This window comes from Megalobrama amblycephala, linkage group LG13 (genome assembly GCF_018812025.1).
Source record: "Megalobrama amblycephala isolate DHTTF-2021 linkage group LG13, ASM1881202v1, whole genome shotgun sequence".
Taxonomy (NCBI): domain Eukaryota; kingdom Metazoa; phylum Chordata; class Actinopteri; order Cypriniformes; family Xenocyprididae; genus Megalobrama; species Megalobrama amblycephala.
In genome coordinates, this window is record NC_063056.1 from 2560995 (window position 1) to 2633083 (window position 72089).

General features: G+C 39.2%; 1 protein-coding gene and 2 long non-coding RNA genes across 4 annotated transcripts in view; 2 read left to right on the plus strand and 1 right to left on the minus strand.

The window, feature by feature from the left end:
- Positions 1–28597: 28597 nt before the first annotated feature.
- Positions 28598–52611, minus strand: LOC125243858. 2 transcript variants are annotated; one of them, XR_007179157.1, is made up of 3 exons: positions 52376–52611; positions 51978–52022; positions 28598–29236 (listed from the first exon to the last, which is right to left on the minus strand). It is a non-coding gene; the product is annotated as an uncharacterized LOC125243858 (long non-coding RNA). The 2 variants fall into 2 exon arrangements; XR_007179158.1 differs by lacking the exon at positions 28598–29236 and adding an exon at positions 29248–29884.
- Positions 52612–63638: 11027 nt separating this feature from the next.
- LOC125244205 lies at positions 63639–66622 on the plus strand. Its single transcript, XM_048154253.1, has 3 exons — positions 63639–63820; positions 63904–63966; positions 64179–66622. Exon 3 carries the CDS (start codon positions 65004–65006, stop codon positions 66087–66089), a length of 1086 nt encoding a protein of 361 aa, XP_048010210.1. The 5' UTR covers positions 63639–63820; positions 63904–63966; positions 64179–65003; the 3' UTR covers positions 66090–66622.
- Positions 66623–70489: 3867 nt separating this feature from the next.
- LOC125243810 overlaps positions 70490–72089 on the plus strand; it is a 1623-nt gene continuing 23 nt past the window's right edge. Inside the window, exons 1-2 of the long non-coding RNA XR_007179132.1 lie at positions 70490–70773; positions 70983–72089. The exon at positions 70983–72089 is cut by the window's right edge and continues 23 nt beyond it. This is a non-coding gene — a long non-coding RNA (uncharacterized LOC125243810). The remainder of the gene's footprint in view (positions 70774–70982) is intronic.

Consider the following 72089-nt stretch of genomic DNA (forward strand, 5'->3'; position numbering starts at 1 on the left):
GTAGTGTAGCTTTAAATGCTTAGGTTAAATATGTCACTAAACATACTGCTCATAAACTGCTGTTGAGATAGTATTCTCAAAGTGCAACAAGTTTGGACCCAGAAACAGCATTTCTTATGTCACAATTTAACAATCGGATAGTAAATACCGCCGTAATTATACACAATTCAATGAATCTAATGTTTTGTGATGTTTCTCTCATGCTAAAATATTTCCTTTGTGAAATTCCAAAAGATGAGTAAAAATATCAAAATTAACTTCAAGTTGACAACCTCATGTAAGCAGTTGTAAGGCCAAATATAGCTCTTTGTTTCCTTCCTGTTAATTTTATTGCATTTTCTCAACAACCAAGTTATAAATAATATGGGTGGAGAATGAACAGTGTATTTTTGAATGTCTTCAATATAATTTTACATGAATATTTTCAACAGAAATGTCTTAACAAATATGGTGAGAAACATACCAAAGGGTTTTTGTTTCTTTTCAAACCTCACTAGAAACAAGTGCAGTCAAAGAACAAGTCTAAAACAATCAGAAGACAACAATCTCAGACTATTGCCCTGTCCAAATACCCACACTTGCGGTCTTTGCACTTGACCACTTGTCTACTTACATGAGTTCAAGTGGGCGTGAAGACCGCAAGTGTGTGTAGAACTTTTGATTACCCGATGGGACACACTTATAGTGTTGCAAAAAATGCAAGTGTTTACAGCCTTTTTTTTTTTTTATATTATTTTTAATACTTTGCATTTTAAAATACACTTCTAAATATCTGTTTAGTGGTCGCTATGTAACTTAATTTTAACTTGAATTTTAAAATTGTGGTGCTTCTTTAAATGATAAAAAGCAGTTGCAAATGATGTACAAAATATACATAGCCTACTCATCTTTGTATCAATAAAATGTGCACCACTTTATATTTTACTACCAAATTATATGTAATATGTAATTAATCTAACTTAAAGTCGAATGTTTTCCTCAACAGGAAAGGCTTTTCTGAATGCATATTCTGTTTAGGATTTTCTGCTGTAATTCAGAAGCTCTGTGTAAAGATCTGTGTGCAGAGGCTTATTTGATAAGATTTATATGTCCATGTGTAGTGGAAAATAAAACAAATTTACTGAATTTATCAGAAGTTGTCACTGCATGGAGTAATGGAAATGATACAATGAAATAAGTGGTGCTGTACATAAAAGTTTGGGGTAAGATTCCTCTTAAAAATACAGTTAACTTTTGAATGATATTGTAGCAAGGTTCCCACAAAAAATATTAAGCAGCACAACTGTTTTCAACATTGATAATACTAAAAAATGTTTCTTAGATATTAGAATGATTTCTGAAGGATCATGTGACACTGAAGACTGGAGTAATGATGCTGAAAATTCAGCTTTGTTCACAGGAATAAATTACACTTTACTAAATATTGAAATAGAAAATAGTTATTTTAACTTAAAATTTAAGTTTACAATATTACTGTTTTTACTGTATTTTTGACCAAATAAATGCAGCCTTGCATTAAAAAAATAAATAATAAATAACGTCTCAGGTTACGCATGTAACCATGGTTCCCTGAGAACAGGGAACGAGACTCTGCGCTGAATTGCGCTATGGGGACGTCACTCGTGACTCGTGTTCGAAATGCCAAAATCACAACACTCCAATCCTATTGGCCGGCGACAGCCTATGACGTCAAACGGCGCAAACCGTGACGTATAAAGGGAGCGCCTGAGGAAGCAGTCAACATCTTTTCGTCTTTGAGGGACTGTTCAGCAGGCATCCCGAAGCATGGCAGGAAAGCGCAGAGTCTCGTTCCCTGTTCTCAGGGAACCATGGTTACATGCGTAACCTGAGACGTTCCCTTTCGAAAGGGAACTTCAACTCTGCACTGAATTGCGCTATGGGGAATGATATACCCACACCACCATGCTAGAGGAGAATGCATGCCCAAAATGTCTGGACAAACGTCCGGCAGTTTTCCAGGGAAAAACCGGGAGCAATTTCTCCAAGGCTGTCAGTGACAGCATTCCCTACGGCCAACAGCCCAAGCTGAGCCTAAAAGAGGCCTTCCGTAAAAGGCCTGCCAAGGCTGCTCAAGCATCTGGGACCAACAAACCATAGAAAGTGGTCCCTCTAAGGGAATGTGGCCAAGAGTCCAAAAGGAATCCTGGCCAGTAACTGGGGGCCAATGACCAGCTTAGGGAGCTAAGCACAATTACAGTCAACCCAAAGGGAAGTACGAAGCTCAACCTAAAAGACAGACCATACACTAGGCACATAGCCATGGAGGCCAACCAGAAGGGGCCTACAACATAACTAAAGTTCTTATAAATGAACTAATATCACAACAAGAACCCAATCCATAAGGTAGTATTCAGGATGGCCCATAAGGCCATTCGACTGAAAACATAGCATGCTAAGCGCATGACCAACCAAATGATTAGGTAGCTGTGAGTGCCCACAAAACAGCCCGTCCAACACAATCCAACGAGCAGTGTACTCGGTAAAAGCACCTTTCTACTCTTTAAGCAAGAGGAGTACAGCGTACACCATCACGCGCTAAAGAAGGCCCCATGGGCCTATAACCTCAGCAGACACGTGGCATCAGCTTGTGGCAGTGTTATCAAGCTCCAGGCAGAACAAACCGACTACAGAGGAGGTTAATGAGTCAGCCAGAGCCCTGGCCAGCCAACGACAGAATTCCTTTCACGGTTTCTTGTCAAAAGAAATGCAAAAGGTACATGCCAGCATGTTCCCAAAGGAGGCCCCGAGGGCCTACCCATTACATGCAGCGTCAGCTAGCGGCCATTAAGAGATGGGCATCCCGGAGAACAGAACTCAGCTAAGCGCTATAAACCCTCGTATTGAGGGGAGTAAAATCTGCTCTTCCTAGGATCTACTTAGTGGCTGATAAAGCACTGAGGAGGTTGTGTGCTAGAAAAACCCCGGTACAGGGGAGCAAAAACCAGCCTGGGGCCAGTCTGAATGGGAGACTTCACAGAAGTCTACAACCAATGACCAGCTTAGGGAGCTAAGCACAATTACACAGTCAACCCAAAAGGGAAGTACGAAGCTCAACCTAACAGACAGACTGTACTGTGAGCACATAGTCATGGAGGCCGGAACAAAGGGCCTACAACATAACTAGAGTTCTTAATAATGAACTAAGCCTTCCACACAAACTCAACACATGAGGCAATATTCTGGGATGGCCCGTAAGACCAAGCACCTGAAACATAGCATGCTGGAAGCATGACCACCAAGTAATTAAGTAGCTGTGAGTGCCCACGAAAACAGCCCGTCCAACATAATCCAACGAGCAGTGTACTCGGTAAAAGCACCGTTCTACTCTTTAAGCAAGAGGAGTACAGCGTAAGCCATCATGTGCTAAAGAAGGCCCCATGGGCCTATAACCTCAGCAGACACGTGGCATCAGCTCGTGGCAGTGTTATCCTTAAGGAAGCAAATGTACTCAGAAATGTACTCAGTAAAAGCACCTTTTACTCTCTAAGCGAGAGGAGTACAAAGCCAAACTCTAGCGTGATAGCAAAGGAGGCCTGTGAAAGCCTACGACTCGTGAAACACGCGGCGTCAGCTAGTGCAATCACGACTCACCCATGGTGAAGAGACATACAAAAAACCCACACAAAGCTGTGCCAACATGCAGACCGAAAGAAGGCCCTGATGAGGGCCTACAACCTCCATGAACACATGGCAACAACCAGTGGTAACTTATGACAAATGCCAGCCAACAGGCCAGTACTCGAAAGACCCATAGGTAGGAGAAGTACACACTACGCCACAGAACTCAACGAAAAGCCTGAGCTAAGGAGGGGGCGTGGCCAATGGTGGCATGCATCACAAGACATGACTCAACCATGGAAAGAATCTAGATATAACCAACCCAGCTGGGCCAACACAGAGGCTACAAAGAAGGCCTGGTAAGGCCTACTCCTTTTAAGCACCATGTGGCGCCAGCCCGTGGTCATAACAGGGCCAATGCTCAAAGGGGACCAGTTCTAGACCCTACACGGTAACTGTGGGGAACTAGCTACACAACCTGAGCTTAAGCCTACACATTCCAACAGGCAATGTACATATAAATATGCTATCACGGTCTAAGGAAGGCCTATAAGGCCTAACACCTCAAATAACGTGAGCATAAACCTGAGGCAGTGCTAAAAAGCGTGAGCAAACTAGTGATCGTAAACCAACAGCGCCCCAAAACAAGCTGTATTAACACTCTGAGGTCTAAAAACGCGCCGGCGCGTTTTGCAGGTTTTTTTTCACATTGCAGCAAAACAGACTTAAAATACTCCGTCATTTTTTGTCATAGAAACATAAGTAATACATCAATTGAAACTATAGAATATCTCCTTTTATTTGTATACACTCAGAGTAAAAACAAAATGTTGTGCTTTTTGTAAAATAAAGAAAACTAACATGATGCGTGATCTCTCATCTCCCTCTGAACGAAGTCCAATCTGATAGTTCTCAGAAAATGAAGTGTAACTTAGTGAATACTAATCACAAAAAATTCATACTTATGTCTAACAAAACGTTGAAATGTCAGGTTTTAAATCGTGCAAGTCAAATCGAAAACAAACATTCTGTGTTTATGTAATCTGTATGAAAAGAGAGCCATGTCAGAAGTCCGTGATTCAGCTCATTACCCACTAATGCGGCCACACCCACGGAGCCAGCGCTATTCACAGGCAAATTCAGAGACAACACATGCATTCATCATCTCAATCGTGTATTTATTGCCTTGAAAATTGTTTATCTGGATGAAAAAGCCATGGTTAGCGATCTCTGGAAGACATTCAGTAAATTCCTGTTTGTTTTCTTCTATTGATAAGTTTTAAGTGAGTTTTTGTTTCTTTAGCGCCCTCCGGCTGTAGTATGAATTGGTAAACACCATTCATGGAATATCGTCTTCTTCTTAGGTGAATTTGTGGACTAAAATGCACAGAGCGCCCTCCGGCTGCAGTATGAATTGCAAACACCAGCGCTCATAGAGATAACAATGAATATTAAATAAAAAATAACTCCTCTGTATAGAAAATTGACATAAACATATGAGAATCCTATATTTCTCCAAATGTGCATGCTTTTAAACTAAAAGCCTATATTCAGACTCTTTGCATCACAGAAATACATTATATTTTAAAGTATAATATAAAACCATTATTTTATATTGTAATAAAATTTTTCTGTATGTTTCATATACCATGATGAGCTTGAGACATCACAGAAGTTTTTTTCACAGCCTACCTGACTGAAATGCCTCATTAATATGCAAGTCTTTTCAGGTCATTACTATTCAATTCTTTTGTCTTCACAGGTGAGAATGAGCCATTATTCATGGAGATTCACGCCTCCTCGCATACCGTGTTTCTTGGCAAAAAGTGTCTTACAAAAACTAAATCAGTATATTGTTATAAATGAAAGAGTAGTCAGCATAATTTTTACATAATTTTGAAGCAAAAACTCTAGTCTACAACCTTCAATACCCAAAAGTCTTGTGAACACAGATTTAATATACTTTTATTGGCCTTATATCAGTGACTTAAGTTTTTTGTTTTTTCAGTAACCACGCATAAACGTTATTCCTTCAAAAACACAAACATGTACACACATGTTCCTCACATATTATGGTAGCCTAGTTTGTGCTGAATACAGTGTAATGACACTTGTGTCATTAATATGTTTATGAACAACTGAAAAAAGCACAAATGTCAGGGCATGTCAAAACTTCTCCAGGCCCCAAATCAGCCTCAGACTCCAGAGGGTTAAAGAGAGGCTATAATAAAGAGCAAACAATCTAACAGCAAGTGTAAAACAGCTGCTGTGGTCATGATCGACTGGGGGAAGTCGAGAATATACTATTCTAACCAGAATAGGACTCTCTACACTCACCCTGAGTGTGCAATCCAACAGGTGATGCACTCAGTGAAACACAAACCCTAACCGGGGAGTACATCAAAACACCACGTTCATAGACAGAAGCCAGTCACAGCCTGCTATCACAGAAACAGGTGTTAACCTGTGCCAGCACTAGAGTAAGCTCACATAAATATGTAGGGCTAAAGTCTAAGAACCCCAAAGCAAAAAATGCTTTGAACACACATGCCATCCTTACAAGGATAAATGTTTTTCACAAGACAAATCTGACATTTGTACTGAACCAAAGAAAAACGGAAGCTACGAAGCTTAGCACCGTTAAATCAAACTTGATAATACAAGGGGTTCACGTGAAAATATTAAAGCATGAAAGGTTCTGAACAGTGAGGCCTAGCGTAACGCACAACTTATCACCTCAGAGATAAGGGCCTGCCACCTGAGACAAACAGCACCAGGAAGGCTAATAGCAATCTAAACCTTAGCTGTTGATCTGACTAAAGCACCTACATACAAAAATATGAAGGGGAATATGGGCAAAAACGACCACCAACTCCCTCAGGAGGAGGCCAGAACTAGGAACTATACGACCACAAGGGGATAGTAAATAACTGGAGAATGTAATTCCGATAAGCCGTCCTGCACACAAATAACTGAAGCAACAAGTGCCAACTCAAACCAAACTAAAGTATTAGCCGAGAAAGCTACTCTAACATAGGAGGCTACAAAAATAGCGGCCATAAAGCGGCCTGCATGTTTTGAAAACTAGCCAACCTAAAGCTACAGTTATTTTGCCCCCAAAAAATCCCCTTCTAACTTCACTGACTACATGCTCAGGAAAGCTATACAGGAAAAACAAGGACCACACTTTTTATAAACTTAAAAATATGGACCCAGCTTACCTTCCTGCGGCTCGTAAAACAAAGATATTCCATCCTTATTTAAAGCATGAAGTAAGAAATCAAAAGTTCTTTAAAGCCTAAAAGCACTTTCACTATCAAGCCAGAAGCCAGAAGCGTGTACATCAAGTGTCAAACCCAGGGGACACGGATGAACACATTCTCCTGAATGTTTGCAGACAAAAAAGAAGTAATTTCCTACCGGAGTTTGTGAAACAATGGCACGAACAAAACAGTCCCCGAAAAGACAAAAAGATGTTGACTGCTTCCTCAGGCGCTCCCTTTATACGTCACGGTTCGCGCTGGCCAATAGGATTGGAGTGTTGTGATTTTGGCATTTCGAACACGAGTCACGAGTGACGTCCCCATAGCACAATTCAGCGCAGAGTCTCGTTCCCTTTCGAAAGGGAACTTAATAATTCCAAACATTTGGCCGGTAGTACATGTTAACCATTCAGAAATTATAATAACAAAAAACAATCTTTTTCACTCTGCATGCTTGTACTATTATACCTTTAATAATTTGCCTGCATTATGAGACCAATTATATCAATGTTTCCACGTCCATGTACAATGCTGGCTTCAGATACATGACCTAAAATATTTGATCTTATTGGTTAATAAGGATTATTTTTTATTTATTGTGAATATTCATGACACACATGCACTCTGTATGAATAGGTCTTGACTTCTAACAATATAACTGTTGTTACATGGTTTCTGTTTTGATTACATGTACAGTAAACAGATTTGCTGAGCATGTGTGCAATAGCTCAAAAGTGTTGATTGTCAAAAAAACAACATATTGTGATGTGTGTGTTCATGTTAATTGTGCTCTCGACATATGGCCACCTTTTAAGACTGGCTGTTCCAGTCAGACATTAGTCTGATTAACAAATTGGCTTCTTCTCATTGCTTTTTATAGTCAGGCAATATTGAATGTTTTTGAACACAGGCTTGCAAGGTGACATAAGTAGCTATTCATAGGCTTTTAATCATTAAAATTAGCTCTAATGAATCTAATTTTACTGTTCAATGGTATTCAACAGGAGGCAATGGTCAATGTTGTCAGCTAGAAACACACTCTAATTATCATGGAACAAAGCAACTTAAGTGCAACACAAAGGCCAGTATACAGAAACTGTATGCAAATTGAACACCTTTCTCTGGATCACACAGAATAAAAGTGACCCACTTTGAACACTAGGAATAAATAAATGCAGTGTAATTCAATTAAAGGTTTGTGATGAGCAACAGTGTCTTCTGTGTGCGACATGAATGATGGGAAAACAGTGTTTGCTGTCCTGCAGTGTGCACCCTCCACCACTTTCCCTCAGATCGTTTCAGAGTTTACTGGGTTCCACCTCACACTTGGCGGCATGACCGTCTGCACATCAGGATGACCCAGACCTGCTTAGCAGCCCTGGCTCTCTGGAAGGACCCACTCTAGTTCAACCGAGGTGTGCCCCTGGGAACGGTCAACAGAAGGAAGGTGGTCTCAACAGATGCGTCCAACACAGGTTGGGGAGCTCTGTGCAAGGGCATTCCGGCCTTCGGCTCCTGGTCGGACAAGAAAAGTCGGCTACACATCAACTGCCTAGAAATGTGCAGTTTGTCGAGCCTTCCAGACCTTCCTGCTAAACCTGAAAGGTCACCATGTCTTAGTCCGGTCGGACAGCATGACGATGGTGTCGTACATAAATTGCCAAGGGGGGCTTAGTGAAGCACCTCTTGAAATGGGCACAGCCCAATCTGCATTCACTGAAAGCACAGCATGTTCCGGGCAAACTGAACCAGGGAGCAGACATGCTGTCCCGGAGCAATGTCTCCTCAGAGGAGTGGACGCTCCACCCCCAAATGGTTCAGGAAATTTGGGAAATCTTCGGGAAGGCAGAGGTCGACCTCTTCACCTCAGAAGACAACTTCTCACTGCCCAATCTATTTTTCAAAGGATGAGGATGCACTGACCCAAGACTGGCCCAGTCTCCTCCTTTACGCTATTCCCTCGATCGCTCTGATCCCCCAGGTCATCAGACACATCAGGGAACACAAGCAGAAATTGCTTCTTGTGGCCCCGCTCTGGAGGAACCAAACTTGATTCTCTGAGCTATTTCAGCTGCTTGTAGCAGCCCTGTGGCCCATTCCCCTGAGGCAGGACTTCCTCTCTCAGGCGAACAGAACAATTTGGCACCCCCAGCCCGAGCTGTGGGCACTGCATCTTTGGCCTCTAGATGAGAGCCTGTGGACCTCCCCGAGAGCATGCTAAACACTATCTCCCAGGCTAGAGTCCTGTCTACAAGACACCTCTATGCCCTTAAATGGTCGGTCTTCTCTGCCTGGTGTGCAGCTCGGAATGAAGACCCAGTCTATTGTGATGGATCATTGATACTGTTTTCCCTTTCAAGAGTGTTTAGATAAGGGCCTCACCCCCTCCGCTCTCAAAGTGTACATGGCAGCCATAGCAACATTTTATGCATTGCCGGCCAGTCGGTAGGAAAGAACAACTTAGTTGTTCGGTTTCTGAGAGGTTCCAGGAGGTTCAACCCAACTTGCACTCTTACCATTCCTACCTGGGTCCTTTCCATGGTCCTAAGGGCTCTCAAGGGCCCTCCCTTCAAGCTCCTACAGTCGGCTGACATGGCTATGTACCCAAAGTGCTCTCTAATCCGTTAGAGCACAGGTTGCAACACTCTAAGTGCTCCCTCCATCGGGAGATGAGCAGGAGTCCAATTTACTCTGCCCTATCAGGGCATCGAGAACTTACATAGAGCATTCCGCCTACTTCAGACAGTCGGAACAACACTTTGTGTGCTTGTCTGCACCAAGGGGCTTCCGGTCACGAAGCAAATACTTTCTCATTGGCATTGTTGATGCAATCGCTCTTTGTTACTCTTCTATGGGCCTGCATTGTCCCATCAGAGTACGAGCCCATTCCACTAGAGATATGGCTTCACCTTGGGCCTGGACCAGTGGTGATTACATTGGCCATATCTGTGAGACGGCCGGCTGGTCCTCGCTGTCCACTTTCGCTAGGTTTAATAACTTAGATGTCCCTGCATTACATGCATGGGTCCTTTCTGCATTGCTTAAGACAACCTCAACTGAGCCCGTCTCACATACAGTATTACTTCACAGGAGCTAGCTCTCCTATATCTGCGCAACCCCGAATTCTCCGTGTCGCGTCAGCCCTACTGTTACATACTGGGGCGTCAGCCCTACTGTTACATGCTCTGGACTCCCTGGTGCCCAGGCTGTGTAGATCCCTATAGGAACGATCATGCAGGGCACAGCTTTACCTTTAGTTCAGCCGATTGGTCCACTGGGGACTCCAACCTTGTCTGAGCCCCTTTTTATGTGGCTTTGCTCTTAGGCTTGATCATTCTGGGCCCTTAACAGGTGCATACGACAAGCTATTAGTCGTTCCCTATGCCGGAATGCCCACTTATATAGCCAGATGCCCCATCTACTCTGGGCCTCTTCGCCATAGGCTTGCGCAGCTCTGACACGCCATCATTGGTTCGCTTTATTCCACTGCCCGAACCAATTTTCAAAAGCTTGCATTTCAGTTCCACAAAATGCCAGTGTCGTGTAAATGAACAGCCAAAATATATATTTTTTTCCTTTTTTAGTTGAAAATAGTGTCATGTAAACAGCCCCTCAGTATGTTCCCATTAGTCGCTAGTAGTTCCTGATTTGGTTCTTCACCTGTGTCTTGTTTAGTTCATTGTTACCCTGTGTATTTATACTCCTCTGTTTATTCAGGTCCAATTAGATTATTGTTTTGACTTTGTCAATGTTATGTTTGTGTTTTCTTTGGATCTCCGTCACTTCTTGGATTATCTTTGTTTAATTTAATCTAAAAGACTGCTGCGTTTAGATTCTCATCTCTTCATGTTCCCTGCTCTGAACATAACAATTAGCCTGCAGTCTCCACTCATCAACACATGGCTTTTATTCACAATTTGTTTTATTTTAAGAGATTAGTTAAATATATGCCAATGAATTTACTTAAATTCTCTGAGTGTATTGAACTATACGAATACCCACTAAATACTAATAGGATCTTTTTTGAGAGGGCTGATAGCTTTCCCCTAACATTTTAAATGACAAATGTGTTGCTAATATTGTTCTAAACTTATGAATGAAGACATTTATTTTTATTGGGCTTCTTTTATCCCTCTGTCATTTGTTCTTTCTCTGATGCTGACCTTGAGAATGTCCTTCATTTCCCTAGCCTAGTTTTCAAACACTCTCTCTCTTCATGCTAATGTCTTACACAAGCACTCCATTAAAAATAAAAGTTGGTCTATTTTTTTCTTTCTCTCTATCTCTCGCTCTTTTTTTTTTCTTACCCTCTCTCTCTGAAGTTCTTTTGTGAAGCATCAAGAGCCATATATTCATTATCTGGCATCATATTCATTTCTATGCTAATGAGGACCATACCCACTGAAATCTGTCCTTCAGATAGGAGTAAGTGGCAATCAGGTTTTGTTTGTTTTGAGGTTTCTTTCTGGAATGACAGAACATATTTCCAGTATTTTCTATAAATCCAGTGTTCAGAAAATCAGTGTGAAGAAGCTACAGTATATAATATTCAGTTTGTTAATAAAATAACAAATCCAGAAATGTCTCTTTTTTTCTGTTGGTCACTTTATATTTAGCCTCTAGTTTGTGTTTTCACAAGAGAGATTTTCAATAAATTATCATTTCAATAAATTATCATTTCCCATTCAACATCATAATCCTCAGTGGACCTGAAATGGGATGTTATCAAGAATCTTCACACTGTTCTTTTGCATATAATAAAAGCATGCAGTGGCTAGAGACTTCCAAACTGTGATGCAATACATAATGACTTCCATAAATAAAATAAAATAAATAGATATTACAACTCATATGCTATATTTCAAACCTTCTGAAGCTATATGGTTGGTCTTAAATGACATGATAGTTAGATAATGTTCACTTTTGGATGGTGTTCTTTTAGATTCGGATTCCCAGAAAAGTACCATTGGATGAGTACTTCTATGTTTCTTCACCTGTGGAAGTTGTTTGTGTCTTATGCTAAGCAAAACTGTAACTTTTCCATCAATCAGTTGGTGGTGCACCTCCCCTAGCTGCAGCGTCTGAAACGTGACATTTTCACAGCACGATGAGAGCTGCCACTCTCTCTCTGTAATTATTGCAGCGGCACTCGCTTGCCCCAAATTGAAAGAATGAATATCAGCCTATATTTCCTCTGAATCACATCATTTAAGAGGCTTTTTATATGTTTAATAAAGCACAGCCGCCTGCCTCTATCACTAAGGAGCGAGTCATTTCCTGGGGAGGGAAAAACATCTGTTCCCAATTGAAGGGCTTGCTGAGGGGGAAATAAGGCTTTTTTCGTATTATAATTGAGGAGAGAATAGTTTTAAATGGCACATTAGAAGCAGCACAATCTAAAGGATTGAGAGGCGGGAGCCTCCAACGCTCGAGGAGAGGTGAGGACATGTGTATTATACTGACCCACCTGTTCAGAATCATTTAATGGTATTTATTACAACCGGCAGATTTTATAGATGTACCGTAGTTAGCAGATGAACAGCCTGCTACTAATACACAACGTGAGAGTAATATTTCAGTCCTTATCTCTCTAGAACAGCATCTGCAAAGTTTGCAATGGTTCAGCGTAAAAGCACAATGAATTGTTAGTAATCTTAAGGCTATAAACATTCAGTAACTGTCCGATGGTACACGGTAAAAAAACATTTCATGTGAATTTACTGCATACATATAGCGACTAGTTGCAGAACTTACACAGTTAATTTTACAGCAGTAGTTATATAACTTAGAATTATATGACTGTAACCTCTAGTGTCTCACAGCAGTGGCGAGGCTTCATAAGTTGCTAATACATACATGTTTCAAATGATAAGCCATATTTGAGGTAGATGGATGATAGGTGAACATTTGGATTTCCTACCTGACATACTGTAATTACCACCATAAGGACCTGCCGTTAACGATCTGTCCCTTGGCATTCGGACGTAAACACGAAAACTCTGCCATGTAAATAGCATAGCAGAATGACAGGGCAGAGGCGAATTTGTTGAATAAAGTTAAAGTTATTTTTGTTTTGTTTTTGCGCACAAAAATGATTGTAGTCGCTTAAAAAAATTAAGGTTGGACCACTGTAGTCACATGGACTATTTTAATGATGTCTTTAATACCAGAAATTTCATTTTTTGGTGATCTAACCCTTTAAATGTTAATCAACAAGCTTCAATTCATTCATCTTTGTAATAAAAAATAAGTTCCTGGCTAAAGGGATACCGATCATCATAATGGTAACTGCAGAGAGCATATTTCCTTTTCCTATTCGGTTAAAAAAAAAAAAAAAAAAAAGTTATAGCTTGTGTTCATTTCACAGTAAAATACATTGTTCTTACAATATGCTGTAAGAAATTCTAGTTAAATCTAGTGAAATCCTGGTGATATTTTACAGTTTACATCCCTTGTCTGCCATAGTTGTTGGGTAAGACAGCTGTGTTTTGCGCTGTAAGTTTGACATATTATGCTTCTCTCCGATGGTGTTGATGATTTTTAACAGCATCATCACTTCCTGTTGGCTCGTCCTGAATGGGAGTCCTTTCACAGCTGCTACTGAAGGAGGGCAGTAAATCCTACTCATATAAAAGTGCAGTCACACGAGAGGCAATCATTTTGAGATGGTCGACTGCCCAGACTCTTGCATTGCCCCAGAGCCACACACGGACACACTCCCCCTTCTGTGTCACTCCTCTCTTTGCTTCAGTTCCCACCTAAATTACAGTAGACTCCAGCACAGAAGCTAAACTACACCTACAGGCTTGACTGCAAAAGGTCAACAAGCTGCTTAAAATGAAAAATAGCGCAGGAGTAATCTACTCTCCTATCTTCCCTCCTTGAACCACCTCTCTCCCTTCTATTTCCTTTCTCTGTTTCTCTCTCCATTTCTCGCATTCTTTGCACTCTCTTGTACTTCTGATTCTCCTTTTAAGAATATAGTGGTGTTTTTAGAATCTACGAATCTTTAGTTCCAAAAAATTGCTTTGGTGGGTGGGATTATCTTGATATTTTTTGGGAAATGCCTGTGCAAAATGCAATGCTAGGATGTTGTGGATTGTTGTTTACTAGCTCAAGTCAAAAAGAGCCCACCCTCAAGTGTCTCTGATATTCTGGTCTCTAGATAAGTATTTGGTTTCACTGGATGGATTTGTTTACGTTTTATTTTCTGACAATATGTTACACCATTATGGGGAAAAATAACTTTCTCCTTTGATAGCCTATCAAAACTAGACATTATTATAAAATGGTTTTCAAGCAACAAAGACAATTACATACATTCAAACTATTTGCATACATAATAGTTTATTTTAGAATAAGGTTCAATTTGTTAACATTATTCATTCAGTATCAAAAAATTATAATGAACACCATTTTACAGCATTTACTTATCTAGGTTAATGTTTTCATGGCAGGACACCTCTCTGACTGCCACAGTGGAGAAAGGTTTGTCCACATGCTGTTTCTTATGAACTAACTGCCCTTCACCCAACTTGACTCTCACCCTAAGGTTCATGGCAGGACAGCCATAAAATTCCTAAGGACCTCTAGATGCAGCATGGCAGTTTACTGGCCATGCAACATCAGAGGCTAGAACAGAGAAAAACAAGTCTCTACACACTTTTTGAGACAAAATGGAAACAAGCTGCAACACATCCACTTTATGCTTGTTGCACAACAGTTTACACAAATTCAGCTGTTAACGTATAAATAAATGCATGCATAAAACTTGTCTGAGTTCAGTGAATATTATCAGACACAACATGATCTGAGTGTCCTGCCTGTAAAGGGAATATACATTAACAGACAAACTACATTATGAGTCTTCATTCAGTGGGACAACAACATGCTCAGTATGTCCTGAATCTCCATCCAAGAGAGACAAAAGCAGATTGAACAAGTTCTGAGTCTCTGGCCCTGAGATGAAGTCAATACAGACACATCTGCAAAAAAAGCAAAACTCTATTGAACAAACCTTCACTTTAAGGTACCTTTGCCTGCATGTTCCTGATTAAGGACATTCTGCTCCACTTCTGGAAGCGGAACGTCCCGCACTTATAAAAGCGTGTTTAACTTCCATCTCATTCTCTTGCCTTGAATGCCCTAGTGTTCCGAGTGACAAGGATAGTGAGGTCATCCTTCAGTCTCACAGATCCATAGTTATATTCATAACTTACTATCTGTTTTACATCACTCTGACCGTCACTATTTTAAACAAGATGTCAACAGGAACAACAGAATCTGTGCTATTTAATACTCTTTGGACACAAGCAATGAGCTCCCTTCAGAAACTGACATACCAAGGGATGTTAGCCTGTTGGCTGGCCATCAACTTCCCCATTAAATGCTGAAATAGAACAGGAATAAACCCTGATTGTACTGGCTGCATTGCCCTGATCCAGTTAAGACCACAGAAATCAAAGGACAAGTGGCAGAGAGCGTGGTATTGGATCAGCACTTATCCACTTTATGGAGTAATTAGTATGAGTATATGGACCTCTGGTGTTATTCAATGTCTCATGTACAGTTTCATCTAGCTATTGAGGAACAGACTCTACAGAGGCCATACCCAAAAGTGCAGTGCCATTGGGTTTGGACGCCTAATCTGTCTGTCTATTTGTGACAGGAGATCCGCCCATGATGGTAGTTGCCAAAGAGGACACTGATTTAGCTGAACCAGGTCCGGGAACCATGGTCTTCCCAGCTAGCATGGAGCAACTAGCAGAACTGTGCAATGACCCTCCCTGACCCTTCTGCAGGACCTGGGAAATCACAAGAAGGGGGGTATAATATTAGTATAATAAGCGGCCATTCTTGTGACAGAGCATCCAGGTCCAATCTACCTTCTTGTACCGTGATGGAGTACCATCCCAGGCAATAGGTTGTTTCCCGGTAAGCAAAAATATCTACCTAAGCTGTCCCGTATTGGGCCGAAATTTGGGCTATTACTTCTGTGTGTAAATGCCACTCTCCTGGGAGAGGCCCTGTTCTGGACAAAATGTCAGCTGCTCTGAGAACAATCCCCATCCTGGGTATGGCAAACAGTGATGACAGCAGATGCGTTGCCTCCTGATTACATCCCACTTATGTGATTTACGTGGTAAACTGCTGAGATACTGTCCATTCTCACTAGCACATGATTGTGGCATAAAAATGGTAACAGACCCCTGAGAGTGAGATGAACAGTCTTCAGTTCCAGTACATTTATGTGTTCTGATGACCAAGGGGGGTTCCATATGCCACTTACTGACCTGCCTTCCCAAACCACTCCCCAGCCTATCAGTGATGTGTCTGTTGTTATCAATGATCTTCTGTGAGGAAGGTTCCTCAGTGGGGTTCAGCTGTGACGGAAATCCTTGTCAATTGAGTAAGGCCCACATACAGGACTGTCACCAACAGCCTCATCCTTCTGTCCTTTTTTGGATGAAGATGAAAATAATTGAACCAACCCTGTATTCAGTGTCCTCAGCAGGGCTAAGGGAATCACCATTGATGCTGCCGCCATCATTCCTAGCAGTTTCTGAACCCTGTGAGCTGTCACAAGCTTCCCCTCATAGAGGTGACTTAATACCTTCTCCAGGTCATCTGTTCTCTGGGGAGTGAGACATGCTTCCATTGTTATGGACTTGAAATGTAGCCCCAGGAAGTTTACCTGCGGTTGAGGCTGGATACTGCTCTTCTTCCAGTTCACCGGGGGGCGTTGAAACTGTAGCTGATACCCATGAGCTATTGTGGATAAAACCCACTGGTCTGAGGCCACTCTCTCCCAACTGGCCTGTGAAAGTTGATAGGAAAAGTCGAAGGCTGGCCCCTGATCCCTATGCAGGTCCACAGTCACATTCTGTAGGGCAGCTAAGAGGATAGCCAATGCATTGCCTGTACGAGCTGCACATGCAGCAGCATTAAAAGAATGGGCTGGTCCCAGAGCAGTCAATAATGCTACACTTGTTCTACTGGCGGCATGTCACACAGTCCAGTGTCCATTATCCAATGCCAACCATCTACAGCCTGCATTGAATTGAAGCTTCTAAGATGTTTTTATTATTATTATTAATATTATTATTATTTCCCCCCATGCTGTCCTCAACATTGAACATTGATCTGCCACTGGAATGCAAGGTGGAGATTTAGTCTGAGATATGCCTGCTGAGACAGCCCCAACAGGAGCAGGATCAGGCAAAGAAGGTTGCAAACCAACAATCTTTGCTGCACTAAATACTCTGGTAACAAGAGTATTCCATGGAAAATCCTCCTTCACTGCCGATTCTTCATCCACTTCTGCGGAATGTAAAAGGGGTTCCTCCCATTGGCTCCCTCCATCTGACTGGTGTGTATAATTGAAACACAGCATGAGGAGCAAGAAGAGATGATACATCAGCATCGTCTGTGCCTTTGTCAGGATGACACTGTTGCCCAGGTGGAGGAACGCATTGCTGACTGGGAAGTAGGAATGGTGAGAATGATTGATGAGCTTAAAGTCTGTCCATCCTCTGTGATAAACGCTGAATAGCTGCCAGGATCTGTAGTTGAGTGTCTGTGTGGAAATCTTCTGCTGGTGGAGCAGGAGTTGGGCATTTGGTTACTTCAACCACACTCTTATGGCTTGATCTGCGTGCAGAGTCATAACAATCATGTGAGTCCTTTCGAGAACACTAGGCCTGTCTGATAAGGATTCCCTCTCCCTACCACGCTCAGGTACAGAACCACATACCACACTATTAGCATGGCAAAGTCGTTCCACTCTGGACGGGTCACAAGCTGGACTACAGGGATTATCTACATCCTCCCTCAAATGAACAATCCCCAGGCATAAAATGCATTCCCTGTGTCCATCTCGAGGGTCCATAGCTGACTGACAAAATCGGCAGCTCTGAGAGGCCACGCTACGTAAGGCCACACACAACCTACTGACTGCGAACAGCAGTGAAGGGTAAATTAAGCCCGCACAAAGCAAAAGGTCTGCACCATACGGAAATGTACCTACAGTATACGCAGGCCTATATCACACAACCATGGTCTCTGGGGTGAGAAAAAATACAGAGAATGAGGCGGTAGTTAAACCCAGTTTTCATAAGTGTGGGATGTAACACTTCCAGGGTCACATACATGACATTTTTTACATAAGGTCTGGAGAGAAGGTGGAACGAAGGTTATCATTCTATTTAGACCGTAGTAATTGTCAGAGAGAGGTCGAAACCAAATACAGTGGGTAGAACAGAATTTCAATTTAGATGTTGTACAAGTATATGTGTATAAAGTGACAACAAAAAACACGTTTATTTACTTAAAATGGGGTGATTGTATAGAATTATATTGTTTTGTTACGTTTAGCTCATTTTTGGGTACAAGTCCCCAAAATATGGTTGAGTAGGCATACTCATACATACAGAAATGGACATTTACACAGATTTACACACAATTTAAATAAAAGATAAAATGACAAAGATAAAATGACAATTTTGGTCCCACTTTATATTAGGTGGCCTTAACTACTATGTATTTACATCAGAAAATAAGTACAATGTATACTTATTTTGTTCATATTGTATTGTAAAACAGTTTTGCTGCTATTGAGGTGGGATATGGATTAGGGATATTGGTATGGGGTGGGTTAAGGTGTAAGGGATGGGTCAACAGTGTAAACGTAATTACATGCAGGTATTGTCACAGTTTTGTCACTTCTGTTTATTGTAATTTCTTGATTTTGTGACAGAGCTTTGACACTCCCATATTGTCTTGTCTTTGTGTTTGTTCCTCGCTTGTGTGTCTCGTTTCATGTTGGGAGCATGGTGTTCGGATCCTGCCACTGATGTCTAGTTTAATTTCAGTTTCGTTTCGCTGTTCGGACACTCGCGTTCCCTGTTCTTATTTGTGGGCGCAATGGGGTGTGTATTCTTTCACTCGCTGTACAGCTGTGTCGTCATCAGAGCTCGTGCTGCTGCTCTTGAGAAACTGCACTGACTGTCTCAGGCGGCTGCTCTCGAATCGCTCTTGCGGTACTTTGAAGTCATACGTAACAGTCACATGGCATCAGCACTGTCTCAAGTTGGACAAAATTTCTTACCGGCATGCACTGCTTCAAGTCAGCCACCGATCGGTCTGTGCAGCGCTGCTTCAAGTCGAACAAGCCTAGTATATTTGGTGTGAGCACATGGCTTGTCATGTGTTTCTTTGTGCCATGTGCTCTCCTGTCAATTGTCTGACCCTGCCCATCATGTTTCCTGATTATTGTGTCATTGGTCCCACCTGTCTTCCCTCTTTACCTGCCTTGTTTGCTCCCTATTTATTCTCAGTGTGCTTTCTTTCCTGTGGTGGATCATTGTCTATGATGCTTGTGTCTGGCCCATTTTTATATATTTCTATATTTCATTTATGTAATGTAGCAAAATAAAATAAACTGACATATTATACCCAAAAATTCTTCATACAGTGGACTACCAGTAAAACTGATAAAAATTTGGAACCAAAAACTATTCAGACACTTTGACGGGACCATGTTTTGTTTAAGTGTTATTTTAAGATTATTTTTTTCTGACACAGTTTAACTCTGAGAACTTGTCATATTTCATAACCATGTTTTTAAACTATAGTGAATAAACTGTATTAATGAACAAAATGTTCAAAGTGTCTGAATAAATTTTGGTATATTGTCACGTACGCCACAGAGATGAGAAGGTAAGATTCATGTGCAGATTTAATGGGGTAATCCAGAAACGTAATCCAACAGGCAAGGGTCAAATTCCACAGAAACAGTCCATACAAAAACAAGAAAAAACACAAGGAAAACCAAAACGAAGAAATCAGAAACCATACATGAAAACACCATAACAAAAGCAGAAACAACCCAGGTATAAATAGACAGACACTAAAGAACAAACACAAAACAGCTGGGTTAGGGTTAGGTGTGTGTCAGGGCCATAACCACCATAGACATTGTGGGTGACAAGTCCCCTTCAATAATTAGAAATGGCCAAATTGGTCTGGTTTGTCTCAGCGGTCTAACAGCGCTCGTCAATGTAAAAATGATTGAGATGCAAATCAAATCAAAGTGGGTTGGGTTTACTGTTCACAGAAGCAGAGCATGAATTGCAGTGCCAAAATTTAAGTCAGTTTAACGTTGAAATAGAGTGAGGTAAGATGTAAATAGCAAAATATTTAATACATGTAAACAATAAAAATGCTAAACGACCAACAGAAACATCCAGTGATGCAAACTACTCAACTTTTTTTTTTTTTTTTTTATATGGCCATTTTGAATTGAAAATATGCATTTACGTGATTCATGTTATTCCTGAGTGTGAAGCGACAAGAAGCATTTTACATTTTCGACACATCATGCATACAAATTGCACATATTTTAATGCAAATTTTATTTGCAAATAGTTCAAAATGATTATTTCCCAACTAGAATTTCCTTTTCCATTGTTCTGTTTCTTTAGGCTTTATAAAAAATTATAAAGCATAATGGTTAAACATGGTTATTTTTTAAATATGTTTTATTTAAAGACATGTTTACAGCATTGGGGTAGGTGTGTTGTTGTTTTTTTTTTATTTTATTTTTATTTTTTTATTTGTACAGAATCTGCCATTGACATGAATGGCGATGCTAACAGGCTGCTTAGTTTAGACCTCCTTGATATGAGAAATAGTAATAGTGAAACCTTTCTTATCAAACACACAAAATAAACAAGAGCCATTTCTTTGTTATTCATATAAATGCATGTATAACTACAGCACAGGACACATGATACAGTTTGTTGTAATATTAAAACAAAAGCAACAGTTTTTAGAAAATGTAATTGATTAAAAATTAATAATTAAAGTCTAAAATGAAACTATTTTATGTAGGTACATTCATATTGGCAAGAAAGCTCTATGAGTAATGGTAAGATGTTGCCCCCTGGTGTAGAAACGAGATGCTACCAGCCACAGGAACAGCTGCTAGAAAATAAAGAATGCAATTTGTCTTTGTTACTTTGATATGAACATCTATTTCACTTTTGCCTGGACATAGCATCAGTATTGACTTCATATGAATGCAGAGTACAAGGACAGGAGAGAGTGTTCAGAGTAGAAGAAAGAGAGAAAGGTAGAATCAGACTACATGAATAAGTCATTGTGTAGTTCCACACCCTTTCTTCTATTCTGTAGTCCATGAGAAGTATGAGAGAATATTTTACCCTGCCCACTAGGTGAGGTGTAATCACAAATGCACAAAACACGCTCACAAACACTCCCCACCCTCTCGCCAAGATAGCGACATCAAATGTGTCCATTTGATACTTCTGATCCAGTGCCTTGAACAGATTGTTTCAAATGGGACTGCAGGTGGTCTGTTCACTCTCGTAACCTTGTGTTCTTTATCACCTTCTTCTGATTTTCTTTTCCTCATCATTCCTTCTGTCTTACAGATACAAAGGTTCTGGGTTTGGCTGGTTAGCATTGGCAGTTAAAGAGATAGTTCAGCCAGAAATGAAAATTGTCATAATGTCCTCACCCTCATGTCGTTCCAAACCTGCATCTTTCAAATACCTTTACCTTTCTATGCTGTCTCAACATTTTTAGAAATGTCTTTTTTTTTTTTTTTTTTGTTTTTTTGTTCAAACAATGGAAGTCAATAATAACTGATACTGTTTGTTTAGCAACATTCTTCATTTGTGTGTGTGTGTGTGTGTGTGTGTGTGTGTGTGTGTGTGTGTGTGTGTGTGTCTATATAAGAAAGAAAGTAATACAGGTTTGGAATGACATGAGTGTGAGTGAATGATGACAGAATTTTTATTTAGCATGTTTTGTAATACAGACCTAAAGTTGGTCCCTAAAGAAGATACTTAGAAGATTATTGCAGATGTGAAAGAAAATAGCAGTTTAACTTTGCTGTAGAGCAAATTTACTAAACTAAACATTATATTATTTTATTTTATACAAAATGATGTTTTATTACAAAGTTCAGGAGGAACACATTCAAATGATCTAACTAATCATCACATCATTCCAACCAGCAATCAGCAATCAACATGTCTACCCAATCAGCATACATATATATATATATATATATATATATATATATACGCAGGTGACTCACCTGTTTCTCAACAGTTTTCAGCATCCCTCCACCACCCCGTCTCCTCACACTTACCTGGTTACTTTCCTAATCAGAAATACAGGGAAGTACTCTGGGTTCGGGCCAAATACCGAGCTCGAAGCCCTCTCCTCGGACAGCACACCAAATACACATACTATTTACTCTATCTGATTATTTGTTAGTTTAAACTCATGAAATATATATTTTGCAAAATAATCTGGACTCTAAAAGTGCTAGTGTTGCATGTTGTGTTCCAAATTTAAAATCTGAAAAATTACCACTGTGAAACGTGCGCAACTTGTGAGTCACATTATGGTTTCTAATTAGTTTTTACCGGTTACCTGTTCTGTTAATGATCTTCCTCTGTGTATTTAAGCCATCTGTTCCTTATGTTCATTGTCTCATGTTAAATTTTGGTAGTTGTGTTCTTGTTTGTGTTATTAAAGTAATTCTTGATCATTCATTCTGCGGATTACACAGTATTCTCGATCTGACGTGCCTCACCCACTATCCCGCTCGCTCTGCATATTTACAGACAAACAGCCAGAGCCCACCGCAGACTCAGAGCCCGAGCCAGAGCGACTGCCACGTTCATCCTGGAGTCTGAGTCCATCAAGGAATCTATCCAGATGTGTGAACAGGCATCAGCATCTGTTGTTGAGGGCATATTAGTGGAGTTCATCAGAATGGATTGGAGCCCCAACCTCACTCCCATCGCTGAGGTGTGTGAATTGCACCAAGCACCAAGTTGCTTTCACTACCATTGGCTCTGCCCAGCTCTAAGTCACCTTCATCGAGGGTGGTCCTGCCCAGCTTCCCTCTCCCTCCTCCTCTACCAAAGCATCCAGTTCTTCGGCCCCATCTCCGCTGTCTCCCTTCAGCCCCTCGGCCCTTCCAGTGGTTCCGCCCAGCTGCATAGATCCACTTGGGGCTTCCCAGTCATCAGCTCCACCTTTGTCCGTGGATCCTTCAGCTCCATATACCTCAAGCTTCAGAGCCCCGTACTCCACCTCAGCCCTCCGACCCATCAGCTCCACCTTGGCTCAACACTCCCTCGGCTCCACCATGGTCTGTCATCCCTCAGTCTCTGCCGGGCTTCCTCTGGCTCCACCTTGGTCCATCATCGCTCTGGCTCCAACTCTAACTTCTGAGTCATCACCACTCTCCACCTCTCTGGCTCCGCTGGGCTCCACAATTGTCCTCACTCCCACAGTCTCCACCCAGGTCTGCTAAGCCCATGCCTCCACGTTGGTCACTCCCACCTGCAGCTCCACTGTGGCCTTAATCCTGGCTCTACATCTCCTCTGCTCCACATGGGTCCTCTCTGGTCATGTCTCCATCATACTTGTTTGGGCTCCTGACTCCAGCTTGGCTCCTCCCTCCATCAGTACCCCCATGAGCCTTTATCCTGTCTCTGGTCTGGGTCATCCCGTGGCTCCTCCCATCACCTCTCTGGCTCCTCCCACCTTTATCTCCACCTTGGTTCCTCCAATGGTCATCTCCTTGGTGTCACCCTCTGCCTACTCCTCGTCCTCCTCCAGAGTCCCCTACATCCCCCAGTTTAAACTATACCTTGCAGCGTGAGGATGCACTTTTTTATTACCTGACTCAGGCTTGAACTGATACGGCAAAACTGACATTACATTTCTGACATGCTCTAACCGGTGGACCGATCACAACAGACTGGTGCAAGCTGACCAATCAGAGCAGACTGTGCTTTTCAGAAGGTGGGTTTTAAAGAAACCAATACTCAAACAGAGGATTTATCATTTAAACCTATTCTAGTGGACCCCTTAAACAAAACTATGAACCTGTAAATGAGCATAATAGGGGCCCTTTAAATTGTAAACCGTTTTTTTTGTTTTCGGATTGTGACTATTTTTGAAACTCCACAAAGAGTGTGAGGCAGATGAGAATGTAAGATTACATTGGGTCTTTTTTTTTTTTTTCATTTTACTAATATTAATGTTTGAGTGACAACATGGGTGACAATATCGGTAATGAACATGTCAAATTTTGACATCTCCCACATGATGGCCAGAGCTCAATGTGTATGAAGCATTCTTCTCTTGAAATGTTTCCACTAGCTGAGTGTGGAGAAACTATAAGAAATGAAAGAGAGTAGATGGAGAAGAGGATTGGGTCAAAACACATCTCCCAAATGAGCACCATGGCTTAAAGTGTCTGGAACGTATCAACCAGTAGGCTGTGACTCCAACACTCTGGGTCTTTTTCCGTGCAGGAGAGGATCTGGCACAAATAAAGGGGTGGCAGGGGTGCAATTTGGAGGGGGACACAGGCATCTTCTCCAATCAGATTGGCAATTAGCTAACACTCTGATGCCAACAGTGACAAATTTTGCTTTTAACATCCTGCTGCTCTGCATTAATTGTGTTTCGCTAGAATTTGAATGCCATCACAGGGAGCATTGCACCAAGAGACAGTTGCCGTGACAATTAACGCCAGGGAAAATGCTGTGATCAGGCCTTGTGCTTGGTAGGGTGGGACTGAGACCAGGAGTCATACGGACTAGCATGTAGGGCAGGTTCAGAACAGGGCAGATGGTTAATAAACCAAAGCTGCTTCTCTCAGACTATCATCTTACACAGTTTGAGGACCCAAGCTTGCCAGACTGCCTAATTCTTAATTTTAAATGGGTCATTTCATTAAAAATCTAATTTTCGCATTTTATCCATGTAAAATATCAACTTTCCCAGTTCAAAAAAGTCATCGATTGAAACTGTAAACATATCTTTTTCAAAATTTCAGATGCAATTTCTGACTACAGCCAAGACATAGCAGCACATAAATAATTCATTACTCATGCAAAGTTAAAGGCATACTGTAGCATTAAAAAAAAAAAAAAAAAAAAAAAAAAAAAAATTGTCTTTGTACTTTTAAGTTTGAGAGAGAGAGAAATAATAGAAAATGGTAATGTAAAATTAAATTATGCCTTTTTAAGCACAAGAAACCTTGACTACTATTGTAAGTGATATATATATATATATATATATTCTAAAATCAATGTTTGACATGATCCCTTTAAAATTGAGACTTTCCTGTGAACACTGACATATCCAGATTTAGGAGCCTGTGTGATTTTGTTGTAAAAGCACTCATTTATTTTAATGAGGAAACATTTGTAGTTGAGCACCACAGCATTTTACAATAATAGGCTTTAGCTTGTTCATTAATGTATCAGAATTTTCGATCCTCCTAAGACCGACATCAATGTGTTTCCAGGCACTTTAAGTATTTTTAAAACTAATGAAACTAATGAAACTCTAATAGTATGAAAAAGACGAACTTCTGGAAGTAATCCATTTTTATGTGACTATTAACACTGGCATTCATTGTAGTTACTCTATTCAAGCAAAACCACTTTATACTTTTATCACTGTCTATAATCAATTTGGACAAAAAGGTCTATCTTCTTTAAAAGAGAGGCTAAATGGTTTTTAAATGTAGGACAGAGAGTGAGTCAGAGATGTGCAATATGCCCTTTATACCAAAATAACACTAGCTGGCCAGAAAATCAGCCAAGCTGGAGTGCAAAAATATCATACCCACTTTGAGGTGTCATGTGTTTTTTTGTTGAAATATGTAAATAGAGCATGCAATTAAAAATGATGCATGCAAACTAGTATTTGCTCATGTAGCCAATTTTACTGCTATATTTATTTTTTAATGCTACACCAGGAGTACACAAACTTTTTGTCATAAAGTGCCTTTTTTATTTCCCTTGTTAGTGACTGTGCCATACCACCCCCACCCCGATTAGCTTTAATAAATGACATCAATTATAATATCATCACGTCTCTTCCGAAAACTTGAATTAAATTGTTTGATTTATATGGATTTAATTATTTTAAACATAATTTGTTTAATTATGTAAAATTATGTTTATGAAGTCTTTTTGTACCTTCCGAAGAGTGAAATATTTGATTGCATGAGCTTTCAATAGATCGACAAAAAGGATGAGAGAATATTAAAAATATATCTTCATTTGTGTTACAAAGATGAATGGAAGTCTTATGGGTTTGGAATGGGATAAGGGTGAGCAAATGATGACATAATGTTCATGTTTAGGTGAACTGTTAATTTGAGGTCTCTGTCTACCAAGTTGAAAATCTCCAGCATTGTTAGTTTTCATTCTGAAAGTTAAGAGTAACAAATGCAGTTGAACTTTGAGCTGTGATCCACTCAATCGCAACAGCGTGATGGAAGCAAAAAAGACTTGAGTGAGTGAAAGCACTACCTTGATCTGAGTCTTGCTCTTTTTGAATAGTTTAGGAGCTGTGCGCTTCTGTTGAATAGTGCTGGTAAATTCTCACACTTTAATAGTACAGTAGGCTATAAATTAAAGTAGACTGTGACTATGAGGAATAATTACCTAAAAACTGTAGATTGTATGGTGACTTGTTCAGTTCACTTAGCTTTATTGTTGCCGCAACATACAGTATTAACTTGTGGGAATGTCATAGCATGTTGAGGCCATGACATAATAATTCAAGTAAACATGATATGTCATGGCCTCAAGATCGTCACATGTAAACAAACCTGAGTGACTATACCAGCCTCGGATTATATAAATGGCAATTGTTAATAAATTAACATTTTATTTTGAAATAAGAATGACATAAAGCAGTGCAACTTCAGATTGTATGACCACAACATAAAGATGTCTTTACCTAGTGTTGTAATCAAGACCACCTAAACCGAGACCAAGTCGAGACCAACACTTTGGGGGGTTGAGACCAAGACAAGACCAGACTAGCACTCTTCAAATTCATCATAAAGATCCATCTCTTATTTTTAATCAATAATTACATTTAGAATAATAAGACACTATATAGAGCTGTTACCAATCAACTGAAATCACTAACAACAAAATTCATCTTTACACTGCAGAGGTGGAACAGAAGTTGCATCTGAGTTGGTACAATTACAAATGCATATATAATGTTGAGATTAATGTTTAAAAATAAAATTTTGTTTATTGAACATTTGTATAAAAAGTCAATATCATGTTTGCAATTGTGCTCATATTTGTGAAAACAGACCACTTTCTTACCATATTGCTTAATTATATCATATGTTATAATATAAATATCAAAATTTTATACAAGTACTTTTTTCCAATCATATGACCAAAATGACATTTTTGACACAATCCCTTGTTGATTTCTGACCTGGCACAATAGTAACAAAATAAATTAAATTAGAAATAAGTTACTGATTGCATTTGAAGCAGGAAGTTTTACATCCAATCAAATTAATGATGTTAACAAAGAAAGCAGACAATGCAACAGCAGTTTAGCGATATCCCCACAGTTGTCTTGAAATAAAATCCAGAGTCCTTTTAGTCTCAAGACCAAGACAAGAACGAGACCTTCAAAAAAATGGTCTTAAGACCGGTCTCGAGACCAAGACTGGTCTTGAGTACTACAACAATATCTTTACCTTGACAAGATGATCTTGTGGCCACGAAATATCACGTTCCCATAAGTTATTATGTCATGGCCTCAACATGCTATAACATTACCACAAGTTAATGTCAAAGCCACAACAAAACAAAGTGAACCAGACATGTGCTTTCCCAGTCAAGATTAGCATCCAGGTGCACAAGGGACTTTATGGCTGTGTCCGAAAGCTGAAAAATGCTGCATCCACAGGCAGCATATGAAGGCAACAAGGCACGCCAAATCATGTGATCGTGTCACAACCTGATTGATTGAGATTTGAAGGCAGCATGGATGTATTGTATCCTTCGCTGCCTATATCCCACTCTCCCTCTATGGTACACACAGTTGTTTTCTTATTTTCTCTAAAACATTTGATGATATATAATGTAAAGTTCTTGAAAATACTTCTTTACTTGCCAGTGAAGGTGACTCATTTTTGGGGGGGGGGAGATTACATGGACAGAAATAAGTGAAAAATGCACTTTTCGTTGGAGAAAATATGGAGCCATGTGACATGTTCGCATGTGCCTTAACAGGACACAAAATGGACCCCTGTGGGTCATGTGATCACTTTTTTTTTGCACTTTCATTGATTGGTATTTGAGTTCTTCTGCCCTGAGATAGGTTTGATCAATAGATTGGTGTCTTATTTTATTAAAAACAAACTAAAATAGACTATGTTGCCTGGAGGCAACACCGTACCATAGAGGGTTAACAGAAGAAAATTACAGGTAATCCAACATTTTTATAACTTTAACACCCTCTGCCATCATGGATAATTCGGAGATCTCATCTGGTCGTGTTGAAATATATAACTGAGTATCATTGGCATAACAGTGAAAACTAATTCCATGTTTTCTCATAATATTACCAAGTGGCAGCATATATATTGAAAATAAGAGAGGGCCTAACACAGATCCTTGTGGCACTCCATATACAAATGCATAGATTGTGTGACAGTCATTACCCCTCCTTGTGCCAATGTTGGCAGATGTACCATAGGTTGGCAACTCCTATGCTACATAATACATTATATTTAGTCAGATATTCTAAAAAAAAATGTGCTTCAATTTTTCCTACTTCACCTCTACAACCCTATAAGTGGGTCACTAGATATGTGACTATCACAACACTGTGCTTATTACACACATAAAAACTTGATTTATTAAAAAAAAGCCAAAGTACCCAGCTGTCACAAAGGTAAAACCATCTATGTTGATGTGTTCCTGCTGACATGAGAAAATTGGAGCTAGTTTGATGGGCCATGGTTTCCTGGGCAGTCTTTTTGCAGTTCAGTGCACACTTATAGCATCTGAGATTCTGAGTGTTATGAGGCACTGTCAGTTGCTAACCAAGCAAACCGCAACATTAACAAAGACTGTGCATAGTTGGACATATTAGATGAAGAGAGCACATTTTCCATGTGTACTTTCTTTCAAGCTCCATGGAGCTCACCAGAGATGATGTCAATATTTTAAGCCCCCTGGAACATTTTGCTCTGCAAAACATTTTCGTTTTTTGGATTCATTTACAAGAAAGAAAGACTGAATTTGATCAAAATGGGAAGAGGTAATAAAGGTGTTATGATGTAGTATTTTTCTTCACATCTGTTCTCCAGGTCAGTATTATGCCCAGAAGTACTTCCCTCTCACTATCACAGCATGCCAATATCATTGTCATCATGTGAAACACACATTTTTATGCTTCCCTGTTTGATATCAAGCTGTAATTTGGCGTCCCAGACGGGATGAGCACCTGCAGAACAATTACCTTCTTCAACACAGCAACCATCTCACAGCAGTTTTCTGGTGAAAAATGAAATTGTAAAAAAAAAAAAATAGCCGTTAGCAAGTAGTCATACAGCAGAGATTCTCAACTGGTGGGTCTCAATCCAAACCATGCAATATGCAAACAATGAAATGCAATTAACATATGAATATTACATTTATATTATACATGTTTTTGGATAGCAAAATACACAGACATAAAATCTGGGTCCTAAAGCAAAACCTATTGAGAACGACATAAAGGGGAAAAACAGCTGTGAAGTGAAACATGAAACACCTTATGACAAGAAGCAAGAGATTGCAGGAACTGGAGATGTGACAACTTAATCTAAAAGTGCTTTCGAGTGTCTGTGAGTGTGTGTAAGAGTCCTCTCCAGTGTTCGTGACTGATGCCCAAGCTTGCGATGGGGTGAGGAACAGGCTTTGTCAGCAGACTGCAGTGGCTAATATGTGGTTGAGGCGGTCACTTCCCGCAGCTGAAAGTCAAGGCCCACAGGCTGCAGATCAGATTAGCAGCCCATCCATCCTCTCACGAGTCACTCATTCAACTTTGCCGACTGATTCAATCTTGCTGCCCTGCCCATGAATGACTCAAGCAAAACTAAACAGCACAGATGCCGTAGACCAACCAAGAGAGTTCAGAGAGGTCCATCCATTATCCTGCCACTGTGGATAACAGAAAAAAATTCTCGATTTGTGTTTCATTTAATCAGCATGCCTATGGAGATCTGCAGAATTGAATGAACAGATGTGATTGAATCAGAGGCACTGTACGATGTTGAGCAGGGAGAGGAGAATGGGTCTGTCTGGGGTCGGAATGGCAAGGAAAGCAGCCCGTGACAGGGAAAGCGTTTCGGCATATCCCTGCCGAGAGTTCAGGCCCATCAGTCTAATGCGCAGTGACATCACATTACCAGCAGCACTCAGCACCTCTCCTATCCTGCTGGCTGCTCCATTAATTAGGTTAGGGCCTGCTAATGGTACACCTCACAGTGAGGGAATGCAAAACAGGACTACAATCCACCTGCACACACAAACAGCTTTGTCTTGTCCACACGCTTGTGCCGGCAAAGACCTTCAATGGGCTACATTGAGTCAGCACCTTATCGTTTCATTGTGGTTTAAGACTTCCTTTGCAACGAGAAGAGGACAACCAAGAAATCAATAGCCTATTCGTTCAGTTAATGGCTATTTTATCGATGAATTAAAGGTCGTTGAGTGGGTTTCACTCAGCTCTGCTGTATCTACCTTACAGTTCATCTCAAAGTTGCTTGGTTAGCGGATGCAGACCAGCCAGTATGCAACCTACATACTGCACATCTTTGTTCATGAGAAATGTTTGTCATGTGTCTAATTGTCATTGTATTCTCAACTTCGTTAGAGAACCATCAATGTCCTTGTGCTTTAAAGAGTCTCTTCAACTGCGCCCAATATTATGTAACTGTACAGTGGACAAGAATGCACATCATCACACACTCTCTATTACTGCAAAACTACAAACTAATGTAGCCAGTTCATAGATGGGGATTAGGACTTCACAGATGGGGATTAGGTTCACATCCATGAGAAACACTTTGCGTTTTTAATGACCGCAAATGTTAGGGCTTTGGTTTAACATCTGAAAGACTGCGTCGCTATACTGAGGTGTTAAGAACCACCACATAGTGAACTTTCACTACTGGCCTCACTAGCTCTTCCAGCATGAAACTTAAGGCCTCAATATACTTATTTTTAGCCACAAGCAAAGAACGAAAATTAAGTTCAAAATATCTAAGCAGCGGTATATTGTTAGCGAACATCCCAACACCACCAACACTGCTGGGAGCAGTGGTTAGATATATAATAATGTGCTATATGCTTTTCTCTCAATAACAAATAAACAACAGCAGTTAAAAAAGCATCTGCTCATATCGATTTGGAATTCATGTTTATTTATATATCACTTCATACAATTGATTGCTTTAAAGCAAGTGGCTTTACAGTATTAAAACTGAAAAAAAAAAAAAAACAGTGTCGGTGTCGCTTTCAATTAGAATGACAACTTCAGTTTCTAAGCAGCTCTCCAGTGTGTTCATGTTTTTACTTGTGTCTGATCTCGACTAGTCTTAGCCTCAGACGTCATGCCTATGCACCCTTGGCTGAAAGTCTGATGCATATGGCACACAAAATTGGAAACACTTCAGGAATTTCAAAGTCGTCATCTGATTGGTTGAATTCTACAGGATTTCTGGGAGACGTGTGTGTCATGCTCTTTAAAAGTTCTGCCTGGCAACAAACCCGCCATGATGCCAAACCCCGTCATGGAAGAAGAACGCCATCGTGTTTACAAATGTGACAATGACCGCTTATCAGGATCAACTAAATGCTGGATTTTCAAAGGTGTGTTAAGTATGTGCCAAAGATTCTTTAAAATACATCCAAGGGTTTTACAAACTGTTCTGTTATCATAAGGACATTGACATTACATTTTCACTCCCCTGAACATGATTCTGAACTGAACTAAAACTGTGATTGGTTCTTTTACATGTCAGTCAGAAGGCCTCTGGGCAGTTCTTGACCTGAAGGTCTGGCTAGGCGAGACTAGACTTCTACAAACTGAACAGAAGAAATGAACCTGGCTGGTTTTGCAGAAAGCAAGGTTATCTTACCATCAAACATGTCCTGAACTCTTGGTTGATACTAGTTTAATTACAGTAATACAACAGGAAGACAGGCAGGGTGAACACAACTTAAAGCAACGTAGATCGAGACTGAGACTGAAGGTGAAGGGAGAGGACGAAGTGATAGAGAAGGGATGGTGAAAGGCAGAAAAGGAGGGATGATGGCAGCATGTAGTCAAAGGATGGTGATAGTGGGACGATGATCCCCTGGCGGCGATGATGGTGATTGGCTGACAACACAGACCCAGAGCTCCCCAGTGCTGACAGCCCATGGCAAAGAGGAGGGAGGGAGGAGTCAAGGTGGTGACAAGGCTGACGGCAGCTGGGGGACGACCGACGGAGACGGAGCCGGAGGATCTGGAAGCACAGACCGAGGGAGCTGAGCGACATCGCTGGTGCAGGAAACCCAGGCGATGTTGCGGCAATGAGCGTCGTAGGCGGGGTACTCGAGGACAGGGACGACACTGGTGAGACCGAGGACAGAGGTGACCCCGGAGGGAGGAAGGAGCCCGCTGTAGCCATAGGGGAGGAGGGACAGAGCGCAGCGTATGTCCCAGATGTCCGTGGCATAGGCAGAGCGACGACAGACCAAGGGGGAGTCTGCGGGACGAGGGAACCAGGTGGAGTCACTCGGACGAGGGTCTCTGGAGGAGCCGAAGGTGAGAGGAACCAGGGCAAAGCCGTCAGGTCGACGGGCCAAGATGGAACGAAGGAATCCAAGGCCGGAGGCAGAGCCGTTGCATCCTCCTTGACAGGCACTGCTGGAGGTTGCTCAACGTCCTGGCTGTGCTCTGAATCGGGGCGTGACGCTCTCCAGACACTTGATGACAGTCTCTCTCCAGTTCAGTTCTGTGGTGTCTAGGAGGTCGATTTGGTGGTGGAAAGTAGCCCCTGATCCACAACAAGGTCTTCAGGGTATCATTGTCGAGGGGGCTGGTGACGACAAGACGACAAAAGTTAATTGAAAAGTTCAAAAAATTGGTGCTCTTTTGAGCAATGACGACAGTTTTGGCCTTGTCGTCCATCTTGGGCGGTCCAATCTTGTAACATTGTGCTTAGGCAGGAAGATGAAGACAGACAAATCAATCCAAAATACTCCAAGTTTAATTACAATAATACAACAGGAAGACAGGCATGGTGAACACAACGTAGATCGGACAGAGACTCAAGGTGAAGGTACAACTTAAGTAGTGGACATAATGAGGATCATGACTAAAACACAGCTGACACATATGAACTAATAACAAGGAGACAGACAAGTGGCGGGACACAGAACAAGAGAACATGTGACAACTAAACAGTACTTAATGCAACACTTATTTACATTCTTAGTAAGTAAATGAATGAATAAATACATAAATAAATAATGTCAGAAGTAAAGAATGTGAACCCTTTCAAAAATCTCAATATGAAAAATGACCCACCAAATACATTTGGATTGTAGTAAAAGAGCATGTATTTGAACCAATGTAATTTTTATGATGCTACTTTACAATTCTGTAGGATACTATATTTGCAGGATACTATATTTTTGCCAAAGATGAAGTGAAAAATGTTGAAAATGATGAATAGAATTAGCAGGTGAAGCAATACATTAAATCTTTCATTGTCAGTCATTTAGATAATGTCCTGCTCATTTTGGATTGATGGCCCCTAATTTCATCATGCCAACTCCATCGTCCGTATCTCTCAGCTTGTGACAGTTTCTTTCCTCCTATTCTTTGATGTTTTCTTACTGGTTCATTTATTGCATAACAGCATAGTATTCATACCTGGGCATTACTTTGTTGCTAAAAAAAGTGCAATAATATATTAGGGTAATATATGAGATGCATCACTGTCTATTCTAGGCAGAATCTTTCTCAAGCAGTATGCTAACACATATATAACCTCATAAGTGACTGATTTAGAATGCTCTGACAGCAACTTTGTGCAGTACACAAATAGCGTTCTGCTATAAACGGACATATTTCTCGGTTTGCCTGCCATTTTGGAATGAATTTTCAACTCACACGTTCCAATGCATGTGTTTCTTTGCACACGGTAAAGACTGAGAATGCAAAACATGTTTCTTCCAAAAGACTGGGGTGAGTGACACAAAAAAGTGCCAAACTTTTACTATAACTTGTAAAGACATCTATTCCACTTAAATAGCTGAGTCCTATCTCTTTTCACTCCATTTTGTGTATCTTTTTGCTTTCCATCTTTGATTCTTTCAGATCATGTCTGATCTTGCCTTTGGCATGCGAGTCAGGACCACTACAGCTCTAAAGGATCAAGTACAAAATAACACAGTAACAGTCCTTGGTTCATTTAGAGTCAAACATAATACAAGTAATGCATTGCGATTAGTCAGATTAATTCAGTTCTGTTATGCTTTTTTAAAGGTTTGTTTTGGAGATCTCCTACAATAGGTTTACCTGCATCCAAGGTAAAAAAAAAAAAAAAAAAAAACCTTGAACCATTTTCTTATAATATACATTACAGCCTCTTTTCCCAAAGCATCCGGACTCTCTAAACCCATCCTTTCCAATAGCTTACTCTACTCTGATTGGTCAGACGGCCCAGTCTGTTGTGATTGGTCTACCGCTTACAGCACATGTCAGAAACAAAACACCCATTGGTATATCTGAATTTCAGCTTTCCCTCCTCAGCACTTGATACACATCGTTACAGGCATTGGTTTTACCATAACGAATTTGCTTTTGCTGTGCAGAAAATATCCACTTGACATGTTTACAATACAAACCAAACTCTTCCAGGCATCAGCTACAACTACAGTGTTTGAGGGTGGGTCAAAGTAGACGCTTGTTTGCAAGCAGCCAATGAAGATCATAGGTGGCCATTATTATTCAAGCTGGAAATAAGACTGCAATTACTGACAGTTTGTTTGAGTTTAAATGTTGAGAGTAATACAGTGATTCATTGCACCAATTTTAATTATGTATTTTGCAATTAGTGTTTATTCGCTTGTTGGATTCTCTTGTGAAAGCTTTGGAGTATCCTTCAATTTACAATGGTTTGTCAATGGCCACAAACTGATGAATCATACAAATGTAATTTCTCAGATTCTCTAAGTTTGAGCTGTTGATTGTAAGATGGGATATTGTAATAAAAGCACTTCGGTGCCAGCCATTAGACAACTAGACAACCCTGTCATTAGACAACTAATGAGGTTTAAAAACACTCATTTTCAACACATTAATATTGCACGCCATTCTTCAGTGGCTAGTACAGTCTTTCTGTATCTTTTTGAGAGATTGCTTCATGCACTTTTTATTTTTATTTTTTTTTTTCCATTGTTGTTATTGCTTTTTTTGTTTTGTTTTGTTTTGTTTTATTTTTCAATAATCACTTCAATCACATCTCTTCAGTGATTTGTAACACTATGACATTAAGCGGCTTTCCACAATGAGATTTTCTGTGAGAAAATGTAGCCCAAACCTTTTCACCCCAGAGAGGTGAAAATATGTATCAGAATATATTCCTCTGAAAATAGAATCACACTCCTTTGGTGGTCTGTATTTTTTGACACTTGCCAAATGAAAAGACAAGGTCATTTGTGCATCATGTGCAAAGTTAACAATACTGTACATCTGTGGACAAGGACATGCTTCATCTTCCACAATGCCTGACTGCTTATTCATTCATAATACTTTAAAGATAGTGCCATCATATGTAAAAGTTATAACCTTGTAGATCTGCAGTAAAGTTTTTTTTTTTTTTTTCTAATATGTTAAACAAATTAATTTAGAAGTACAGCATTTTTTTCTTGCCGATCCTCAAAGGAAATTTTTCATTGCTCCAAGAATGTGCTCTCTCTCCCTCTCACAAACATGCTAGTTGAGTGAAAGAAAGCAAGAATACACAAGAAAATCATTGGCTTTGATGAAACCAAACAGCGCAATGGCTACATTAACATGCAACCTAATGTGCAAAATCGAAGAGCAGACCAAGGCAGGACTGAGACAGCATTGCACATTAAAAATATACATTATTACACAGAGTCTTAATGAAATATCAGAGGCCACTAATCAAAATACCCAATACATTACAAAATAAAATGCTGGTAACACTTTACAATAAGGTTCATTAATTAACACGAACTAATAATGAACTGCACTTATACAGCATTCATTAATCTTTGTTAATGTTAATTTCAACATTTACTAATACACAATCTTGTTAACAATAGTTAATGCACTGTGAACTAACATGAACAAACAACTGTATTTTATTTAACTAACGTTAAGGAAGATTAGTAAATACAGTAACAAATGTATTGCTCATGGTAAGTTCATGTTAGTTTACACATTAAAGTTTAACTAATGAACCTTATTGTAAAGTGTTACCAAAATGTTTTATAGTCTGAAAATTGAGAGAGATATGGCTATAACCTCCAGGTAAGCAAACACTGGTAAGAATGGTTCTCCAAAACACAGCCCAATAAAATCTTAATTCAAATATTTTATTTATTTATTGAATATAAAGGGGTGGTGTACATCTTAAATATTCTGTTATTAGCCATGTAAAACTATGGATCCTAATATTTTTTTCAATCGGATTTACCTTGCACACTTTTGAAACATGGCAGCAGGTGGAAAGAACTGTCATGGAGAAGACTACATATTTGAAGAATTATATATATATATATATATATATATATATATATATATATGATTTAGATGTTTTAGATGACTACTTTGTCAACAGTGTACTAAATTTCATCAAGTCTAAATTATCTGGAGCACATGTTTTACCACCACTCTTTCTTGTCCACCCATTCTCCTCTATGATTTTTCTTTTATTTTATATTGCCAAGAACCACCAAAAACAACCTGATGGACCCTATAGCTTCTGATAGACACAAACAGACTGCTCACAGACCATTATAAAAACTGCTCTTTTTGCCAGGAATAGGCCTGAGGTCAGCCAGAGCTCCTCACTTCACCACACTCAAAGTGTTTGCTGTATTTGGCATCATCAGCAACCAATTATTGATCCCACACTGGCAGACATGTATTCTCCAGATACAGAAGATTTGCCCTGTCAACCCATCCTTCCTGTCTTCATTTTCAGAACCTCAGAGAGTTTTAGCATACCTGACAACTACACCATGAAAGTGAATGCCAAAACACCCTGTCAAGCTTCAAAAATCGGGAAAAAAAAAAAAAGGTAACAAAAAAAAACAACAACAATCTTCTGAATCTATAAGTTATTCCATGAGAGTCGGTGATCTGCTTTTGCATGTGTGATTCATTAAGAGCAGAGTATGCTTAAATTTTTATTATTATTATTATTATTATTATTATTATTTTATGTGTACACAGTCAAACTCATAACCTGCCAAATTATACTCCATTTGATAGCATGCACAAAGAGAGAGAGCCTACATATCTGCACTCAAAAGATTCATCCTTGTCCAGTGTCTGCGCTTTTTATAAGGTTATAAGAGATAAAAATGTCTTTGTACTTGTTTAAACTAGAGTTGTGGGTATCTTTTAATTCCCTCGGACAAGCACTTGCTAACTTTTTTTGTTTGTTTGTTTGTTTTTTGTTTTGTTTTTTGACATCTGATATTATCTAATATTGCCACATTAATCACATTATCTGACATTGCTAGCTTTTTAAATTTAAATCGTTATCACAGTTAACTTGTCATCCGTGCTTACAGTCTCTTTTCTCTCTTGCGCTCTGTCATTTATGAGTCCACCAAACAACTGTGGTAAGTCGGAGTCAATCAGTTTAATTCAAATTTTCCAAGTGGTACTCAGTGCAGTCTATGATGGCCAGCTCCTCCTCTCTGGATGTCCAGTGGGGTGGAGAGATAGAGTTGTGGGTAGGATTAGGGTGTGGTTGTACATTTGCTCCTCTTCACTGGACGTTAGTTCCCCCTCACTAGACGTCCAGCGAGGGGGAGCTAACGTAAGCTCCACCCATTTGCTCTGCACTGAGCACCTCCTCAAATTTTCTGGAGACACGATCGCTTTATATGATGAACATTTCATTTAGGCTTTTATTCACATTGACATTTATCAACTCACACAGCAGCTGTGGTAAACAAAAGCTCAGCCAATGAAACGGAACAAGAACCAGAGAGGTTCATTCTCCTATTGTGTTACACAGCATGTTTGAGCTTCTTCAAGAACCAGTGAGGTTCATTCTCGTGTTATGCAGCACGTTTGAGCTTCAGTAAGAACCAATGAAGTTCATTCTTGTGTTATGCAGCACATTTGAACTTCCTCAAGAACCAATGAGGTTCATTCTTGTGTTATGCAGCACGTTTGAACTTCCTCAAGAACCAATGAGGTTCATTCTTGTGTTATGCAGCACGTTTGAGCTTCTTCAAGAACCAATGATGTTCATTCTCGTGTGTTATGCAGCACGTTTGAACTTCCTCAAGAACCAATGAGGTTCATTCTTGTGTTACGCAGCACGTTTGAGCTTCAGTAAGAACCAATGAAGTTCATTCTTGTGTTACGCAGCACGTTTGAGCTTCCTCAAGAACCAATGAGGTTCATTCTTGTGTTACACAGCATGTTTGAGCTTCTTCAAGAACCAGTGAGGTTCATTCTTGTGTGTTATGCAGCACGTTTGAGCTTCAGTAAGAACCAATGAAGTTCATTCTTGTGTTATGCAGCACGTTTGAACTTCCTCAAGAACCAATGAGGTTCATTCTTGTGTTACACAGCATGTTTGAACTTCCTCAAGAACCAATGAGGTTCATTCTTGTGTTATGCAGCACGTTTGAACTTCCTCAAGAACCAATGAGGTTCATTCTTGTGTTATGCAGCACGTTTGAGCTTCTTCAAGAACCAATGAGGTTCATTCTTGTGTTACGCAGCACGTTTGAGCTTCAGTAAGAACCAATGAAGTTCATTCTTGTGTTACGCAGCACGTTTGAGCTTCCTCAAGAACCAATGAGGTTCATTCTTGTGTTACACAGCATGTTTGAGCTTCTTCAAGAACCAGTGAGGTTCATTCTTGTGTGTTATGCAGCACGTTTGAGCTTCAGTAAGAACCAATGAAGTTCATTCTTGTGTTATGCAGCACGTTTGAACTTCCTCAAGAACCAATGAGGTTCATTCTTGTGTTATGCAGCACGTTTGAGCTTCTTCAAGAACCAATGAGGTTCATTCTTGTGTTACGCAGCACGTTTGAGCTTCAGTAAGAACCAATGAAGTTCATTCTTGTGTTACGCAGCACGTTTGAGCTTCCTCAAGAACCAATGAGGTTCATTCTTGTGTTACACAGCATGTTTGAGCTTCTTCAAGAACCAGTGAGGTTCATTCTTGTGTGTTATGCAGCACGTTTGAGCTTCAGTAAGAACCAATGAAGTTCATTCTTGTGTTATGCAGCATGTTTGAACTTCCTCAAGAACCAATGAGGTTCATTCTTGTGTTATGCAGCACGTTTGAACTTCCTCAAGAACCAATGAGGTTCATTCTTGTGTTATGCAGCACGTTTGAGCTTCTTCAAGAACCAATGATGTTCATTCTCGTGTGTTATGCAGCACGTTTGAACTTCCTCAAGAACCAATGAGGTTCATTCTTGTGTTACGCAGCACGTTTGAGCTTCAGTAAGAACCAATGAAGTTCATTCTTGTGTTACGCAGCACGTTTGAGCTTCCTCAAGAACCAATGAGGTTCATTCTTGTGTTACGCAGCACATTTGAGCTTCTTCAAGAACCAGTGAGGTTCATTCTTGTGTGTTACACAGCACATTTGAGCTTCTTCAAGAACCAGTGAGGTTCATTCTCGTGTTACGCAGCACGTTTGAGCTTCTTCAAGAACCAGTGAGGTTCATTCTCGTGTTACGCAGCACGTTTGAGCTTCTTCAAGAACCAATGAGGTTCATTCTTGTGTTATGCAGCACGTTTGAGCTTCAAGAACCAATGAAGTTCATTCTTGTGTTACGCAGCACGTTTGAACTTCCTCAAGAACCAATGAGGTTCATTCTGGTGTTATGCAGCACGTTTGAGCTTCAAGAACCAATGAAGTTCATTCTTGTGTTACGCAGCACGTTTGAACTTCCTCAAGAACCAATGATGTTCATTCTTGTGTTATGCAGCACGTTTGAGCTTCATTAAGAACCAATGAGGTTCATTCTTGTGTTATGCAGCACGTTTGAGCTTCTTCAAGAACCAGTGATGTTCATTCTTGTGTGTTACGCAGCACATTTAAGATTCTGAAAGAACCAGTGAGGTTCATTCTCGTGTTACGCAGCACGTTTGAGCTTCTTCAAGAACAAATGAGGTTCATTCTTGTGTTATGCAGCATGGAGGGACAGAAAACCATCAGATTTAATTAAAAATACCTTCATTTGTGTTCCGAAGATGAACAAAAGTCTTGGAACGACATGAGGGTGAGTAAATGATGACAGAATTTTCATTTTTGGGTGAACTATCCTTTTAAGGCCTAGTCCACACGTACACAGGTATTTTTTTATAAACGTATATAAACGTTTTATAAAATGTTTTATAAGCCTTCTTTAAAAATACAATATCTGCAAAAACATGCTATGAAGCGCTGGCAAGAGCATGCCAATCAGAAGCCTGAAAAAAAGGTTATTATCGGTTCCAGTTCTGATGTCACAAGCCAAAATCTATAGTTTCACCGGCTACACGACAACACTGCAACCGGAGTTTCTGAAAATCTTCACCCTGGCAGGATTTTTCAAAAAGCTTCAGTTTCAGTGACCTGATACTGCATTCGCGTATGGACGAATGGCCAAACCGCATAGAAAAAGCTGTTTTGAAAACACCTGTGTTAGTATGGACAGAACCTAAGTCAGCGGCGAGGGTTTCACGTGATAACCGCAGGGAAATATGCTGACAGAGAAGACTTTATTATCAGAGAGACGCATTCCAACTTCAATAGTAAGTATAGTAAGAATACATTGATGCGTAAAAAACTAAGTATACTTTGAGCTTTATTATGTTTTCAGACACTGTGAGGCTGCAATATACTGTAGATTTATCTGAAAGGAAGACTGTAAAGTAAAGCCAGCTGTGGGCAAAACAAATTGTACTGACTCTCTTCATTAATTGTTTTTGTGAATCAAATAATTTGCATGAAATTGCTAATCTTTGTCCCAAGATGCAAAAGATATGAACATTGCTTTGTTTTTCATTCTGCTTCTTCATTAGCTGGGAGAAGCAGTCAGAGCTGGCTCTTTCTGTGAGCACCAGATGACTTAGTTCATCCCACATACAAAACAACTAGAACATTCAGCGATCTCTGCATTAGCGCTTAATTCCTTTGTAAATACACTACTGAAAAATAGCACCTGCTGTCCCTTGCCTCTCAAAACCAGTACTTCAGTTATTTTCCAATAATAATAACAATGTGTGTGGTATGTCAGCTTCATGCATTCATTAGTTGTATTTTTGCAGAAGGTTACAGTCAGACCTACTGGTGTGGGAGAAAAAAAAACATCAAAGACGTCACACCACTTTTGCTTAGAGAATGGTCTCTTTCTCTCATGCTCTTTGCCTGTGTCGTGATTCATCTGAAATTAATTTAAATATACAGCTTCACCAGAGTTATTTTTTGTTTACCTTTTAGATTTTTCTCTTTTAAGGTGAAGTGTGTAATGCACTACTAGCATCCCCAAAGACAATCGAAATAATGACCATTTGCAAACAGGCTTTCTTTCTACCCCTCATTTGTCATTAGTTGAGCAAATAGGTGGTTCCAGCTTTAAATTGTCTTCAGTTTAATGGAATTCTCAATCGTTTTTTGAAGATCAAAAAATGACAACTGTTTAGATTATGGCATCTGATTTGCTGCTTGTTATTTGGTGTTGTAAAGGCTGATGTGTCATTGGGAATGAGGCCACTGGCGGAGGGCCCAGGTAACATGGCGAGACACGTATCCCAGAGGCATTGCCTGTGATCTGCCTCATCACAGAGAAGCAGTGAATTAATCCACTGGCTGTGCATTTATGTCAAGGGGAATAGCAGTAGGATAACATGACCGAAAGTGAATTCCAGGAACAAACACAATACTCATGAAAGAGCTCCGCTTTTATATAGCTATTTTAAAATTAGCCTGAACAGAATATTTCTTTGTTTCAGAATGTTTTTGTTTTTTCTTTTCATTTTCTTTATGTAGGCATACAGTGGTTCCATAAAGCATTTGGACACTTAGGCCACACTTTACACAGGCCCGTTCACACCAAGAACGATAACTATAAAGATAACGATAAAGATATCTCTCTAAATATAGAAGAATAGCACAGTCTACACCACAGCTATAATGATAACATTATAGAGAAACAATATCCTTGGGATCACATCCAGAATGATTTTTTTTTTTTTTCCAGCTGTTAAACAATAAAACAATGACAGCCAATCAGATTCCATTCTAATTTAAGGGCTTGCACATTTAAAATGGCAGACTACATTGCAGAGAAGTTAATCGGTGAGGTCTAGAAAAAGCCACCACTATTTGACAAGTCAAATCCCCTTTTCAAGGATACTTTAAAGGGGTGGTTGATTATGATTTAACTTTTTTTAACTTTAGTTAGTGTGTAATGTTGCTGTTTGAGCATAAACAACATCTGCACGAGGGGGTGAGGTCATGTTATTGCAGTACAGTACGTAACACAAATGCAATAGCATGTAATAAAAGCAACATGACCACATAAGTTATAACCGTAATTAAACTAAACTACCTGTTCTATCTTCATGCAGCATATATTCTCTGGCTCTGTAGGCATTTTACAACAGTTCCCACAGGAGTGATTTATAGATTATCATGACAGAATATGCTAATCAATGACTTTAAGATAGTTAACTCCACATCAGCTACATAAATTTATCAACTAACCGTTCAGAAACGTCCTGTTGCATTCTACATGTTGTCACTGTCTCTCCATCATTATCCGACTCCGGTTTAAACATAAAAGGCTGAACAGTTTCTGACATTTTCAGTGAGGTAATCTAAAGACTATAAGACAGTTCACTGCTGTTATGAATGGGAGAAACTGTATGCACAATATGGCAGAATACATCCCGCCTTCTAAGTAAAAGAGCCAGTCGCTGATTGATAAAGTCATTGCATCACTGCAGCTGCCGTTAGAAGCTCCCGTTACACTTTTTTATTGCTATTTTAGCATAAGAAACAACATTTATGGGACGTTTCATGTCAGATTTTGTTGCTGATTTGGAGATTTCAGAATCCCCCCATTCAGATAGATAGGACTTGGTCTTGGATGCCCGAAATAGCTGCCTGGAGGTATTGCAAATATGGCCGCCAAGTGAACAGACTTTCCTTGAAAGGGACTTTGGGTAATCGGAGCTGCTAACACAAGCTCTTGAAACTCCACCCTCTTCTTGAGAGCAGCAGCTCATTTGCATTTAAAGGGACACACAAAAAAACAGAGGGTTTTTCCTCACCCTCAAAACGTGACAAACTGTACATGCTATAAAAAATGATCTGTATTTTGAGTATTTTGAGCTAAAACTTCACATACACACTCTGGGGAAATCAGAGATTTATTTTACATCTTGTAAAAGTGGCATTATATGACCCATTTATAATGCCATTTTTAAGTTGGGACAGGTAGCAATAAGAGGTCAGAAAAGTTAAATGTACATATAAGGAACGGCTGGAGGACCAATTTGCAACTTATTAGGTCAATTGGCAACATGATTGGGTATAAAAAGAGCCTCTCAGAGTGGCAGTGTCTCTCAGAAGTCAAGATGGGCAGAGGATCACCAATTCCCCCAATGCTGTGGTAAAAATAGTATAAAAATAGAAAAACTGCAAAGATTTTGAAGTTATCACCATCTACAGTGCATAATATCATCCAAAGATTCAGAGAATCTGGAACAATCTCTGTGCGTAAGGGTCAAGGCCAGAAAACCATACTGGATGCCCGTGATCTTCAGGCCCTTAGACGGCACTGCATCACATACAGGAATGCTACTGTAATGGAAATCACAACATGGGCTCAGGAATACTTCCAGAAAACATTGTCGGTGAACACAATCCACTGTGCCATTCGCCGTTGCCGGCTAAAACTCTATAGGTCAAAAAAGAAGCCATATCTAAACATGATCCAGAAGCGCAGGCGTTTTCTCTGGGCCAAGGCTCATATAAAATGGACTGTGGCAAAGTGGAAAACTGTTCTGTGGTCAGACGAATCAAAATTTGAAGTTCTTTTTGGAAAACTGGGACGCCATGTCATCCGGACTAAAGAGGACAAGGACAACCCAAGTTGTTATCAGCACTCAGTTCAGAAGCCTGCATCTCTGATGGTATGGGGTTGCATGAGTGCGTGTGGCATGGGCAGCTTACACATCTGGAAAGGCACCATCAATGCTGAAAGGTATATCCAAGTTCTAGAACAACATATGCTCCCATCCAGACGTCGTCTCTTTCAGGGAAGACCTTGCATTTTCCAACATGACAATGCCAGACCACATACTGCATCAATTACAACATCATGGCTGCGTAGAAGAAGGATCCGGGTACTGAAATGGCCAGCCTGCAGTCCAGATCTTTCACCCATAGAAAACATTTGGCGCATCATAAAGAGGAAGATGCGACAAAGAAGACCTAAGACAGTTGAGCAACTAGAAGCCTGTATTAGACAAGAATGGGACAGCATTCCTATTCCTAAACTTGAGCAACTTGTCTCCTCAGTCCCCAGACGTTTGCAGACTGTTATAAAAAGAAGAGGGGATGCCACACAGTGGTAAACATGGCCTTGTCCCAACTTTTTGAGATGTGTTGATGCCATGAAATTGAAAATCAACTTATTTTTCCCTTAAAATTATATATTTTCTCAGTTTAAACATTTGATACGTCATCTATGTTGTATTCTGAATAAAATATTGATATTTGAAACTTCCACATCACTGCATTCTGTTTTTATTCACAATTTGTACAGTGTCCCAACTTTTTTGGAATCGGGTTTGAATTTTTATTTGCTAAATCTTAAAGGGCACCTATTATGCAAAATTTACTTTTACATGGTGTTTGACCATAAATGTGTGTTGGCAGTGTGTGAGCAAAACCACCCTAGAATGAGAAAAATCCACCCAGTGTTTTTTTTACAATCTCAATAATTCATAAGCACTGTCTCAGAACGCCCTGTTCTAAGATTGCTCTCACTGTGACGTAGAATTGCGCTAAGCCCCACCCACGTGGTTTGATTGACAATCTAGTTTTGGCATAGACCCCGCCCTCGGTGATCGGTCAACCATCCTCCATTGTTTCAACGACAGCCGGTAATGTCTCCTAAGAAACATAAGTGTTCTGTTGTGGGATGTAATAATGAACATAGTAGTTTTCACTTACTTCCGACATCAGAGCCACTGAAAACGCAGTGGATGGATTTTATTTACGAAGGAAAGGCGCCACTCAAAATTCCAAAATACGTTTATGTTTGTGCGAATAATTTTTTGACTGACTGTTTTGAGAACGAGGGTCAATTCAAAGCAGGTCTTGCTTCAAAGTTAATCCTCAAGTGTGGATCGTTGCCTACTGTTCGCGATCCAACGTCACCTCCAGAAGAAGTAAGTGTATTTAATGTTTTTTGAGCAAATAGTTATTTCAGTCGATGTCAGCCAATTCAATAACAAATGCGTCTAAAGTTGTTGTTGTCGTCGTAGAATGTCTGTGTATATAATTTAAACCTTGTTTGTATAGTGTGTATCCACACGTATATATATATATATATATATATATATATATATATATATATATATATTTTAAAGATATTGTATTAAAAACTGTGTATGTTTTCCAGGATGGTCTACCATACATGATGGAGTGACTTGAAGTTGTTTCATCCGTCTTGTAACCTTTGATACGACAAATAGCGTCAGACAGTTTTATGTCACGTATTATTTTTTGCAACAATTACAAATATAAATAAATTAATAGCATATATTTTCTGGTTCTGTAGCCATCTTCTCACATTTGCCACATAAGCACCTGTACGACAAGTAATGTCAACATGACGCAACCGTTCCCTCGCATAAATATAATTCCGTTTGTACTTAGCAAACGTTATCACAGTATTTGTGTTTGTAGTTTCAAAAAATTGCGCGAACGTTATCACAGTGTGTGTGTGTGTGTGTGTGTTGCACATCCATAATTGCAAAGGGGACACGATTAAAACTCTATAAGTACATAAATGTATCAAATAACCATTCAGAGACGTCCTGCTCCATTCTCAATTGTGTTTCTTCTGCCGGAGTCTCTTCATCATCTGGGTCTGATTCCGGTTCAAACATGTACGGCTGAATGCCATACAAAACAGCGGGTCTCTCACTCTCAGCCATTCTGCTTCTATCGACTGTTTATTGCCATAGGTATGCAAGTTACGCCCTCATCCAAAGGCAGGGCGGGGATATGCAGCTCATTTATATTTAAGGTGGTTTACACCAAAACAGCTCTTTTTAAAACAGGCCCCAAAAATGACATTTTCAAATGGTTATAATAAATTAACTGTGGGGTATTTTGTGCTGAAACTTCACAAATACATTCTGGGGACACCCAAGACCAATATCACATCTTGTAAAAAGGGGCATAATAGGTGCCCTTTAAATGGTCTGCTATATATATACAATCCTGTTTTATCCTGTTTTGGCTTACTATGTTGCTTGGTCTTCCATGTTGCTTAGATACTATTTGTGGCCAAACAGTGCAGTGCTTTGTTTGGATGATTCTGTTGAGGTCAACCAACTGCTGTTTTTTTTCAGCAGACATTCTAATAATTCTAAATATGTGTTCCAGGCGCAGTCCTACTAGGGAGTGATTGCTGGGGTTTTAGCAAAGGTTTTGTGTTTTTTCTTCTCTGCATGGCTGTTTGGTTTTAGTGTTACAATAACCTTCATACTTTTTGTCTCTTGCGGTGTGTCACTAGTGTGATCAGCTGATTCTGGGCTCCTGACTTCTTCAGCAGGTGACTGTGCTTTCTCTCTCTCTCTTTCCTAAGCCCTCTTCACACAGCCAGCTACAAAGCTACATGATCCTATTCATTTTTATTGGAGAGCTGGTGGCTTCCAGTGACATGAGGGACAGTGACTTTATGCAAATAAAGAGTGACTTTTGGGAGCGACAACCATTAGGAGTAAAGGCTGTCAAGAGTACTGGCAAAGCAGGACAGTTAATTTCTAGATTGATTTCACTGTTCTATATGATTTGTCTTTAACTACAAAGATAGATAAAATAAAAATGATTCATTAAAAACAACTGTGATAGTTCTTTATAATTATAATTATAACCCTGCAAGGACTTCAGATGGCGCAAACTCTGGATCAACATACACCATTCCAAATTTTGCTATATATCCTAATCATTAACATGAACTCATTGATCATTCACGTTAAATTAATACATTGCTGAAATTAATACATTGTTAGCTGCGTGATTTGTATATGTACATTTCTTAAAATTACATAATTCAGACACAGTTACCTCTGATAACAAATTACTCTAAATTGTAATGTTGACATGAATTTTCTGTAAAGCTGCTTTGAAACGATATGTACTGTGAAAAGTGCTACTGTATACAAATAAATGTGAATTGAATTGAATTAATTATATGATGCGATGCACAGATGCAGTTCATATCAAAATGATATATACAGTTGCAAGAAAAAGTATGTGAACCACTTGCAGAATCTGTGAAAATGTTAATAATTTTAACAAAATAAGGGAGATAATACAAAATGCATGTTATTTTTTATTTAGTACTGTCGTGAGAAAGATATTTCACATAAAAGATGTCTACATATAATCCATAAGACAAAAAAATAGCTGAACTTATTAAAATGACCCAGTTCAAAAGTTTGTGAACTATTGATTCTTAATACTGTGTGTCATTATCTGGATGATCTACGAGTGTTTTTTTGTTTTGTGATGGTTGTTCATGAGTCCCTTGTTTGTCCTGAGCAGTTAAACTGAGCTCTGTTCTTCAGAAAAATCCTCCAGATTCCAAAAATTATTCAGTTTCCCACCATTTTTTGCACATTTGAACCCTTTCCAGCAGTGACTGAATGATTTTGAGATCCATCTTTTCACACTGAGGACGACTGAGGGACTCAAACACAACTATTAAAAAAGTTTCAAACATTCACTGATGCTCCAGAAGAAAACGCGATGCATTAAGAGTCGGGGGGTGAAAACATTTGGAATTTGAAGATCAAGGTAAATTGTATTTAATTTGTGTTCCGGGAAACATGCAAGTATCTTCTGTTGCTTCCAAAGGGCAGTACTAAATGAAAAAAAAAAATGATATTCAAGCGAAATAAGAAAAGTTTTGAGTCCCTCAATTGTCCTCGGTGTGAAAAGACGGATCATTCAGTCATTCAGTCACTGCTGGAAAGGGTTCAAATGTGCAAAAAATGGTGGGAAACTGAATAATTTTTGGGATCTGGAGGATTTTTCTGAAGAACAGAGCTCAGTTTAACTGCTCAGGCCAAACAAGGGACTCATGAACAACCATCACAAAACAAAAAAACACTCATAGATCATCCAGATAATGACACACAGTATTAAGAATCAATAGTTCACAAACTTTTGAACTGGGTCATTTTAATAAATTCAGCTATTTTTTGTCTTATGGATTATATGTAGACATCTTTTATGCAAAATGTCTTACTCAGGACAGTACTAAAAAAAAATAAAAAAAATAACATGCATTTTGTATGATCTCTTATTTTGTAAAAAATTTGCACATTTTCACAGATTCTGCAAGTGGTTCACATAATTTTTTCTTGCAACTGTATATTATTGTAATTCCAGTTAGTACATCACAACTACAAACAAGAGATTTGTGTTTGAATGTGACAAATAAGATTACAAAGGTTTTTATTTGCAAACGGATATACGGTTACTGATAGTTTCATAATTAAATACAATACACAGATAATTAATATTTATTTTATTTAATGAAAATGTACTGGGTGTCATAAATGAATTAATTGCGAATGCTTTTATAATTTGCAGCTGCTTCCCCAGGCTTATATGAGGATCAGTGTTGAGTCCATGAGCAAGGTCAGACCTTGACAGGTCTGTGGGGCAAACCTAAATTGGAGAGGCAATTAGAGCAGACGGGGTAGAGAGGGAGCAGAGAGGAGTGATGAATTACTGTAGGCTCACAAATGGACACAAAAAATGGCCTCTGGTGTATTTCCCTGCAGACTCACATAGCCCGATGCTAAGATATGACAGCAGGTCTTTGCAGACGTTCACAGTAAAACGCTCCTCAAGGATTTAAGAGAAAACGTACCTTCTGAGCAACATGTCAAGACTATTTGATCACATCTGTAAATGAGCAATTCACTAAATACAGATGAATACTGTAAAATAACACTGTGATACTGTAAAAGAAGCAATATAAAATGACTATGAAAACAATCAAATCCCCCCTGATCTTTATAACTGGTGCTCTGATCAAGCCGCCTCTCAAACAGCTTGCGAGTAACAAATTGACTTCTTTTTCATGGCTTAATGCGCTTAAACGGTCAAATACATACAAAATTATGTAAAAATGCCTGTCTTGCCAAGTATTCAGATAAATACAGTCAGTAGAATGTAAATAGTTGAGAGAAAATGCATGTTGTGTAACAGTATATTGGATCCGTGCATAAGCTCTTAAAGTGACAGCAGCCTAATAAACCTGCTGCTGTCTGTCATGTTAAAGGTCCCGTTCTTCGTGATCCCATGTTTCAAACTTTAGTTAGTGTGTAATGTTGTTGTTAGAGTATAAATAAAATCTGTAAAATTTTAAAGCTCAAAGTTCAGTGCCAAGCGAGATATTTTATTTAACAGAAGTCGCCTACATCGAACGGCCAGTTTGGACTACATCCCTCTACTTCCTTCTTTAATGACGTCACTAAAACAGTTTTTTGACTAACCTCTGTTATTTTCATCCCGCAGTCCAATCACCGGGTCTGATTCCGGCTCAAATTGATAGGGTAAAATTAAAGACATGTTTACAATAACACTGAGCGCATGCATCTCCACGTTATGGTAAGAGGCGTGACCTTTCCGGGCAAGGTTCGCTAATAAGCTGCTGTCGAATCACAACACAGGAACCGCTGGCACAATCAGAACTCGTTACGTATTTCTGAAGGAGGGACTTCATAGAACAAGGAAGTCATCAGCCCGTTTTTATGACAGTGGAAACAGCGGTATACAGATAAGTAAATTATGTGAAAAATACTGTGTTTTTTTACACGCGAAACATGAACACATGTTATACTGCACACTATAAACACAATCAAAGCTTCAAAAAACCACGAAAAACGGGACCTTTAAAGGGATAGTTCACCCAAAAATGAAAATTATCACATGATTTACTCACCCTCAAGCCATCCTTGGTGTATATATCTTCTATCTTCTTTCAGATGAACACAACCGGAGATATATATTTAAAAATGTTCTTAGTCCTCCAAGGTTTATAAAGTTTTTTTTCTGCGACTAACCGACTAATACAGTTTCGGTCGACTAAGCCCCTTCTTGACAACTAACATTTAGTCAACTATTAGGGTGCAGCCCTAATGTTATGTTAGGGTTATGTTTAGTTTAATTGTAGTTTAGTTTGTTTTTGTTCTTGCCTGAGTTTCCTGTCATTGTTAGTTTCCACAGTTGTTAATGAGTTTTGTATATAAGCTTTCAGTTCATTCAGTTCTTTGTTTGGTGTCATATATGATTTTATGGATTCATATGGTCTCCTGAGTATTTTGGATTATAATAAATATCTTTGTTGTGTGTGCTGCTTACCATATTGTGACAGTTATGACCTCAAAACACTTTTACCATAGAGCACGATTTGTAAATGAATACATTTTGACATTTGCATCACATAATCATCTCCATATGTTTGAATTTTCTGACATTTGCACTTGCAATGCGGATTGGGTACGAGTTCTGTAAGACACAAGCCATTATAAAGGAGACTTGAAGTAGTAAGCTAAAATGTGTATTTATCTCACTTTTGCTTTTGTAAACACTATCAGGATTATGGGCGAATTAGGTGGTACTTTATTTTCAAATGCAATAGAGTTTTAGTGCCTCTGACCTGACATTTAATTTTCAAACTGCCACGATACATACAACAACCAACATAATAAACGCTGTTGAAAATTTACGTTCATTCACTGAACATGCTTTTAGTACCACTCACTCGCAAGAAGCAATGTGTAAGAACCAACAGTAATATTGTATTACGGAAATGTTTCCACTAACTCTGGAAGTGTGTTAAACATTTATGCTTCTAATACTTTATCTTTGGCTGTGTTATAATAATTTGATTGCATATTGAATATGTGAATGTGTTAAAGAATTATTACTGCTCAAATGAATAAAGATCAGTTCATTTTACTGAACAAAATTCAAATATCAAGTCAGTAAAATGATCCAATATTTCCATAACTAATGCGTACAGGATGTTATAACACAACCTGAATAAATAATCGTAATTTATAATTGCATCTGTAGCAACCATTACAATCACTGTCCACATTTTGGAATAATAATTAAAAAAGGCAAACACAGACAACATGACCTGAATTGTTTATGAACTACTCATCATTATTGACAGCCTCAATCAACATTTAAATTCACTGAAGATTTGTTTTTCTCCATGCATTTGAATGGTGGCTAAGCCTTATATTCTGCCTAGCATCACCTTTTGTTTTGCACAAGAAAAAGTTATACAGGTCAACTTCAACAGCATGAGAATGAGTAAATGATGACAGAATTTGAACTTTTGGGAGAATTATGTATTTAAAAGAGAAAAAATGAATGACAGTCAAAATCATTTAATCACTCCAAACTTCGGTAATATCATTCGTGTTCAGGATTTTGTGCATATATTTGTATTTTTTTATTTATTTCCGCAGTATATCCCAGATTTGACATGGCAGTAATTGGAATCATTCAGTGCATCCCAGCTCTCTTTGAATGACTGCTATTTGAGGCTGCTAATCCTGTTTTTCAGGCAGTGCTCAGCACTGTGAGTAGTAGGGTATGTGTGCGAGACAAATGGAGCAAATTGGTTAGTCCTAATTCAGAGCTGCAATGTGTTTTGTGACCCATGGATCAGTGTACTGGTTATTATCAAACACTCACCTGCTTTTGTCAGATCTGTTGTGTGTGTTGTGGACAGCACTTCACCTAGAAATGTACAAAAAAAAGGTACAATCGGTGATGATGAACATTATGATTTTCAAACTTTTCATTGTTGTTTTGACTCCAATAACATTTTCTTTCATGCAATTTTAATAGCTCTGTATTTTTCTAAAACAAATGCAGAATATTGTGTATACTTCATGGAGAAGGTACTCCCAGGAAATGCAGTGACCACAGTGAAAAAAGTATCAATATAAATAATTCTATCTAAATAGTTGCTGCATTTGCTTAGCAACAAGTGTGAAGCATTTTTAAGTCTTTCTAAATGAGCCACTTGACATTTACATTTATTTCATTTATTTGTATAGAGCTTATATATACATATATATATATATTACCGGTGTGTAGTGCAGGAGAGACAAGACTTAAACAGACATCCACTATACAGGGTTTTAATAGAGACTGCAGGAGAGTATACACGATACACAAGTTAAGCCACAACAAAGAACGGACAGGGAGTAAAGGGAGTGAGTCCATTATATGGGGCGTGCTGACGAGGAGGTCCAGGTGAAGATGATCTGTGATGATGGGGAGATGACGAGGGAAGTGAGTGCAGGTGTGGAGAACAGGAGGACTATGGAAAATGGAGTTCAGGAGACACGATATATATATATATATATATATATATATATATATATATATATATATATATATATATATATATATATATATATATTAGTACAGTCCAAAAATTTGGAACCACTAAGATTTTTAATGTTTTTAAAAGAAGTTTCGTCTGCTCACCAAGGCTACATTTATTTAATTAAAAATACAGTAAAAAACAGTAATATTGTGAAATATTATTACAATTTAAAATAACTGTTTTCTATTTGAATATATTTCACAAAGTAATTTATTCCTGTGATCAAAGCTGAATTTTCAGCATCATTACTCCAGTCTTCAGTGTCACAGTGTCTAATATGCTGATCTGCTGCTCAAGAAACATTTAATGTGTACAATTGTACAAAATATTTGTGTACAATATTTTTTTTCAGGATTATTTGATGAATAGAAAGTTCAAAAGAAAAGTGTTTATCTGAAATCTAATCTTTTGTAACATTATAAATGTCTTTACAGCCACTTTTGATTGATTTAATGCATCCTTGCTGAATAAAAGTATTCATTTCTTTAATTTCTTTAAAAAAAAATAAAAATAAAAATTCGTACTGACCCCAAACTTTTGAACGGTAGTGTATAATGCTACAGAAGCTTTGTATTTCAGATAAATGCTGTTCTTTTGAACTTTCTATTCATCAAGGAATCCTGAAAAAAAAAAGTACACAACTGTTTTCAACATTGAAAATAATCAACAAATATTTCTTGAGGAACTAAATCATCATATTAGAATGATTTCTGAAGGATCATGTGACACTGAAGACTGGAGTAACGATGCTGAAAATTCAGCTTTGCATCACAGGAATAAATTATTTTGTCAAATATATTTAAATAGTACACAGTTATTTTAAATTGTAATAATATTTCACAATATTACTGTTTTTTACTGTATTTTTAATTAAATAAATGTAGCCTTGTTGATCAGACGAAACTTCTTTTAAAAACATTAAAAATCTTAGTGGTTCCAAATTTTTGGACTGTACTATATATATATATATATATATATATATATATATATATATATATATATATATATATATATATATATATATATATATGAAGTACTTTCCATGTATGTGATTTATGTTAATAAGCACATTACATTTAGTGTACTTCTATGAAAAACAAAAAATTAAAACACATTGATTTAAAATCTACTCTAATGTAAAACATTTAATTTGGCATTATTACAAAGTGCATTTTTTTAAAAGTGTACTTAAGAAACAGTAATGAAAATGTATTCTCTTAAGTAGACTTAGCGGCATTTTATTTCATAAATTCTATACTATATTTTCTACAAGAACGTTTTTTAATAGCATATACCTTTTGAAGATTTGAAGTACGCTACAGCCTCGTTCAGACTGTTAGTTCAAATCTGATTTTTGTGCATATCTGATTGGAATGCGATCACATTTAGCATGTGTGAACAGCAAAAACTTCACATGAAATGCGATGCTTACAAATTCGTATTGAGCTACATTCATATGGTTTGAAATCATATTCAAATCGCATTTCTGGAATTCCGTTTCCTCATATCCACAGCATCAGGAATCAAACTGAGCATGTTCAACACTCATTCAGCAGAAGGAGAGGTGAACAGAACTACTTTGTAAACATACATGTACCCCAAGCACAGGTGGGTAGACAAGTCGCGAAACAAACTCCAACCAGCTGGAAGGGGACACAGGGGAAATTGAGAGCTCAACCTATTTCAACTTGTTCTCACTCCCTGGGCATCCAATAAATGCCACATATCCAAGACTTTTGAGAGTCATTATACTGACTCCAAAAGGGCCCTTTAGTGCCTTTATTGCGTCACTGCCAGTAAACCCATTGCTTTCAAAGAAAAAAAAAAAAAAAAAAAAAAAATGCCGTTGTTAAATAAATCAATAAATGCTACACCTTGTATCTCTATATTTCCAAATTTTTGTTTTATTGTTATTAAAAAAAACCCAAAACAATTATATAGGTCACCCTTTACACTTGTATGTGGGTTTTTACAAATATTTAACGAATGAAAAGGATTTTAAAGAGCTTGTGCTAAAACCTCGTAACTCCATTGAATCCTCAAACCGTCAGTCAAACCTCATAAATCCGCACACAGTTTGGACATCTCTTCTATGCAATGCAAAGGTAAATAAAGATCTGATGCTTGGGAAAAAAAAAAAAGTAAAGCGTTTTCTTTACTCAAAACAACACTGTCTATAAACGGTATGTATCACTCTGAGGTCTGAAAACGCGCCGGCGCGTTTTGCAGGTTTTTTTTCACATTGCAGCAAAACAGACTTAAAATACTCCGTCATTTTTTGTCATAGAGACATAAGTAATATATCAATTGAAACTATAGGAATATCTTCTTTTATTTGTATACACTCAGAGTAAAAACAAAATGTTGTGCTTTTTGTAGAATAAAGAAAACTAACATGATGCGTGATTTCTCCTCTCCCTCTGAACGAAGTCCAATCTGATAGTTCTCAGAAAATGAACTGTAACTTAGTGAATACTAATCACAGAAAAATTAATCTTATGTCTAAAAAAACGTTAAGATGTCAGGTTTTAAATCATGTAAGTCAAATCGAAAACAAACCTTCTGTGTTTATGTAATCTGTATGAAAAGAGAGCCATGTCAGAAGTCCGTGATTCAGCTCATTATCCGCTAATGCGGCCACGCCCACGGAGGGAGCGCTATTCAGACGCAAATTCAGAGGCAATACATGCATTCATCGTCTCAATCGTGTATTTATTGTCTTGAAAAGTGTTTATCTGGATGTAAAAGTCATGGTTAGCGAGCTCTAGAAGACATGCAGTTAGTTCCTGTTTTCTTTTCTTCTATAGATGAATTTTAGATGAGTTTTTGTTTCTTTAGCGCCCTCCGGCTGCAGTATGAATTGGAAACTACATTCATGGAATAGCCTCTTCTTCTTTTAAGGCCAATACACACTGCCCCGACGACGGCCAACAAACGCCAACAAACTCGTCTGTTGGAGTTTGTTGGTTTGGTGTGATACCCCTGTTGGCGTTTGTTGGCCGTTGTTGGCGTTGGTCGGAGTTGGTTTTCACCCGACTGAACATGTTTAATCGGCGTTTGTCGGGTCGTGGAATGTCTGCGCGGTGTGAACAGTTTTCCAACAGACGGCAACAAACTCTGACGTAATCCTGACCTTGCCGCGAACCGTTGCCATGACGATGAGGCAAGTCCCTTCCTTGCAAACACTACGTGTAGGTGCTGGTCTTGTTTTGTAAATGATCGCAGTAGTGAAAATGGCAGGGTTTTGGACAAATCAGAAAGAAGAATTAGTGTGCCTTTGGGAGGAGAGGCCAGAGCTGTATGCAGTGGGTGTGGCCGCGTATACCAATCATGATGCAAGGGGAAATGCTGTAAGATCGATGGCTACAGCGCTTGGGATTTCAGGTTAGTATTTTTATGCTCAATACTTTAATACAACGAAAATATATATGCATATATATATTAATATAATAATCTTGAATGGATGTTATTAGATATGTTATAGTTAATATAGTTATAGTTATTATAGTGGCATAGTTATTAGATATGTTGGGCTATTTAAAAAAATGACAATGTTAAGCTATAAATGTTATGTTAATGCACTATGAGGCAAATAAAGATAAATAAAATATTTAATAAATTGTTTGTTTGAAAAGGTTTGTATATTGTGTACCCTGTATGGAACATTAATGTCCTTTGTCAGTCACTGTTTAATCGATGAACTGCACTACTTGAAGTTTTTGTTTTTTTCTCAGAGATGTAACATACTGTCACAGAACCCTTGTTTCCCTGGACTTCATTTCCCAAGATCCTCCTGTTCTCCACACCTGCACTCACTTCCCTCGTCAGTTCCTCATCAGCACTCATCACCTGCACCTGCTACTCTATTGTCTGCAAACTCCCATTATTGCACTCACTCCCTTCACTCCTCGTCCGTTCTCTGTTTTGTTAAGGTGTCTGTCTGTTGTTCCTTGCCATTATTTGAAGTAAAGTGTCTATTATTGTGGAAATCCGTATCTGCCTCATCTCTCTACCAGCCACCTGTAACACATACATTTTATACTTGCTACAATTGCGTTGACCTGTGCTACAAAACTTTCAACCTCTGTAGTATCAATGCTGTGTGCAAAAAATAAATAATAATAAAATTGATCATACAGCCCTTTTTATAGGTATATCCAGGTATCATATCATGTTCCAAACAAATTTAATGAAAATTGTTTGAAAAATGTTCAATTGTTTGTATTTCACAGAAGCTGAGGTAAAGAAGAAGATGGATAGCATGAGGACACAGTACAGCAGATACTTGATGGCAGCGGAGGATATCACACTCCAAGGCAGGAATGGTTTCTGAGGAGACTTAAGTTTTTAGAGATGCACATCAAAAAGAGACCCTCAACATCAAACCTTGATCTTCAAAATGTGAATTTATTCAATACAATATGTTGAAGTAGGTGTGGGGGCAGAGAAATATTTACAGCAATTTAGCCCATTGTCATGGACAGCTCACCTCTCAGAATTAAAGTAGTCCTATCAACCTCTCCATTTAAAAATGTAACTTAAATTAAATTAACCATTAAAATGTACGGTTCTCATATTTTACTGTTAAATAATACTGTTTACTATTTGTTTATCATGTTATATACATTATATACATTATACTGGGTATGGATGAAAAAAATTAATTGCTATATTCTATCCCACTGCCAAGGAACAGCTCCTGCCTCTGAGTTAAAGTACTCCATCAGCCTTTCCCTGTTTTGTTTGGCCACACTGCTTGCATTCGTGGACCTTGGCAATGCTGCCTGTTGCAGGGTAGGGTCCTGCCTCCAGGATTCTTGCCCATCCTGATCAGCTATTCCACACAGATAAGCATTGCCACATTCATCACGTAAATAGTTGTGAAGGGCACATGATGCAAGAACAATAATCTCCACAACATTTGGATCAAGATTAATTGCGGTTAAAAAAACCCTAAATCTGTTCGCAAAGATGCCGAAGGTATTTTCAACAATACGGCGGGCACGGGATAGCCGGTAGTTGAAGACTCTCTGTTCTCTGGAAAGCCCTCTCCTGGCAAAAGGCTTCATTAAATATGATTTTAACGGAAATGCTTCATCTGCCACTACAAAAAAGGACAATGTCATGTCTGTCCCTGGCAATGGAGTGGGTTGAGGAATGTTTGCAGTTCTCTGCTCTAGAGACTCTTGCAGTGTTGACCCTCTGAAAACTCCTCCATCAGACACTCTTCCATTACATCCTACATCAACATATAGAAATCTATAATTGCTGTCAACCAAAGCCATCATTGACAATCGAGTTAGTGTTTTTATATTTGATGAACTGTGCTCCGCAGTGAGGGGGAGGGGGGGATGGGTAAATTCGTATATGCTTCCCATCCAAAGCCCCTAAACAATTGGGGAATTTGCATTAGCTTCGAATCCTTCTGATACTTTCACCCACTCATCTGCTGTTGTAGGGCACTGGAAAAGAGAATAACACATTTGTAAATAAACTATGAATTAATAATTTTTAAACAATATTTTACAGGACTCTACTATTTCACTTGAGGAGGGTGAAGGTGATGACAGAGGAGAGGATAAAGAGCAGGAGAAAGAAGAGGAAGAACAAGAGAGAGAAGAGGAGGAGAAAGAGGTTGAGCCTAAAGTAGAGAAAAGGCGTCGTAAAAGAAGAAATTCATCTGATTCTGCTCAAGCCCAAGACCTTGCCATTCTTGGGGCCAGAAATGAAACTCTCAAAGTTCTGACAGAGAAGCACCAGCAGAATCAGCAGCCACCCAAGAATGACGGCATATATAGCTTTTGCCAGTATATAGAGCAACAGTTAAGGGCAATTGAAGATCCACACCACTTACAATATGTTCAGTTCCAAATTCATCAAATTCTGTATTCTCCTCGCCCCTCTTCCAGCCAATATGCTGTGCCATATTTATAGCCACTGTAGTCCCCAAATGTATTTTCAAATTGTAATCAGTTCCATGGTGTACCGAGATTTAAAGTAAGGATTTAATTTAATTTAAATAGTTAAGGATTTAAATAGTAATTGACATGAATAAAGAATCACTTTTTCAAAGTATTGTTTTTATTCTTGTCTCATTCCAAAAAATAAATAAATAAATAAATGTTTTGTTCCCAAACTTAGAAACTGTAAAATTATCTTAAAGGAATCTACCATTTAATAACAGCATTATACAGCTCTTTTATAATTATTTACAAGCAGATCGAGAATGAGGTAAACAACATGCATTTATATTGCGTGCATTAATTTCTGTGCATGGTTTACCCTAATGTAAATAAATTAACAATGGTTTAATTATAGTAAAACTATGTTATTGAATGGCTATTTATTTTTAGCATATTGATTAGGTTACCATTTGTATAACCAAAGTTTTATTTCAAAAACCATGGTTAAACAAAATTTTTGTTGTTGTTGTAGCAAAATCATTATTAATTTGTGGTTACCATGGTGTTATTACAATAACCTTTTTTATTATTATTTGCAGTAATACCGTGGTTAATTTTCATAAGGGTAGCACTGACTCTATTATTGAACTATATATAGCGCTGGAGCCAGTGGCTTTGTTCAGCACCACCGGACCGGACAGTTACTATAACGATGCGCATACTTCACTTAAAGCGAGAAGAACAGAACGGATACCGATATTTTCTTTGCAATAAGGTAATTATATATCGACATATCAATTAAACCAAAGTTGTGAGGAATGCCTACCTTCAGATATCTTTCTTTAAGAACCTCATAGATGGCTCTGCATGTATCTGGAATAAGCTCACTTAAAGTTGAGCATCCTATCCGAAAAGTGTAATGCAGGCTACGAAATGATTCCCCTGTGTAATAAAAGAATAAAAAATAAAATGCTTTTATAATTGTAATAGTGTAATTTTTAATTAGCTAGTTTAAAAAATTAAAATTACATTTTTAATATACTAGATATATTAAAAATTAATATATCTAGTACAAAACTGATAGAAGATGAAACATATGCTAGGCCTATTACCTGTTGCCAAGAAACGAAGAGTAACCATTAGACGTTCGCCGGGTGAAATGGCATCTCTGTAATTTGTGTTTTGTTTTTTAATTATTGGTGTCACCATCTCAATTAGTCGATGAAACTGATCAGGGACCAATCTAGCGAAATTTTGGAAGCTTTGAACGTCTTCCCACTGAAGCTCTTTGCACAAACTAAAGTAAGCGGCCCGTCTTCCCCGTCTCAGCAACCAAGGCTTCACCCACAGCCTCTTTCGTTTTACTCGCCGCTTTTTCATGCGCAGAATGACTCGTAACGACATTAGTAAAAGTAAAATTTTCATTGCCGTAAGAGGATCATCCATTATTTCCCAAACTTGACACTATCTCTATTATATCAGACTCGATGTTTGTTGGTGTCTGTTGGGGCGGTGTGAATTGGCCTTTAGATGAATTTGTGGACTAAAAATGCACACAGAGCGCCCTCCGACTTCAAGTATGAATTGAAAACACCAGCGCTCACAGTAATGACAATGAATATTAAATAAATATAACTCCTCTGTATAGAAAATTGACATAAGCATATGAGAATCCAATATTTCTCCAAATGTGCATGCTTTTAAACTAAAAGCCTATATTCAGACTCTTTGCATCACAGAAATACATTATATTTTAAAGTATAATATAAAACCATTACTTTATATTGTAATAATATTTTTCTGTATGTTTCATATATCATGATGAGCTTGAGACATCACAGAAGGTTTTTTTTCACAGCCTACCTGACTGAAATGCCTCATTAATATGCAAGTAATTTCAGCTCATTACTATGCAATTCTTTTGTCTTCTCAGGTGAGAATGGCCCATTATTCAGTGGTGATTCACGCCTCCTCGCATACTGTGTTTCTTGGCAAAAAGTGTCTTACAAAAACTAAATCAATATATTGTTTTATATGAAGGAGTAGGCAGCATAATTTTTACATAATTTTGAAGCAAAAATTCTAGTTTACAACCTCAAATACCCTAAAGTATTGTAAACACAGATTTACTATACTTTTTTTGGCCTTATTTCAGAGACTTAAGTTTTTTGTTTTTTCAGTAACCACGCATAAATGTTATTCCTTCAAAAACACAAACATGTACATACATGTTTCTCACATATTATTGTAGCCTAGTTTGTGTTGAATACAGTGTAATGACACTTTTTCCATTAATATGTTTATGAACAACTGAAAAAAGCACAAATGTCAGGGCATGTCAAAACTTCTCCAGGCCCCAAATCAGCCTCAGACTCCAGAGGGTTAAAGGGAGCAAGAAGAGGAAGCAGAGAACAGGGGCGTAGTTTGCAGGGGGGTGGGGGAGGTAACCCCCCAATATTCAAATCCGTCAGTTACAACCCCCCAATATTTCAACATGAAAATCACAGTAGATCTATACTAACATATGTATAATTCATTTATTTTGTAACAATAATTTTGTTTCTAATCGAATATGAGTTTGTCATAATAAATTAGTCAAAAACCCCCCTTCCATTGAACCAATTGGTAACGCCCAACCAATGAGCGTCGCACTTTCACCAAAACAACGCAAGTGGAGCTCTAATGTTTGAATGGAGAGCACGGGTAGCACCAAAAAATGAAGAGAACCATTGCCCAGCCGACTATATTAAATTTCTGTTCAAAGAGGGATGTTAAAAAGAATAAAGCATGTACTGAGAAGGAGGTATGAAAACATTGTAATAGCTAGGTACACTCCACATATATTTTAGCTAGCTAATCCATTGCAATTTAGCCATAACTATCAGCGTAACTGTAACCAGTTACCAAAACAGCCGTCTGTTTTTTTACTTCATTTTTCAATAGTGTCTTATCAATGACAAAAGTATTCACATCGGTGTTTGTTTTCTTCCTTAATTAATCTGACTTTTGAACGAATTGGCTTGAATGAATGATTGTAACTCACTCATTAGAACGTCGAATCGCTGCCACCTACTGGCGGTTTCAATATTTAACAATTTCTTTCTTTTTAGAATCACTCCGTTATGTTAGAATTTAGATAGATAGATAGATAGATAGATAGATAGATAGATAGATAGATAGATAGATAGATAGATAGATAGATAGATAGATAGATAAAGAAGAAATAAATTATCCAATAACGCTTTTTTAATAAAAAATAAATAAATAAATAACAGGCAGCATACCAACGCTCAACCCCCCCAATGTTGAAACCAAATCTATGCCCTTGGCGGAGAAGGGTCTTCATCTGATATTTCCCGTCTAGTTGTAGCCAATATGCTATATAAATGATAAGGTAATTATTATCAAATTAAACATAGCACAATTCGACTTGCTCTGGAACAAATAATAGATTAATAAGACCAAAGATTACCCGTTCTATGTACTCAAATTGAATTATGTCTCATGTTTAACCACTATCCGCTTGTTAAGTCATGACGTAAGGAACGCCGTTTCCGGGTCCAAGCCTCGACTCATTTCACTTGAGAATGCCATCGACGGCCGTTTATGAGCGATATTTATTCATATTAAACATCAATCATTTAAAAAAGTTAAACAAATACTTACAGTCTACACAACAGTCTCTGTGCTCACAGCATCACAGACATTAATATTTTAACGATTTATAAAAGATGAATCATTGTCTGGCCATCTGGAATTTTGGTGTGGAGATAAAGGTTATGATTCTAATTTTTTTGTAGTATTACACCACATCGCGTGTGTATATTAGCACCATTTGTTGTTTTCTTGTGGTATGAGATAGAGCGTTAGGACCCGGAAGCGCTGCCGCGTGACGTCAGACTTAACAACCGAATAAGAGCCAGCGGTAAATCCCCAAAGCAGTGGCCGAGATTAAGCTGTTCTCGGCGGGTACACCGGCACTGAACGCCCATTGACGCCCTGGAGCTCGCATGTCCGAAAACGTCAAAACAAATTGTAAAAAAGGTGCTATTATTAAATACAAGTCACATAATTCAGGTCTAAACAACTACATTCTCCCCTAAAAAACTATATAAAAAAAAAAATATATATATATATATATATATATATATATATATATATATATATATATATATATATATTCAAGTTATTTTCCATAACTCCACAATTGTTTGATTAACATTAATGAAACAGACTGCCCATATATTAAGAACTACTGTACCACACGGATCTAATATAATGTTACACATCTCATGTTTTTCCCCAACAGTTAACCAAACATTCACATTACAGATAATGTTTGTGTGAAAACTCACCAATACATACTTTTTTTTTTTTTTTTTTTTTTTTTTTAAATACTGTAATTCTGTGTATGTGTGTATATCAGGATTGTGGCGTCTTTGTGCGCGAGCTTCGGATCTGTCAGTCAGTAAGATCAATTTGTTTACTTCAGTATAGGGCTGCACGATTAATCGCATGCTATTCTCACGCGCATTTCGTCAGTAAAGCCGGTTCCCTGATTACCGCTAAATCGCCATCACCTGCTTTCAAATGAAGCGGCATTTAATAGACAGAGCCGTAGGTCACTGAAAAGCCACGCAATATCGCGTTCATATCGCAGATGAATCGCCTGCGATAATGAACGCGATATTGCGTGGCTTGTCCGTGAACTACGGCTCCGTCTATTAAAAGGCGCTCCGTTTAAAAACAGGTGATGGCGATTTAGCGGTAATCAGGGAACCGGCTTTACTGACGAAATGCGCGTGAGAATAGCATGCGATTAATCGTGCAGCCCTACTTCAGTATGAGTTTGAAAATCACATTTCACTGGTTCAGACTCAGTCAAGAATTCACTATGAATATTCGTTATAAGTTGGAATGCTGCTTTACAACAATACCAAACTTGTGCTGAGAGGAAGCGCCAGTCGTCCAGAAGCGAGCAGTGAAAAACTAAATAATTGTTTTCATTATGTGGCCAAGTGGTCTAAATATACAATGTTTCTATTTTGTTAAAAAATGTAATGGCCCCTTTAAGAAATCTTCTCTCTCTCTCTCTCTCTCTCTCTCTTCTCGCGATACTGTTTGCGCGATTTGGATGCGTGCGCGCGACCAGAGAAGCCATTCTCACTGTACATGAGAGCTCCATGTGGTAGTGCATGCATTTCGTCTAATCTAATGTAGTTTCATCATCTTTTCGGGTAAATATTACTCCAATATGTTTAATATGTACAAATATGCGTTGAAATGGAGTTCGAAAGAGTATTTGATGTTTATATTTCAGTCAATGCTTTTGGATCGCGTGTCTGACGAGTGAACCTCGTGGCAAATAGTAAAGGATTATTGGGTATGTAAATTTCACAATTTGATAAGTATTTCAAAGCAATGTTTATTTGATTATGCATGTGTATATATATATATATATATATCTGTTATAGATGTGTTAAGAGCTATTTTATGATTGATTCTGATTTATTTTTCTTATGGTTCATGGTTAATATGTGAAACAAAGGGAATGTGGCTTTACTAATGTGCTCTTATTTTTCTTCTGTACCTCAGCCACTGCCGTATTCCAGTCTATATTACCATTTAAGTTTTTTTTCAAGTAATTTGGTTATTTCCGGTGGACTCTGGTGTGTTTTTTTTTGTTAGTCTTTCACCTTGCATCTTACTGTATCTCAGTGGTTGCATGTCCTCCTCTGAACTACATCTAGTCGATTTGATGTGACACTTATTATTGTCGTAAACTTATCTTTGCAACAATTGATCGTCATTTCTCAGAATTTGATTGCTTAAATTGTGGATAAGAGTTTTTCCTTTTTGTATGATAATAAGTGAAATTTTTAATTATTCAAAATCTCCTTTTGTAAGCTTGCCTATTCAAGTCTTGCTCCCATCGACCGCTGTCATTATTTGAACAGCAGTCAGATTAAACAAACCCCAAGTTTTGAAAAGCATAATTTTGCTTCCGGTGTGTGTCTCTTTTCTTCCACCCGGTTACATTTTTGGTACCAGGAGTGGGGTATCTGACAGTTGGGAGCTCTTAGGTGTTTAGTGCGTTTTTTTCTGGAATACGGTAGTGGTGGGTACGTGAGCTGCAGGGACCCGGAGTGGAGGCGGTCAACCGTGCTTTAAGTGTCCAGTGTGACGACGTCGGCTGAGGGTTCGTGGCCAAGGGACTGGATCGCTGGACGAGGAGGGGACATCGCCATCTGTGGCTGAAGCTCAGGAGTGTGCTGTAATCTTCTATGACTGTTTTGTGTGTTCTGCAAGAAGAGGAAGCAGTGTTACACAGACATTCTTTATCACATATCCTTTGAACTAAAGAAAAGAGACATTAAACAGACTTTGTGCTGCCAAAAGGACATTGAAATTTAATTCAACATGTCACAGTCTGATGATGAAGATCCAGTACAGGGTGCTGCTAGTGAACAGGGTTTAAGTCATGATATGGACGATGTGCAGAGACAAATCCAAGAGCTTAGCAGAAAACATGCTGAAGCTATGGCAGCTATTGCCAACCTAAGTGGAGAGCCAACTAGGTCTTACATATATGTACCAAGGGAACGCCACATTCAGTCTTTCAGTGGTGATTTTAGCAAAGATGGTAGAAATGTGGATGAATTCATTGAAGAAGTGGAAAGGGTATTGCTTGTAAGAAACCAGACTTCCGAAGACCAAACTGACTTTGTTCTTTCCCTATTGAAAGGTGCCGCTTTGGAAGAGGTTAGATTAAGGCGGGGGGATCAACCCCAGTGTGCGGAAGACATATTTTTCTACCTTAGGGAGGCCTTTAGGGAAAAGCGTAGTCTTGCCCAGTTACTGCAGACTTTCTATACTCGCAAACAGTTAGAAGGTGAAGACCTGCGTGCATACTCTCATGCCTTGTCACAAATATTGAACTCTCTCTTGAAGCAGTCACCCGATGCTGTTGCAAATGCGAATGTCGCTTTACGAGACCAGTTCATTGAGGGAACAAGAGATGCAGCGCTTCGAAGGGAACTTCGTAAATTGGTGAGGGACAAGCCACAGTCGACTTTGATTGAAGTAAGAGATGAAGCTTTAATGTGGTCTCTTGAAGATCCCAAGCTGCGTGCTGGTAAAGTAGCCCTTAACCGTAAAGTAAGCTCCGAAGCTACAGAAGTCCAGTGTGCGTCTGTGGTGATGCCAGCGAAGAGCTCTGTTACGCTTGATGAAGTTCTAAAATTAGTGGCGGAACAAGGCAAAGCCATAGGGGAGTTGACTCAAGCTGTTCAGAAATTGACTTTACATTGCACTAAGCCTGAATCTGTGAATCGTAGTAAATCTAAGGTGCAGCCTAGGTTTACTGATGACGGCCAGCCTATCTGTTTTAAGTGTAATGGGGTGGGGCACATAGCCAAAAACTGTGTGAGAAGAAACAAACAAGCAGTAAATGAGGATGCATCATCAGCCATGCCACAGGGAAATGCACACCCTCGGTCGCTGTGAGCCAAGCGATGCGAGGGCAATCTGTTGGCTCGACTCCCAAGGACTCAGATCATGATCGACTACTCCAACATGCTGTGGGGAGATGTCCTGTAGTTGACTTGAAAATCGGGGGAGTGAGTGTTTCGTGTTTACTTGACACAGGAAGTCAAGTGAGTACAATTACAGAACATTTCTTTAAAGAGCACTTAGCAGGTGAAGTAGACAACATGCTTTCCACATCCGGTTGGCTCAAAATTACCGCTGCTAATGGATTAGACATCCCGTATCTTGGTTATCTTGAGCTTACAGTTGAAACCATGGGTATCACTCTGCCAGAGTGTGGTTTTCTAGTAGTCCGAGATGCACAAAGCTCTTCAGCCGTTCCAGCTCTCATCGGCATGAATATTATAGGCAGATGCAGAGAGTTAGTTCATGCTGAGTTCGATACCACCTTAGGAGGGGAGCTACAGTCTGACTGGAGAGAGGTTTTCCAGCAAATGCAAAGTGTCAGTCCACGTGAGAAACGTTTTGTTGCACGAGTAGCTGGAAAAGAGACGGTGGTACATACCTGCTTCATCTATTGCAACTTTAATGGTCCGGGGGATAAAAAGTTCATTACCTGAGGGTTCAAAACTGTTGTTGGAGCCTGGAAATTTACCTTTACCTGGCGGCTTGATCGTGGTACCATCCCTTGTGTCCACTGTAAAACCCTTGTTTCCAGTGCATGTTGTGAATCTCTCCACAGAGGTTGTATGGTTGCAGCCCCGCACCCGGCTGGGTACTCTCTGTCCTGTTGAATCCTTAAGTCCAACGGAGGGTTGTGAAGTTAAGTTCCAAAGAATCGCAGCTGGAGTGGAAGAGATAACTGTAAACACAGAAGAGAGACTGGTATTGGCGAATACCATAACCGACTTTCTTAACAAGCTACGGTTAGGTGGTACTGCTGAGCAACAGGCTGAGCTTAAAGCTTTGCTATTGAGGTATGTGGATGCATTTGCGCTGGACGATGAAGAACTGGGGTTTTCTGATAAAGTACAGCACGAGATCAATCTGGTAGATGACGTTCCAGTTTCTCAGCCCTATCGGCGCATTCCACCAACCCAGTATGGTGAAGCCAGGGAACATATCACCAAGCTTCTTAAGAAGGGGATTATCAAACCTAGTAATAGTGCTTATGCATCGCCCATAGTACTTGTACGGAAGGCGGATGGTAGTCTTAGACTATGTGTCGACTACAGAAAATTGAACTCCAAGACAAAACGAGATGCCTTCCCTTTGCCCCGCATTGATGAGAGTTTTGATGCATTACAAGGTGCAAAGTTCTTCTCAACTATTGATTTGGCTAGCGGGTATCATCAGGTGGCTGTGCGTGAGCAAGACCAGCCGAAGACCGCATTTACTACCCCGTTTGGAATATTTGAATACTCTCGTATGCCTTTCGGAGTTTGTAATGGGCCTTCTACATTCCAGCGTCTTATGCAATCTACTATGGGAGATTTGATCTTCCAGATTATGCTGGTTTATCTGGATGATATTCTTGTATATTCATCTACTTTCCATGAACATCTCCAGAGACTAGAGGTCGTTTTCAGTAGATTGAAGGAAATGGGGCTCAAGGTGAAGCTTGAAAAATGCCATTTTCTCCAGGAAGAGGTAAAGTTCTTGGGTCATCAAATTTCAGCTCAAGGCATTGGTACTGACCCTGGGAAAGTTGAGGCGGTGAGAAATTGGAAAACACCTGGCACAGTAAAGGACTTAAGATCATTCCTAGGTTTTTGTAGTTATTACAGAAAATTTATAGAAGGTTTTTCCAAAATCGCTGGCCCTCTTCATGATTTGGTGAACTTGTGTCTGAAACAACACGGAATTGTGAGAAAGTCTGAGTTTTGTTCACTGTGGTCAGCCGAGTGTCAGGCAGCCTTTGAGTTGTTAAAGGATAAGCTTACATCTGCTCCTATATTAGGCTACGCAGACTTTTCTCTTCCATTTATAGTGGAGACTGATGCTAGTAATGAAGGTCTAGGTGCAGTCCTCTACCAACAACAAGGTGACTGTAAGAGAGTGATCGCCTACGCTAGTAGAAGACTACGTAATGCAGAGAAGAATGATCGGAACTATAGTAGTATGAAACTCGAATTACTAGCTCTCAAATGGGCTGTTTCCGAAAAATTCCGGGGGTATTTGTTAGGCTCAAAATTTGTGGTCGTCACAGACAACAATCCTTTATGTCACCTGCAAACAGTGAAATTGGGTGCTATCGAGCAAAGATGGATGGCCCAATTAGCAGTTTTCGAGTTTGAGGTTAAGTACCGACCCGGACGGCACAATGCTGCTGCTGACGCCCTCTCTAGGCAGCCGTTAGTTCTGAGGACATGGAATATGATGATTGTGTTGCCATTTGTAATGTGATCAACCAGGGTACACCCTTAGATGTGGAATTGCTGACAGCGGGTGATCAGTGCTGTAAAGTGAGCCAGATCCGTGCTTTGGGGTGTGGAGCCAGGGTGGAAGGGACTGACACTCAGGGAGGTACATGTACTCTTCCAGGCTATACCAAATCTCAGTTAAAGGATTTCCAGCTGAAGGATTTGATTCTCTGCTCTTTTAGAGAGTTTTGGGATCAGAAGCGAAAGCCCACCAGTCAGGAACGACACAGCCTACCTAAACCTGTATTGTCACTGTTAAAGCAGTGGAAATATATTAGAGAATCCGATGGATTGCTCTATCGTGTGGTGGATGATCTTCATCTTGGTGAGTGCCAGCAGTTGCTCTTGCCAGCCTGTTTAAAAGATCAAGTCCTTGAAAGTGTTCATGATAAGATGGGACATCAGGGAATTGAACGTACCCTCAACCTGTTAAGGCAAAGGTGCTTCTGGGTTGGCATGTATGAAGATGTCGAAAGGTGGGTCAAAAAGTGTCAACGGTGTATTCTAACCAAAATGCCGCAGCCGAGAATCCGTCCTCCTATGAAGCCGTTCTTAGCTTCAAGGCCTTTGGAAGTAGTGGCAGTGGATTATACAGTGCTCGAACCTGCCTCAGATGGTCGTGAGAATGTGTTGGTCGTAACCGATGTGTTTACTATAATTTACACAGGCATTCCCAACCAGAGGACCAGCGAGCTGAAACCACAGCCAAGATTTTACTGAAAGAGTGGTTCATGAAGTATGGAGTGCCAGAGAGGTTACATTCGGATCAGGGGAGGAACTTCGAAAGCGAGGTGATCGCTGAGTTGTGTCGACTGTATGGAGTAAGGAAAACACGCACGAACTCCCTACCGTCCGCAAGGTAATGCTCAGTGTGAGCGATTTAACAGGACGCTCCACGAGTTGTTAAGAACACTACCTCCTGAGAAGAAAAGGCGATGGCCAGAACACCTTCCTGAGTTAATCTATGCATACAATGTAACACCACATGCAACAACAGGATACTCACCTTATTTCTTGCTGTTCGGCGTAGAACCACGTCTTCCTGTCGATGCTCTTCTAGGCCAGGAACAAGCTGTGGATAGAAAACAGGATTGGTTAGTAATTCACCAGAATCGCCTCAGAGAAGCTCATGAAAAAACGAGAGAATATGCAGAGCGCAAGGCTGCTGAGAGACTTGCTCCATTAAATGACAAAGTCTACTGTCCTACTGTTGGTGTTGGTCAGACGGTGTATTTACGTCACCGACCTGCTGGTAGAAACAAGATACAGGATGCTTGGGCTCCTACTGTGTATCGGGTCATACAGGTACAGGGCACCACGTATACGGTTGAACCTGTGGAGGGTGGTCCCAGTAAGAGAGTCCACAGAGTTGACTTACGCCCTTGTGTGAATCCTGTTGTGGAACCAGTGGTAACAGGGAGTAGTTTATCATCATCACCATCTACAGATCTGGTTGAGCCTGTGGAAGTTGGAAATACTGACACAGAGTTTGTGGTGTTGGAAGAGGTTACATTACCTCATCTTGAAGAGACAAGGAATGTTCATGTTGGAGTCTCTGGTTCAGCTGACGAAGCTTTAGATGTTGGACCTGTTTCCGTACTGGATAATGTGGAACCGCCAGTGGAATCAGAACCATCAGTGGAACATGAACCTGACCCTGTTCCTTCAGTAACCAAACCTGACCCAAGGAGGCCTGTTCCCGCACCCAGAAGGACCAGTCGGCCCAATGCTGGTATGCATTCAAACCCATTTAAGGAGCCAAGATCGGCCTGTAATTCTGTCTCTCTCAGTCCTGAAGTTTTCTCCCAGGTTTTGACAAGTCTTGGTAGTGTATTCTTCAGAGAGGCTGTGAAAGAAGTTAAGAATATGTATTGATGTCATTGAAGGACAATGACTTCTTAGCAGGGGAGAGTGTGGCCAAGTGGTCTAAATATACAATGTTTCTATTTTGTTAAAAAATGTAATGGCCCCTTTAAGAAATATCTCTCTCTCTCGCTCTCTCTTCTCGCGATACTGTTTGCGCGATTTGGATGCGTGCGCGCGACCAGAGAAGCCATTCTCACTGTACATGAGAGCTCCATGTGGTAGTGCATGCATTTCATCTAATCTAATGTTGTTTCATCATCTTTTCGGGTAAATATTACTCCAATATGTTTAATATGTACAAATATGCGTTGAAATGGAGTTCGAAAGAGTATTTGATGTTTATATTTCAGTCAATGCTTTTGGATCGCGTGTCTGACGAGTGAACCTCGTGGCAAATAGTAAAGGATTATTGGGTATGTAAATTTCACAATTTGATAAGTATTTCAAAGCAATGTTTATTTGATTATGCATGTATATATAATATATATATATCTGTTATAGATGTGTTAAGAGCTATTTTATGATTGATTCTGATTTATTTTTCTTATGGTTCATGGTTAATATGTGAAACAAAGGGAATGTGGCTTTACTAATGTGCTCTTATTTTTCTTCTGTACCTCAGCCACTGCCGTATTCCAGTCTATATTACCATTTTAGTTTTTTTCAAGTAATTTGGTTATTTCCGGTGGACTCTGGTGTGTTTTTTTTGTTAGTCTTTCACCTTGCATCTTACTGTATCTCAGTGGTTGCATGTCCTCCTCTGAACTACATCTAGTCGATTTGATGTGACACTTATTATTGTCGTAAACTTATCTTTGCAACAATTGATCGTCATTTCTCAGAATTTGATTGCTTAAATTGTGGATAAGAGTTTTTCCTTTTTGTATGATAATAAGTGAAATTTTTAATTATTCAAAATCTCCTTTTGTAAGCTTGCCTATTCAAGTCTTGCTCCCATCGACCGCTGTCATTATTTGAACAGCAGTCAGATTAAACAAACCCCAAGTTTTGAAAAGCATAATTTTGCTTCCGGTGTGTGTCTCTTTTCTTCCACCCGGTTACAATTAAATAATAATAATTTTTGGGTGAATTCTTCCTTTACTGTACAATTTGAGAAAGACAAGCAAGATTGTCCGACACATGATGCCATACATTTGCATTTTAAAGGAATTCTGATAGATAGAGAATTGAACTGGATGATGTATGGGTTTGTTATCAGGTCTATGTGTGGGGGTATGTGTTTCTCACTGGTGGCATGATTGCAGTCGTAATGGATTAAGCATCTCTCAGTGTGTTTCTCTAGATAAGACCAGCATTCTCTGACTCTTTATGGCTCACCAGGTTTCATGTTATCTACAGCAGTTTCACTCACACAGAACCGACACCAAGTGCCAGACTTGTTTCCAGTATTCCACTGCTGGGGTGTCAGTGACAGCTTCTTTAATGCAGATAAGCTGCTGTCTGAGGGAAAGAGGAAGGACTGGCCACAAAAAGAGGTGGGAGAGGGAGGTAGAAATAGCTGCAGGGGTGAGCGAGAATAGGAGGCAACATTCTTCATCAGCATGGTCGGCTGGCACAAAAGCAGATGCTTTGAAGTGTGCACATGAGTGACGATAAAAAGCATTGCATCTCATCCTCATAGTAAACTGGTTGCTATCAAATATGAGGGACTCTTTAATGTTGATATTATGAGATATTATGCATCCTGTGTCATATTTCCTCACAATAA

Coding starts and splice junctions, on each gene's coding strand:
- LOC125244205 (XM_048154253.1), top strand. CDS start 65,004: ATGTCACAGTCTGATGATGAAGATCCAGTACAGGGTGCTGCTAGTGAA.